Raw genomic sequence first — 72,089 nt, forward strand, 5'->3', positions numbered from 1 at the left:
CAATCTGGCGCTTTCTCAGACAACTAGGAATAGCGCTTCCTCAAGATCCAGCCATACCACTACTGGGCATATATCCAAAAGAGGCTCAAGTACACAAAAAGGACATTTGCTCAACCATGTTTGTAGCAGCTTTATTTGTAATAGCCAGAAGCTGGAAACAACCCAGATGCCCCTCAACTGAAGAATGGATGCAGAAATTGTGGTACATCTACACAATGGAATATTACTCAGCAATGAAAAATAAGGAAATCATGAAATTTGCAGGTAAATGGTGGGATCTGGAAAGGATCATCCTGAGTGAGTTGTCTCAGAAGCAAAAAGACACACATGGTATATACTCACTCATATAGACATACAACATAGGACAAACCCACTAAAACCTGTGCATCTAAAGAAACTAAGCAAGAGAGAGGACCCTAACTAAAACGTCCAAACCCCATCCAGAAAGGCAAAGAGGATGGACATCAGAAGAAGAAGAAAACAGGAAACAACCTAGGAACCTACCACAGAGGGCCTCTGAAAGCCTCTGCCCTTCAGACTATCAAAGCAGATGCTGAGCCTGATGGGCAACTGTTGGGCAGAGTGAACGGAATTTTAGGTAAGAACTGGGAAATAGTAAGAGCTGGAGAGGACAGGGTCTCCACAAGGAGAGCAAAAGAACAAGAAAATTTGAACATAGGGAACTTCCCAGAGACTCATACTGCAACCAAGGACTATTCATGGAGATAACCTAGAACCCCTGCACAGATGTAGCCCAGGGTAGTTCAGAGTCCAATTGGGTTACATAGTAATGTGAAGAGGGACTGACTCTGACATAATCTGATTGGCCTGCTCTTTGATCACCTCCCTCTGGGGGGGGGGGGGGGAGCAGCCTTACCAGGCCACAGTAGAGGACAATACAGCCACTTTTGATGTGAACTGACAGACTAAGATCAGAAAGGAGAGGAGAACCTCCCCTATTAGTGGACTTGGGGAGTGGCATGCAAGCAGAGGGAGGAGGGAGGGTGGGATTGGGATCGGAGGAGGGAGGGGCTTATGGGGGGATGCAGAATGAATAAAGTGTAATTGATGAAAAATTTAAGAAAAAAGGGAAAAAAGTAATTTAAGAACCTTAAATGACTTTCAAAATTGGAGGAAAACATGGAGTTAGTCAATTGGCATGGAGCACGTCTCGCCCCTGGGGGCAATGGTCTCCTGAACCTACTCAGACCTCGGACACCACCACTGCTAGTTCTAGAACTGACGCAGGATGTTCCAACGAGGGGTTAAGGCTTCTCATAATATTTCCTATAAGCCCACACCTGTTTGTCTATATCCCCCATTTTTATTCATTATTAGCCAGATAGAGCCAAGTAATTATGGTAATGATACTTGCTTTTTTGCCCAATGCTGGAATGCTAGTAAAGTTAGGTATGCCCTGGTTACTCGCATGCCTCACTGGATGCCTATGCCCATTGATGCCCCTCACGCTATGACTCTCTTCAGACAGAAAAGGGATCTTGGAACTACAGCCACCATTGTTACTACCATCTCATTGACGGCTGTTGGAGCTACCACCAGGGCATTAGCCATGAGTCATACTGGGCAGACTGCTCAGACCCTGAATAATCATTTAGCCAATGTAGCTCATGCCTTAGTTGTACATAAAGGAATTAATGCTCAACTAAAAGGAAGCTTGATGGTGTTCAATCAGAGGATTGACCTCTTGCAGGAGCAAATCGATACCCTATGGCAAATCGCTCAACCTGGCTGTCAATGAAAGTATGCTGGACTTTGTGTCACTAGCATACAACATGAGAATTTTTCCTGCGCTGCAAATCTGTCTAAACAATTGTCGAGCTATATTTTAGGTAATTGGACTGGAGAATTCGATACTACGATGGAGCAGCTGAGAGTGGCCATTGTCACAGTAAATTCTACCGGAGTGGACGCAGGACTAGCCACAGGATTATCAACATGGATTACTGCAGCCATGAATCATCTGAAGGAATGGGCGGGCATGGGAGTGTTAGCAGGCCTTCTGGTGTTGGTCTCCTTGGTTTGCCTGTGGCATATATGCAAGATTAGAGTCTCACAACAGTGTGATGCAGCCATGATCATTCAGGCCTTTACAGCCATTGAAGCAGGGCATTCTCCCCAAGCATGGTTGGATACCATAAAAAGCTAAAATGATATGCTCAGGATGCGAGGCTAAGCACTGCACTCAGGGTCAGCCGCTTTGGACCCAGAGAAGAGCATGTCTGATTGCATGCGGGTTGATGCCCCAGGTCCCGCCTCTGAGAAAAAGGTATCGGACGGTCTGACACCTAAATGAACATCTGTACAAAGTCCCAATTTATTTCTAATATCAGAGATCAGACCTCTACTCTTGCCTGATGCGTCTAAAACAAAAAGGGGGAACTGTAGAGAGCTGCGGAATGCTATGCCTTAAAGATGGAGCTGGTTTCCGCCTTCCACCTTCCCGATGGTGAGTGCTCTCTGTCACGAACAACTCCACATTTGGCTAAGGCTGAGGATCTGGCTTGCTTCCATGTATATGGACCTATCTGCATTGCCCCCGTGGCACGCCTGGGTTGGCTACCCAGAGGCTATTTAAGCTGTGGGCTGGCTTTCCCCGGGGTCCGAGGATTGTTCAATGTTCCTGAATAAACTGCATTGAAAAAAAAAAAAAAAAAGAAAAATAGCCATTGTGATTATATGCCTTAGCCAATGTGATTGTGTACCTCAGAAAAGGTCACCCTGCCCTGCTAAACTTCAACCAATTCTGTAATGCCATGGCTTGTACCCCCTTCTTGCTGCCATGGAAACCCCCTGCTCACATACTTTCCCTTTAAAAATCCTGTTCACTCAGAGCTCAAGGTCCAACTTCTCTACTGCTGCGTCAGTGAGACTTGGTTCCCAAGTTTGATCGCTCTCGTAATAAAGCTCTCTTGCAATTGCATCAAGTCATCTTCTTAAGATGACTTGGTGGTCTCTGAAGGTCCCGTGAACCTGGCATAACTGTCTCTTTGCCTTTTAGTTAGTTTGGCTAAGGGTTTGTCTATCTTGTTGATTTTCTCAAAGAACTAGCTCTTGGTTTCATTGATTCTTTGAATTATTTTATTTGTTTCTAATTGATTGATTTCAGCCCTGAGTTTGATTATTTCAAGCCCTCTACTCCTTTTTGGTGTGTCTGCTTCTTCTTTTTCTAGGGTTTTTAAGTGAGCCATTAAGTTGCTTGAATGAGCTCTCTCGAATTTCTTCTTGAAGGCACTTAGTGCTGTGAGCTTTCCTCTTAGCACTGCTTTCATTGTGTCCCACAAGTATGGGTATGTTGTGTCTTCATTTTCATTGAATTCTAGGAAGACTTTAATTTCTTTCTTTATTCCCTGACCCAGCTGTCATTTAGTTGCAAGTTGTTCAGTTTCCATGTGTGTGTAGGCTTTTTGCTATTTCTGTTATTGAGGTCCAGCTATATTCCATGGTGACCAGACAGGATACAAGGGATTATTTCAATCTTCTTGTATCTGTTGAGGCTCACTTTGTAACCAACTATATGGTCCATTTTGGAGAAGGTTCCATGAGGTGCTAAGAAGAAGTTAAATTCTTTTGTGTTTGGGTGTAAGGTTCTGTAAATGTCTGTTAGGTCAATTTGATTCATGACCTGTGTTCGAGACATTGTTTCTTTGTTTAATTTCTGTTTTGTTGAACTGTCCTTTGTTGAGAGTGGGGTGTTGAAGTCTCCCACTATTAGTGTGTGGGGATCTATGTGTGGTTTAAGTTTTATCAATGTTTCTTTTAGAAGTGTGGGTGCCCTTGTATTTGGGGCATAGATGTTCAGGATTGTGATGTCTTCCTGGTGGAATTTTCCCTTGATGAGTATGAAGTGTCCTTCCCCATCTCTTTTTATTAATTTTGGTTGAAAGCCTATTTATCAGATATTAGAATGGCTACTCCTGCTTGCTTCTTGGGTCCATTTGCTTGGAAATCTGTCTTCCAACCCTTTACCCACAGGTAATGTCTATCTTTGTGACTTAGGTGTGTTTCTTGTATGCAAAAGATTGCTGGGTTTTGTTTATGCATCCATTCTGTTAGTTTGTGTCTTTTTATTGGAGAATTGAGTCCATTGATGTTGAGAGAGATTAATGACCAGTGGCTGTTAGATCCTTTGATATTGATGTTGGCTGTGGTCATAAGGTTGTGTGCTTGGTTGCTTTTTGTTTTACTGTAGTGAGGTTAATTATTTCCTGTGTTTTCTTGAAAGTAGCTAGTTTTCTTAGGTTGTATTTTCCCTTCTAGTGTCTTCTGTATCACTGGATTTGTGTGTAGGTATTGCTGAAATTTGCTTTTGTCATTGAATATCTTGTTTTCTCCATCTATGAAGACTGAGAGTATTGCTGGGTATAGTAGCCTGGGCTGACATCTGTGTTCTCTTTGGGTCTGCATGATATCTGTCCAGGCCCTTCTGGTTTTCATAGTCTCTGTTGAAAAGTCAGGTGTGATTCTAATGGGTTTGCCATTATATATTACTTGGCCTTTTTTCCTTGCAGCTTTTAGTGTTTTTTCTTTGTTCTATATATTTACTGTTTTGATTGTTATGTGGCAGGAGGATTTTATTTTCTGGTCTAATTTATTGGGTATTCTGTAGGCCTCTCTGGTCTAATTTATTGGGTATTCTGTAGGCCTCTTGTATTCTTATTGGCCTCTCCTTTAAGTTGGGGAAATTCTCTTCAATGATTTTGTTGAAAATATTTTCTGGGCCTTGGAGCAGGGAATCTTCTTTTTCCTCTATTCCTATTATTCTTAGGTTTTGTCTTTTTATGTTGTCTTGAATTTCTTGGATGGTCTGTGTCAGGAATTTTTTAGATTTAAGATTTTCTTTGACAGATACATCTATTTCTTCCATTGTATCTTACACACCTGAGATTCTTTCTTCCATCTCTTGTAGTCTATTGGTTATGTTAACCTCTGTAGTTCCTGTATTCTTCCCAAGTTCTTTCTCTCCACAGTTTCCTCCATTGGTGTTTCTTTAATTTTTCCAATTCCATCTTCAGATCTTGAGCCGTTTTGATGATTTCCTTCATCCGTCTGACTGTATTTTCCTTCAATTCCTTCAGCTGTTTGTTTGAACACTCCTCTGTTTCTTTTATTTCTTTCAGTGATTTAAGCATTTCCTCTCTAAAGGCCACAAACTGTTTGGCTGCAACTTCCTGTATTTCTTTACAGATGGCCATAATCTGTTTGTTTTTATCTTCTTCTATTTCTTTATAGATGGCCATAATCTGTTTGAGTTTATCTTCCTCTATGTCTTTTTGCATTTTATTTGTTTCCTCTGTTATATTCTTCATGAGCATACATGTTAGGTCATCTTCTTGAATTTCAATTATGCTGGGGTGTCCAGAGCTACTTGCCCCTGGATAACTGGGTTGTGGAGATGCCATATAGCTCTGTCTTTTGTTGGTTGAGTTTTTATGCTGGCCTCTAGCCATTGGGCTGTCTTAGGTGTTTGGAGTTAGTTTCTGGTGGTTCCTTGGATCCTGTGGTAGAGAGAATCCCCTTGGCAGGAAGATGGTTTTTCCTGAAGGAAGCCTTCTCAGCTTTTTGGGTATAGTCACTGGATGGTCAGTGTTTTTCTGGAGTTGCCACTGCTCACCTCAGGCATAGAGACCTGAGTGGTAACTGTGGTCCTTCTTAGTCGAGAGGGCTCTTTTCTCACCCAGAGAAGTCCTGAAGACAGCTGCCCTGCTTCTGGGTTTCTTGCTGTAAATTTAGTGATCTGCTGTTGTAACCTGTGTGTCCCGTGGTTTGGTCAGTTTTGTTAGGGATAACTGGTTGCCCCTTGGAGCAGTATCTGGGGGTTGATCTCGGGGATTCCACACTTCTGTAGGTCTGAGGTTGGCACTCTGTGCCCCAATATCCAAGCTGTAATCTGTGGCAGGTGGGTACCACTCTCCTGATAACAGCAGACTATCTGGTGCACAGCAGGTCCCTAGGTTGGGCTGGTCGGCAGGACCTTTTTCAGGGATATACTGGGTGGCCTAAGTCCATCCCCTTTTCTTTGTTGCCTGTGAGGATTTCTCATGACAGTGACTCCCAGTCTCTGTTGCCTTGGGGCTCACAGCTCTGTCTGAGCTCACGGCTGGAGCCCAGTTCAGTGATGGCGGCTTGTACCCACCAGTCTGCAAGACTTTTTCCAGGAAAAGACTGGGTGACCCAAGTCAGTCCGGTTTTCTTCCTTCCCTGTGGGGTTTTCTTGTGACTGGGACTCCCAGTCTCTGATGTTTTTGTGCCCACCGATCAGCCTGGGAATGTGATCAGGACACGCAGGCCTGTGACTCTGTTCTGGCGACCTAGTGCCCGCCCAACCTGGGATCCCTTCCAAGTTCTGGCTGGGTGGCCTGAGCATGGACCCGACTGATTCCCACACTGTGGGAGTTTGCTCTCACCTGGGAAACACGATCACCGTTGTTTTAGGGCCCAGAGTTCAGTCTCTTGGTCGCTGTACAGAAAATGTTGTCCTGCTCCTCAGACAAGATGGTGACATCCATCTTGTCACCTAATTTTATTGTTTTTAATTAAAATTACACACGCACACCCTCTTCTCCTAACCATACACTTGCTTCTCTTGGCTCCCTCTTGAAACCATGGTCTCTTTATCTTAATGGTTATTGTCGCATTATTATATGTGTGTGTGCATGTACGTACCTAAACATAAAAATGCAACCGCTCTAGTCCATTTGGTGTTACTTGTTTGCACAGGATTTGAGGGCCTACTACTTGGTATTGGATAACCAACTGGGGGCTCATCTCAGGGAATACTATTTCTTGTGTTCTCAGTGTTTCTTAGTTATCCAAGGTTTTTTATCTGGGGTAAGACCCTGTGAGAGTCCTTCCTTTCAGGCCAGAATATATACTGGTGTTGTCATTGGCCGGGCCTTGTTTAGGCAGCCAGATTGTTGAGGTATCGTGAGTGAAGCTTCCCTGTCATTTTTAGGAGACACAGTCTCACAGCAGGCTTCCTGATTCTTTGTATCTTAAAAATCTCTTGACCTCCTCTTCCAAGATATTCCCTGAGCTTTAAGGGCATGAGTCATGTTGTAGATGTATCAGTTGTGCTTGTGCACCCGAGATCATGTGTTCTCTTGGTTCTCTATAATGGTCTCTGGTGAAGGCATTTTATTAATTGAGGCTCATTCTGCCCACATGACTCTAGCTTGTATTAAGTTAACAAAAATACTAACCAGTGAGTTAGGGCCATTAATATTAAAGTTGTTATTGAAAGTGTATGTTCATTGCTGTCATTTTGCTGTTTAAAGTGTTAATCCTATTTTTTTTATTTCAGTCATTATAAAAGTTTACTTTCTTCAGTTGCTTGGCTATGCTTATTTTCAGTCCAAAGAATTGCTCCTCTGTTCGTCTGGTTTACTGGAAAAGAATTCTTTTATCCTGTTTATACTTTGAAAAGTTTTTCTTTGTCCTTCAGCTATGAGAGATAGTTATGCTGCATACAGTAGTTTAAAATGGTGTCTTACTTAGGCTCTCTATTATTGCGATGAAGCATCATGACTAAAAAGCAAGTTGTGAAGAAAAGGGTTTATTTGGATTAAACTTTCCCATTTTATTCCACCATTGAAGGAAGTCAGGACAGGAACACAAACAAGACAGGAACCCGGAGGTAGAAGATGATACAAAAGCTGTGAATGGGTGCTACTTACAGGCTTGCTCCACACAGCTTGCTCAGCATGTTTTTTTTGCAGAACTACCATCCCAGGGATGGCACCACCCAAAATAGGCTGTTCCTGTCCATCAATAATTAAGAAAATGTCTTACAGCCTGATTTTATGCAGGCAATTTATCAGTTGAGGTTCTCTCTTCCCAGATGCCTATAGATTGTGTCAAGTTGTTGTAAAACTAGTTGGCACAGCCACTGGCCTTGGATTCTTCTCCTTCTTCTGTGCCTATAATTAGAAGATTTTGGTCTTTTCATGATGTTCCAAAGTTCCTGCATGTTCCTTTCATGTAGTTTTAGAGAGTTTACGCATTCTTTCCTTGAGTGGTCCAGTTCCTCTACTTTATCTAATATTCTAATATCCAATATAAGAATAGTCCTAATATTCTCTCTTCTCTTTGATACATTCTATTGGTAAGGCTCCAATTTAATTTAGCTGAGCAGCCATGTTTCATTGTACATATGATTCCAACAATCTGAAGTTGAACTGATAGCCTAGCTGGTTAAACTGAGAAAAACAAGATCTAACATAAATTCCTAGGATTTACTTGCATTTCTCTTAAAAAACCCAACCTACTAAGTTAATTTTCTAGATACAAGATAAAGAAAGGGGGGGCACAAATATTGGCTGAGCTCCTTGAGAAATCACATATGTTTGAGAATTTTGTAACTTCCTGCTTGAATGGAGTGGATGATGGGGAGGAGTTAGATGTGTGGTTTGAATGAAAACAGATTCTTTGGGAACTTCAAATAGTCATTGTCCAAAAGGTTGTGGTGGAGTCTCAGAACTCATGTTTAAAGAAGTGTCAGATACTTATTTGTGCCTAAGACAGCCTCTTGATGGTCACCCACATGGCCACTAGGATGCTGGGCTAGGAATCCATGAAGACTCCTGACCACTCTTTTCTCTTGGGAAATCAGTTCTCAGTTCATAAGCAGATTTTAATTCCTCTTACAGAGAGACATGGAATTCTGACATGTGAAATCCCATTGCAAGAAACCACCTGGGAAGAAGCAGGACCCTGACCATATTGAAGGTAAAAGGAACTCAGGAGACCATCAGCAAAACCAGTGCCTGACAGACACCAAAATCCTTAAGAGGATGCATGTGGTTGACCCAGCTATTCTTATTTCAGGAATTTACTCTGGGGAAATTTTTTAAATGTTGGAAATATTTATTAATATCATTACAAGAATATTGAATATTGAATTCATCTTTATGTATGAAGAAGGACAATGGCTTAAATGTTCCACATTTGGGGAGTAATTAAACAATTATATATGAACAGATTTTTAAAAATGGAAGAGTTGGGGAGCAAGATGGATGGCTCAGTGAGTAAAAGTACATATCTTACGAGCCTAATGGCTTGTGTTGATCCCTGCATTCCACTAGAGAGGGAAGATGAAAGGAATAGAAACAACCTTTAAAAGTCCTCTGACTTCCAAAGAGCTCTGAGGCATGTGTGCACTTACACCACATACACATATACACTCACACTTCTCATACACTCATACATATTCACATTCACACACACATACTCATACATGAAGTGTTGCCAAGGAAACAAAAATTTGTTTTAAGGATTCTGAGTCTTGTAACAACAAATTAAAAGGACTCAGAAGGAAACTTGAGGACCATTTTATTAGTGTCTGATCAAAAACAACAAGAAAGACAAGCTGTAAATCTTGGTAACTGCCAGGAGGAAAGAGATGGGTGGGAAAGGCCATACCTTTGGAGATGGATCCAAGAAAACAGGCAGGTTTGACAATCAAGGTCAGTAACCATCTGGACAGAGAGTGTGTAGGGAGTCTGCAGAGTAAGGGAGTCCAGAGTGTCAAGAAAAGCATGCATAGAGTTTGGACCAGTATGTGAAAAAGAGATAGAAAGCAGAGGAAAAGTTAATACTTTTAACTTAGAATTCAGAAAAGTGGAGAGGCTTAGCTGTGGAAGCCACTACATAGGGCTGAGGGCTTCTGAGAAGTGTATCTTCTTTCTGAGGGGATAAGTATTCCTCCCATTTCTTTGCCTTGTCTTCCAGTGACTCCGGTGTGGACTCCCAGCCAGGTGATTCATAGGCTTAGCTAGATTTACTCTTAAAGGAGAACACAGTAATAAGCGACATTGCAATCTTTGGAACAGTGGAGAATTTCGTGTCTCTAACTGGGGCCAGAAGTAGAACTCAGATTTCATTCCTTTATCCAAGAGGAAACAGCTTTGCAATGGGAAGTGGTGTCCAAATCCAGCCATAAGGGAGGGCTCCATCAGTTCCATCAAAGGCTGCTAGTCTCTATTTGGCTACCTAGCATTGGCATCTCAAGTGTTGAGACCCTGGAATCATTTCACATTTGGAGTCAAGTCAGTCTGGCTACTTCTGACTTCCAGTCAAGGAAACTTCTTGTTTTCCAGTTACTTGAGCTCAGACTGCCTGAATAGCTTGTATCCTCTAGTCTCACGAGAAGTATGGTGGAAGAACAGGTATGGTGATGCAGGCATGTTAGCTCAGCACTACAGATGGAGAAAAAGGAAGATAGCCACACATTTGATGCTAACCTGGTCTCTATATTGTGTTCCAGATTAGTTTTGGAAACACAGTGAGCCCCTGTCTCAAAAAATGTAAACAAAACCAGCAGGGTGGTGGTGGCACATGCCTATAATCCTAGCATTCAGGAAGCAGAGGTAGGCAGATCTCTGTAAGCTTGAGGCCAGCCTGGTCTATAGAGTGAGTTCCAGGATGGTGAAGACTATACTGTGAAACTCTGTCTCAAACAAAAACAAAACCAAAAACAGATCGACAGTGCTGGCTGGGCCTGCTGTTCAGTGGTGGATACTGATTAGCAGAGCCAAGGCCTTGGGCTCATTCCTACAAGCACACATAGCCAAAATTCAATACATTACAAATATTTGTCAATTTTACAGTGTAAAATAGTCCGTATATTCTATTGTAGGCATTTCAATAATTGTGAGTCAGAAGAATAGGGAACTGGGTGAAGAAAGAAATTCCAGAAATTAACAAGAAAGGTGTAAGGCTGGAAGCCCATCCCCACCTGGGCTTCATTAACAAAGGGAGCATGTTCATGAAGAGCTAGCTTTGTAAAATCATCAGGGCAGTAAGGTTCTATGCAAATTTCATATCAGATGTCATGCTGAGCCACTTCCATCCTCTCTTGGCGCCAGGTCATAGCCCAGGTCTGGTTTGATTCTGAGCTCATCAGTATCTCTCCTTTAATAAGGACTCTTCACCCTATCACTATCCACATGCTCTCTACAACCCATTGTAAAGAGTTCTAAGAACCTATGAACCCCAGCAGCTGCCTCCCAGACTCAAATCCATGCCTGAAACAGGGAGATTCTGGAGATCACATGAAGCACTAAGCCTGGAGAGCGAACATGACAAAAACAATGTGTTTGGAGGATGGAGAGATGGCCTTACAGTTGAATGGATTTACCCTTGCAATGGAGCCAATTTTGGCTCACGACCCTGAGGCCAAGCCACTCACAACTACCAGTAGCTGTTTATGGGGGCCCAACAACTTTTCTGAAATATATACACACATACTTAAAAATAAAATCTTCAAGAAAAATTTTAACTGAATGATATTATCAGATTGTCACTCGCTACATAATTGTGCATATTTTTTCTTTAACCCATACGTGGTAAACATATGTCATTGTCTTTATACTTCAGACTTGGAGCTGGGCATGGTGACACATATCTCAGCATCCAAGAAGCTGAGACACTGGGTTTACCATTCCAAGTTCTTGGCCTCCTATACAAGGATTCAGAGATAAAGGGTCCCATGGATTTGCACAAGAACAAAATAACCTTAGCTGGAAGGAAACAGTGGCACAGACTTTTACCTTCAAGACTGATAATTGACCACGTGAGTGAGAGTGTTTAGGGAGTCTCATCATTGTTTAGGGATTTCTTTTATGGGGCTCAGGAGATGGAAGGGCTGGTTGCTAAGTAAGGGCCCTCTGTTTTGACTGGCGTATTTGAATTATCCAAGTCCTTGGTCATTGCGCATGTCACATGTATGTCATACAATGTGTGTGATTTTAAGTATATATGTGCCTAAGATAGAAAATAGAAGATTATCCTTAAACATTAAAGACACAATTTTGCCTGCCTGCATCTGAACCCAAATCCAGGTCAGTTTGATCAGCCTTTCACATTCTGGACGTAATTTCTTGTGGATTTCTATGGGAAGGTTCTTGAGTCTGGGTGCAGTCCTCCTATCCCAATACATTGAGAATGTACTTGACTAGAGACTGACTAAAGTTTATTATTGCTAGGGACAGGGAAATCTATACTGTTGTCCAGAGATGAGGCTACAGGCTGTGTCCTGAAGGAGGGGTGTGCAAAGAGTGTGTACAGGTAAAGGACTTAGAACACCAAGCACATTATTATAAAACCAAATAGGGTCGCAGACCAAATGCTCTACTATGCTTGTTGGCTTCACCCTTAAGTGCAAGATTCTGTCTAAGAAAAACAAGCAAACAGTTAAGCTAAAGGACACTTGCAAGGCTCCATGAGTGGATCCGGCTGTCTGTGTCTAGTTCACTGCCAGTCCTCAAGGCCTAGCCCATTGCTTGACACACAGGTAGGTGCTTAGCAAATATTTGTTGATTGAGTGAGTGAATATTGATGTTTCATAGTTTCTCAAGCAACTTCTGTCTTTCACAAATGGAGGTCAGATGGCAACATACAAAATTTGCTGGTCTTCTACCTACCATGTGGGTCCTGGGGAACAAACTGAAATCATCGGGCTTGTGGCAAGCCTCTTTACCCACTGAGCCATCTTCCTGGCTCAGAGACACAACCCTTTATAATAAAGATATTGCAGACACCAAAATCATCCACATTCCTGTCTCATTTAGAAAATGGCATACCAGGAGTAGCCTGCGAGGAGAGAATTTATGAGTTTGATGATGATTTGGTGTCTGAGTTCTCTGCTCTTCTCGGTGTGGATGCACTTCCTATCTTAAAGAGACAGCATGAAGAAGATCACAAAGAATGAATGAAGATGAAGAAAGGTTTTAACTCACAGATGCACAGTGAAGCCAGAAGATTAAAGACTTTTGTGACCTATGAGTCATTCAAATCATGGACGTCTCAGGACATGGCAGCTGCTGGGTTTTACCATACTGGGGTGAAAGTTGGGGTGCAGTGCTTTTGCTGTAGCTTAATCCTCTTTAGCACCAGACTCAAGAACCTTCCCATAGAAATCCACAAGAAATTACGTCCAGAATGTGAGTTCCTGTTGGGCAAAGATGTTGGTAACATTGGCAAGTATGACATAAGGGTGAAGAGTCCAGAGAAGACACTGACAGGTGGAAAAGCACAGTACCAAGAAGAGGAGGCCAGGCTGGAGTCCTTTGAGAAGTGGCCTTTTTATGCCCATGGGACCTCGCGACGTGTACTCTCCTCAGCCAGCTTTGTCTTACAGGTAACTAACTGGGTCCCATTTTGTGAGGTGTTTCTATAAAAATTTAGTTTCCAAACTAATCAAGAGGGAGGACTCTGGCTAAAATGCTCAATCCCTCTCCCAAAAGGCAAAGAGGATGGACATCAGAAGAAGAAAAAAACAGGAAACAAGTTAGGAGTCTGCCTTGAGGGCCTCTGAAAGGCTCTGCCCTGCAGACTATCAAAGCAGATGCCGAGACTTAGGGCCAACTGTTAGGCAGAATGTGTGGAATCTTATGAAAGAAGTAGGAAATAGTAAGACCTGGAGAGGACAGGAACTTCAAAAGGAGAGCAACAGAACCAGAAAATTTGAGCACAGGGGTCTTTCCTGAGACTCATACTCCAACCAAGTTCATGCATGGAGATAACCTAGAACCCCTGCACAGATGTAGCCCAGGGCAGTTCAGAGTCCAATTGGGTTACATAGTAATGTGAAGAGGGCCTGCCTCTGACATAATCTGATTGGCCTGCTCTTTGATCACCTTCCCCTGAGGGGGGAGCAGCCTTACCAGGCCACAGAAGATGACAATGCAGCCACTCCTGATGAGATCTGATTGACTAGGATCAGAAGGAAGAAGAGGACTTCCCTTAACAGTGGACTTAGGGAGGGGAATGTGTAGAGAAGGGGGAGAGAAGGTGGGGTTGGGAGAGGAGGAAGTAAGGGTTTATGGGGAGATAAAAAAGTGAATAAAGTGTAATTAATAAAATTTAAAGAAATGATGTATTTGTGAGGGGTGGGTGGGATGTGAGTCCCCTGGCCCAGTGGTTACATGTGGTTGAGAAATGCCTGAGGTGGGTGCTGGGAACCAAACTCCAGTCTCCTGCGTGAACCTTCTTAACCACTGAACCATCTCTCCAACCTTTCTTTTCTTTTCCTCCTTCTCTTCCTCCTTTTTACTCGTTCTCTTCTGTTCTTGTTCTTGTTCTTCTTGGACTTAGTCTTCTTATTGTTCTCCTTTTTCTTCTTGTTCTTATCTCTGTTGTTCTTGGTCTTCATCTTCTTCATCTTCTTGTTCTTCTTGTTGTTTTGATATTTCTCTTCTTCCTCCTCCTTTTTTTCTCCTTGTTCTCCTCCTACTTCGTCTCCTCCTCCTTTTTCTCCTCCTTCTGTTTCCTTTTCTTCTCCTCATCTGCATTCTTCTTATTCGTGTTGTTCTTCTTCCTCTTCCTTTCTCCTCCTTCTCTCTTCCTCCTCCTTCTTTTACTACTTCTTGTTAATCATTCCTTATTTGATAATTGTTATATTAAAGATCTAGTTCATTAAACTTTAATAATTTTACTTCCGCTATAATTTACTTTACTGTAGCATTATTAACTTGCCAAATATGTATAAAATAAAAGGTTTTCTGTAAATATGGACAAATTTCTGTAAATGTGGGCCTAGAAATATATTAACTGAAGGTTGAGCTGTAGCTCATTACTTGAGGCCTATCTTAGGATGTGAAAGGCCATTGGTTTAGTCCCAGCACTGGAAAACAGAATAAGAAGACTCCAGAAAACACTAGCTCCATTCATAAGGACCTGAAAATGGATTATGAGATAGCTTAAATCCACTTTCTTCTCATTTCACAAATATTACTATTTATATGTTTCCTTGATTGATTTAATTTCTATAGTTTTGGAAGGGTTTGTTTTTACTTATTTAACTCCCATCCATGAGGCAAACTATCCTCAAGAAGACTACACTTTTGAAAGGCCCCGGCCACACACAGGTGTTAGGACAGATGTGGACGACAATTACAACAGGATCTGTGGGTGCTGAGTACCTGCTTATGCTATACATGGATTGAACACTAATTCTAATTCACTCAGTTTGCCCTTCCCCCGTGTTTGATAGTTGAGTTCACTGAGGCTCAGAGAATTAGAGAACTGTGCCTCTATTTCCATAGACGTGACATGGCAAAGCTAACTCTTAGACCTTCTGACAGCATTATTCCAGGTAGTTCTAGCTTTTTCCTACTTCTCCATCTCTTAGGTCCTGAAAGCCAAAGAGCAGCCTGTATATGTAAGAAACTAGCATGTTGAGGGTTAAGTCTATGGAAGATGGCCATGGCTGGGAAATGTAGGTCCAGAGCTCAGGAATGGGTCATTTAGGGCTGTGGGATGTGGCCAGGGATTCAGCCACAGGAGACATGGAAGAACAAGCATGCTGGGGTCTGTGTTGCTCTGGTTCAGTATGATCAGCTCCAAGACACACCTGGTGCCATCGTTTCCCTGCATCTGTAGGTGAAAGGGACACTGTGCAGTGCTTCTCCTGCAGTGGATGCCTGGGACACTGGGAAGAAGGAGAGGATCCCTGGAAGGAGCATGCCAAGTGGTTCCCCACGTAAGTTTCAAATGCTTCTCTCTTAAAGATTTCAGCTTTTATTTCTGTTTCTGTTGCTTGATATTTAGCAAAATAAAACTGGAGATAAAAGAGCAACCTTGTTGGAGTACCACATGAGTTTTGATCTTTCTCCTGTCCAATATGGGGTCACCCTAGAAATTTTCAAGCAAGGAAATCTGGTCACATAGTGAAAAGCTTGAATCACATCAACTTAAATGGCCCTTTTCTCTTTTGTGTTATTTTTTCTTTTTATCTTTTTGTTTTCATATTTCCTGTGTAGTATGTTGGTACATGTAGACCGTGTTAATATGTGTGGTGTGTTGGTGTGTAGTGTACATACGTGCCCTTGTGCATTCCTGTGGAGGACACATGCTAACCTAGCCCACCTTCTCATCATTCTTCACCTTATCTTTTGAGACAAGCCATATGGGATCCATCTGCCCCCATCCCTCTGGGGTTAGGATTAGTGACATGGTGGCCTGGTCCCTGCTTTTATATGGGCAACACAGATTCTAATTCAGGGCCTCATGCCTAAGCTAAGGTACTTTACCTGCTGAGACAAACCCCAGACCCAATTGTTTACTTCAGTTTTAATATTTGGGACATTGGGGATGTGCATTAGTGCAGGCACCCTCGAGGACAGATGTGTCAGACTTCCTTACCGCTGCAGTTACAGGTGGCTGCCCAAAGTGGGTGCCGGTGCTGAGCCCAGTTCTTCTGCAAGTACATTGAGCGCATGCTCTCCAGCCCTCTCAACAGTTACGACTGTTGTTTTATTGTCCCCAACACTACAATATGTCAGGTCAAGCAGTTTCATGATTTACCTTAACTACCAAATGAGTCAATCTGCACAGGAATGGAAATGATGTATTGATGGAAAAGACGAGAACAGTCTTTAAAATATTACAAGTGGTTTCCCATATTCAGAGAAATATGCACCAAATGAAAATTCTCGCTGGATATGGTGGCACACACCTGTAATCTCATAACTGTGGTTCTCCTCCTGCCTGGGGGGGCTGCCTCCCAGCAGCTGACGAAGTCAGGAGGAGCAGGAGACGAGAAGCCTGCCTGGAATGGCCAGGTAGAGCCATACAGGGATCACATACCCTGGGAACAGCTGATGGGTAGTTCAACTTCCAGAGAACAAAGAATATATGCTCCTGGGAAGTGGATGGGGCTTAGGAGAGATGTGTACTTCAATTATTTGTGATAATGTGTTTAGTGGTATGATTTTGGCATCTGACGTTTTGTTTCCGCTACATACAGATGTATTCTTCTAACTAGTTTTCAAATTTTCATTATGAAAGTCTCAAAGAAATCAGAGAAGTGTATAAAATGAGCACCTGTCAGCAGCTGACCTGATCCTATTTCATCTACCTCTTTCCTGCCATCCCCATGGAATGGTCATGATCGGGTTATCTCAAAGCAAAATCCAGCTAACACATGGTTTCATTTCTTATTCCTTTAGCATATAACTTTAAATAGTGATTTAAAAAAAGAGCCACAGAAGTGTTATGTCTCCTACAAAGATGAACAATAAAGTGGAATAACATTAAATATCTTAGCTAGTATTCAAACACCCTGCTCCCTCCATCGTTAGTGAGTTTTTACAATGATTTAGAGTATGAGTGTGTGTTCCACTCTCTGCTTGCTAGGAATCAACCTCTTTGATTTACCGCATATGTGTTTCAAGAAGAGAGCAGCGGGGTGTAGTAGTGCGTGCCTATAGCACAGGCTACTGTTGAGGCTGAGGTGGGAGCATGGCCTGAGGTCAGAGTTTGGCATCACCGTCACAACACAGGGAGACCCTGCCTTGAACTAAAAGTTAAAATAATACGAAGATTTTCCTGCTCTGCTTTCTGTTGCTTTGATAAACACCATGACCAAAAGCAGCCCTGGGAGGAAAGGGTTTACTTGGCTTACATGTCCAGATTACAACCCACACTGAGGGGTGTCAGAGCAGGAACATAAGCAGGAACAGACAGACACTATGAAGGGACACTGCTTGTCCCCTTGCTCCCAGGCTCATATCCAGCTTCCTTTCTTAGGCCTCCCAGGACCACTTGCCTGGGGTGGCTCTGCCCACAGCAGACTGGACCCTCCAACATCAATCATTAATCAAGAAAATGCCCCACAGACTTGTTGACGAGCCAGTGTGATGGAGGTGTTTTCTCAGTGGAGGGTCCCTCTTCCTGGATGACTCTAGCTTATATGTCAAGTTGATGAAAAACTAAAGCAGCACAAGGTTGGAATTTTAAATAATGGCATTTTGTCATTAATATGATTTACATGTTTCTAACACAATGTTAATTCTCATGAGTAAGACTTCAGGAAAAAATGGACAGTTTTATTGAAGCATCAAATTCAACAGTTTGATGGGTTTTTAGCAAATATTTCTTGTGATATAGACGGTCTTAGTCACAATACTGGGAGTGTTTTTAACCACATTTTTAATTGTAGATGTGAATTTCTTCAAAGCAAGAAATCGTCAGGAAATTGCCCAGTATATTCAGAGCTATGAGGGATTTGTTCATGTAATGGTAATTTACAATGTCAACTCTTTCTGAGATGTGATATGTCAGGGTGATGTTTTGTTGTTGTTGTTTGTTTGTTGTTTGTTTGTTTTCCCAAATATTCTTTGTTTTTCTTCCTTTCTCTTCTCATTGTCCTGCCTCTCTGTGCAGAGAGGAAACAAAACTCTTGTCTTGTGAAGCTGGAACCACTTAGACAGTTTCCACGCTGGCTTTGGGTTGCTTCCGCTGCCTCCTTCTTCTTCCCTCTGAGTGAGGCCACTCACTACTCTAGCTACCTCCTGCCGCTTCCATCTGGATGTCTGACCCAGTCTTCTGACCTAGTACTTGGCAGAGGCTGGGCACTCAAAGCTGGCTCCTGAACCTGGTTATTTACACCCTTAAACTAGTAAGGACTTCCTAGTGGCAAGCGGTGGGAACCCACCTCAAACTGAAGCCAAAGGAGACTGTATTGTCTGACTGACTGAGAGGCAGCATCTGCAGAGGGCATGGGCTGATAGTTGGGGTGCAGTTTTCTCAGAGGGAGAGCTGCCTGGTTGGAGAGCATGGCTCCCTTCCCTTGTCTCAGTTCCTCATGAGTCAAAATTCACCTGTTTGTAACTGCAGTTCTGTGGTTGCGCAGGGTGTGTGGTACGAGTGACCCTGAGAAAGCTTCCATTTCACTGATGTTTGGCACTGCATAAAAGTTTACAAGATCAATAGAAATCAAACCAAAATTAAAGGGCTGCTTTGCTCAAATTCTGCTGTTTGAATGAAAATTCACTTCAGTTTGGGAAGACCTTAAGTTTCAGGCCACAGATAGATGTATATCTTGTAAGTCAGCCAATCAGGCAGTAACCTGAATTTCTTTCCCCAGGGAGAACATTTTGTGAATTCCTGGGTCAGAAGAGAATTACCCATGGTATCAGGTAAAACCTCAGGCACATTCCAATGGCTTTGCTTGTTTCTTTTTTTATGTTCTCATTATCTCTCTCTCATGCTCACGCTTGAATGTATGTGTGTGTGTGTGTGTGTGTGTGTTGTGTGTGCCATGTGTATACAAGTGCTTTTGGAAGATAAACAAGGGCATCAGATCCCTTGGAGACAGAGTAACAGGCATATATGAACTTCCTGATTGTGGGTCTTAGGAGTTGAACTCAGAACTCTTGAAACAGCAGTAAGTGCTCTTAATCACTGAGCCATCTCTCCAGTCCTCATCAGCTTTCTTTAAAAATTATTTTCATAAGTGATTTCTGTAATAGAGAATGACTTTGGTTGTTTTGCTTTCTTAAATGGCTCTGTGTGCTGTTAAGAAGATAAGGAATATCCACATTAGAATGAGACAAGAGGCCTGAGTGTGTTGCTCCCTTGCCTAGCATGAGCAAGTCCTTAGGTTCCATCCCAACACCCACAGGAAAACAAAACCCGAGTATTAGGAATCTCGCTCAGTTGGGGAACATCTGTATAGCAAGTAGGATAGGCCCTGAGTTCAGCCCCAGCAGAGGTCAGGTACGTGAGGACAAGGGATACTGGACAGGACAAAAACAATCATAATACAGTAAGAATTCCATGGTCACCTGAGGCTGCTCATCCCTGGAATTCCTGCTCTTGGAAGGTGGAAGGAGACACTTCTGCCCAGGTAGGACTATGGTAACAGGTTAGAGGCCAGGATGGGCTGCATGAGGTTAGTGCCAAGTGTAGAACTCCATGCCTGTGATCCCAGCACTAAGAAAGCTGAGGCAGAAATAGGATGATTTTAAGGATAGCTTAGCTTAGCCTACATGGCAACGCATTGTGTCTCACCCCCCACATAAACAGAAGGTGAAGGGATGTCTCAGATGTTAAGGGTATTTGTTGTTCTTGCTGAGGACTCAGGTTCAGTTCAAAGTGGTAGCAGTTTACAACAATCTGCAACCCCCTCTCACAGGAATCTGACTTCCTCTCTGGCCACCAGAGAGGTCTCCAGGCACACATGTGGTAGACATACAAGCATGTAGGCAAAACGCTCACACATACATGTAGTGAGGATTTTGGTTTCTTTAAAAACACAGACAGTTATGGGAATATGTTTTCATTTTAATCGCAGATGTGAGATCTGGGGCTGCTTTAGATTGTCCCCAGAAGCTGACTCTGATTTGCCTCCTACTTTGGCTTGGGTGTGATTTGGCCAACTGCAGGTAGTTTCTGCAAGTGTAAGACTTTTGAAATTCTGGGGACTCTTGAGTGAGTATAGAAATGTTAGAGCTGCCAGTGTGGCTGTGGCTGCTGCTCCTCCTGCTCTGGTAGAGGTGCTGGCTGCTGCAGCTGCTGCTGGTAGTCGCTGGCTGGTGCTTTTGGGGTTGGTTGCTCTTTGTCACGCGGTTGTGTGCAGAGATGAGTGGAAGAAATTGAATATTGCTCCAAGGAAATCGACGCCCCTAACCATCAGGTAGTATTCTAACAGTATTGAAGCCCCTCTAAACTTCTTTCTCTTTTACCTAGTGTTGGGGGTTTGGAAGGGTGGAAGAAGGGGCAGAACGGTGGTAGATAAAAGAACCCAATAAAGTACTCAAATGTCTGGCTACACATACATACATACTTACAAGCACGCACATGGCATCCTTCTGACTGAAAACACCATTTTCTAATAAGTTGTTAAAATAGCAAACACTATGGGGAAAAGGAGAAGCAGTGTTCTCTAGGTCTTGGGAACGCAGAGCTGTGTCTTTGGCCACAAGATCAAGAGTCTACAAGAAGGGTGACATTGTGGACATAGGTAAATGGGTTTCTCAGAAGAAGGCTTGCTCATGAATGCTACCTTAGCAAAATGAAGAGTCTACAGTCCTGCCCAGCGCACTCTTATCATTGTTAAATGAGCAGGTTAAAAGAGAAACAGGGAAGGTTGTCCTCAGACTTCCATAGAGGTGACTCCGTATATGCAAACGGACTTGCACACACATGAAACACTCCGAATTGTAAGTCTTGAGACAGCTTCCTGATGTAGTGAAAGAAAATGATGAGATAAAGAAGGAAACTAAGGAAAGTCTGAAGTGCCAACCTGCTCTTCACAACCAGAAAGCACACTGGTGAGCACTGAGGAAAACATTATAACCTATTCCCTATGATCTCAGGGCTTAATGAAGTCAAAAGTAAAATACAAAATGTTTCTAGACTCTAAAATTTTTTCTTAATTAAATTAAAGTATAGTATTCTCTGTGCCAATGAAATACTTAAAGCAAAAGGAAAAAAATCCTAATCCTAGGATGAAATGTGAACACGGGCAGGCTTTCATCTTGAAAAACTTGTCAGACCAAGGTAATGGGAATTTAATTTTCACGTGCTCACAGCATGGAGAAGACATGTACCAGTGTCCAGAGACCAGGGTGAGGTAAAAAGTCTAATGGAGACCCCCACACACACACATGTGGTCATCTCAAAAAGCAAGCTGTCATAACAAATGTTTTTCAGGGAGCCACAGGGGAAATGACCTTCTCAAATCTTCACAATGATTCTGGAAATAGGAATCTCCTCTCAATATTGCTCTACCCCAATGCTAGATGACCAGGGGACAGTCTTAAGTTACATTTTAACACACTGACCATGCACAGAAATGAATAGAATGAATGGAATACCGCAGTCTTTGCCCAGCAGTTCTAACATGGTCTTTCTTGTATCTCTTATTTCTTCCTGCTCTTCTAACCACCCTCAATTATTCTGACACAAGCACAGATCATAAGATCATCCCACCTATAAACACAACTCACTTGAACTTTGTTATCAAAGCCTGCTCTTCTCACCCACATCTTTTCCCCAAGCTTACTGCAATGACAGCATCTTTGCTAATGAAGAAGTGAGGAAGGACACTTTTAAGGACTGGCCCCACGAGTCACCTGTGGCTGTTGATGCTCTCGTCAAAGCAGGACTTTTCTACACAGGTCAGTTGGGTTTTTCCCTTTTATTTTTACATTTCTGAGTGTGAGTGTTGCCTGAATGTAAGTATGGGTGCCACATGCCTGCCTGGTCCCCTCAGAGGCTAGCCAGGGTGTTGGATCCTGGAACTGGAGATATAGTTGCTGTGAGCCAGCATGTGGTGCTGGAAACAAACCTAACTCCTTTGCAAGAGCAGCCAGTGTTCTTCATGCTGAGCATCTCTTTAGCACCCAAGTCAGAATTTTGTGTCTGACAAGTAGTCTAATCCCAGACTTGCACTTTTCTTTATTTTCATTTGTCATGGATCTCTTTGGGGCCTCATACGACCTTCAGTTTTCCATAATTCCCTCGGTGCTCAGCCTCTGGGCTTGGGGATCCTGAGGTCACTTCATCTGACAGGCCTATTCCACTGGCACAAAACTCACCACCCGTGGCATTGTCTTCTCTTGCCAGCCTTGCCTGAGTGTCACAGATGAAGTACTCCTATTTCTGGGGGAGGAGAGCTGGCAAAAATGTGAGCAGAGACAGGGATTCTTCATAACCTGCCTTGCATACAAGCTCCTAAGTTTGCTCTTCCATCCTGCCCCAGCTACAAGTATATTCTTCCGATTTACTCAGTAAGCAATTGCTTATTGGTTGCCTATGTCTGTGAATGTCCCGTGTGTCATCATTGTCCAGAACAGACAGAAATCTCTGCTCTCACGGAGCTCCTACTCGAGTACCTGATGGCAAATCTTTCAGGATGATGGTTTGGGACAGGTTTCATCAACGCACACTGTGCACAGGAACCTTCAGCGACTGTTGCTGACCACCCCACGGAAGGACTAAAAGTCCTGTGTGAGCTCTTGCCTCCTGTGCATGGTATTGCCACATAATCCAACTGGAGGAGCAAGCAGGATTTCACTAGTGAAATCTGGAGTCAAATTCTTGCGAGTTAACAGGTGTACGTGCTGTTGAGCTGACCCCATCTCCTTTTCCTAGGCATAAAGGACCTTGTCTGGTGTTTTTCCTGTGGAGGATGTATGGAGAAGTGGGAGGAAGGTGACGACCCATTAGCAGACCACACCAAGTTTTTCCCAAAGTGAACAAAGTGAATTCTCTTGACTTTGAACTCACTTCATCTGTTATTCCCTCACTGTCCATGTTTGTTATCTGTGGGTAGTGTCTGCTCACTCTCTGGTTCCCACTGCAAAGAATACATCCATGTATCTTCATTTCTTTCCTCACATGAGAGTCTCTCTGTCTAGCTAGACATCATAGTTAAATCTTAATTTAGGTTGAGTCAATATGCACACAGATTTCTCTATGTAGCTCATGCTACCTTAGAAATGCTATGCAGACTGTGCTCAGCTCCTCAGGTGTGTTTGGTGTGCAGCCAATGCTGTGTTCTAGATTTATTTAAATCTAATTATTAAACTTTAAAATGTAAAGATTTAAATACTATCTGGTCTTGAGATAGAATGGAAATAACATCCCAAGTCCTTAAAATATTCTTTAAAAATGTTTTGTTAGTGTATATTAATTATATAAAATAATGACATTTTAATATATGTACATTTATGAACTTTACACACAAAAAATATATATATATTACAGTGTATGACAATCATGTCACCACCATCCTTCCATTTACCTTCTCTTATCTCCCTCTGTCTCCACTTAATCCTCTTCCTTCTAAAATCATATTTTAGAGCAGCCCAGGGCTACATAGCAAAACTTTTATTCAACTTAAATAAATAAATAAATACATAGAATATTTCCATTTAATTTTGAAGTTAGAAGACTAGTGACAGCAATGGTCACTTTTTTTCTTTTTCTCTTACATTTTAAAGTATTTGACTTTATTTTTATTTTATTTTATTTTATTTTAGTATTTGACTTTATGTGCATGGGTGTTTTGTCTGCATGTATATCTGTGTACTACTTGCATGCCTGATGCCCACAGAGGTCAGAAAGAGGGCATCAAATATCCTAGAACTGAGTTACAGGAGACTGTGAACTGCCTGATATGGGTGTTAGGAAGCAAACCTGAGTCCTCTGCAGGAGTAATGACTGTTCTCCCACTGAGACAGTTTTTCAGGTTCTACTTTTTCTTTTTCTAATTTGGAAATAGTATGCAGAAAATTGTGGAGACTGCAGGGGCTGTCTTCTCAGTCCCTGGGATGGTAAGTAGTGAGGCAATCTAGTTATATTTAAAAGTTGTTTTATAATGTGTCGATGAAGTTTTGTTTTGTTATAATTACAAACTAGCATATGTAACACGTATCTACTGTAATTACGTATCTGGTTGAAAGGACACTAACAATAAAGCCTGGGAGCTGAGTGCTAAAGTCAAGAAGTCAAGGTCTCTCAGTGCCTTAGAGGCCACCGTGCCACTCCCTTTTCCTGGTTGATGTTTGTCCTTCTCATCCAGGGGCAAACACAGTCTTGATTTTCAGTTCACTGTCCTTTTACCAAACACATGCACAATCACACACACACATCTACATAAACTTTCAGCTTTGCCTGCTCTTCTTTGGTGGTCTTTTGTTTGTTTTTTGTCTTAGCTCTATATTTGCTGTGTGTGTCTGTATGTCTGTTGGAGAGAGAGAGAGACAGACAGACAGACATAAAAGGAGAGGGAGAGAGAAAGATTGAATCCAGAGTATCATGATTGCTAACTACACACTAAACCAGTGACAACCTCCAGAAACTCTTGTTTTACCCATATTTCCCCCTAGGATGAACCAAAAAGCGAGAAGTACATTGCTACTGAGCTATAGCTCCAACCCTTATATTGTTTGACAAAATATTCTATTATGTCTACAGAGAGAGTCCTAGTACAGTCATAGCTACACAGAGAACCTCTGTTGTTTTTTTTTTTAAAAAGGCAATTTAAGAAAAGATTTCACTGTGTAGCGGATCTCAATTTTCAGTATAGCTCAGATTTCCCTTGAACTCCCATGTTCTTGCCTCCATCTCATGGATACCAGAAGAGCAGGCATGTGCTATCATAACCTGGCTTAGTGACTCTTTGTGTTGGGGAAGGGCAGCTGGAGAGAGGTCTTTGAGGCACAGTGTCAGATAACCCAGGATGGCCTCCAACTCAGTGTTTAGGGAGGATGGCCTTAAACTCATCCTACTGCCTCCACATCCGAAGTGCTGGATGACAGCCATGCTCCACCATCCCCAGATCTTGTTTAGATAGACAATGACAAGATATAAAATGATCACTGGCAATCACAACCATATCCTTTCATCCAAGTGTCTCTCTAGGACATCCCAGGGCTCTTAGTTGCTAATGGGAGTCTGGAATGAACATATATTCAGACCTTAACAGAACAGAATTCCAGAGACTTACAACAAGGTCAAAGTACAGACAGTAAGTGACAGGGTGTGCTCATTCCTGAGGGAACACTTCCTCCTCCCAAACTCAGGGGCCTTTGCAGAAGAGGGCCCAAGAGGTCAGAAGAGCCAGAGGACTTTGTCTTGGGTTTGTCTTGTTTTGTGCACAGCAGGATCCTTCTCTCAGGAACTCATAGTTGCTGTGCTTGCCTATCCATACAAGCCTGCCCCAAATCCAGCCAAGCCAAGCCCCACCTGTAGGAGGGGAGCTGTTGACACTTGTTCAGCCCTTGGGCCTTGAGGTTTCCCGACCTCTGCTGGATGGCCCTGTGTCCACTCACCCATGAGCAGCACTAATGGAATTCAGTTAAAAGAGGATACGAAGCTGGGAGGTGACCTGACTTTAGGAGGAGTCTGGGGAAACTGAAGAAAGGCAGTGGGGGTTGATATAATCCACATGCATTGTGCACATTTCTGTGATTTCCAAAGAATAACATACTTTTAAAAAAAGACAAGGCTTCCAAACCGTGGCTCAGAAAGCTCTGCACTTTGATCAGCACTTATGGACGAACAAGAGCAACACAGGGAGAACCTCAGCTGAGCAGACAAATGACCAAACTGAGTAAGAGGGAAAAAATGGCCCAGGTGCCAGACAGATTCCTGGTTCTGGGATGAAGTAGACTTGGTCTTGTGTGGTCTTACTCAGGTAACCACAGATGAGGGTTCATGAATGTGATGGTCAAAATGCTCAGCAGGCAGCATTTCACAGCAATTCAAACATTTTTTCCCAGATGTCCCCAGAGCCTCTGTGGGAGGTTTATATAGATGCCTCATTCAGAGCTGAGAACTCGATCATCAATTATTTTCTGCACTGCAGTGAGAAGCTTATCTAGCCAAGGTTCAAAGCAGCATCATTCTTTTTATAGGAACATAAATATTTAGAAGGCAATTTGACAGGATGTCTATTAAGCCATATAGCATTAGTAGACACTGCCCTGCTAAGACCTTTATAGACTTTCTGGGCCATGTGCTTTTGACCAGGTTTAGTTTAGGTTTTTGTTTTCTTTCTTTTTGCCTTTTTGAAATAGGGTCTCACTGTGTTGCCCTTTCTGTTCTGACCTTGCTATTGTAGATCAGTCTGGCCTTTGACCCAGAGATCCACCTGTCTTTCACACCCAAGTGCTGAGATTTACAGGCCTGCACCACCACACCCAGCTTGACCAGGTTCAGAGCATCTGTGAAACAGCCTCAAGTCCAATTCAAAAGCAGTCGGTTATCCCCAAAGATTCAGGCCACTCTTCACCGTTGGCCTCATCTTGTCTGGCATGATGGTGATGTTGTAGAATGCAGGTGGCCTTCCTCCCCCAGCAGACTGCAAACCCTCTTCCAGTACTGTGACAGGGAGACAGCAGGGAGGAAATTTTGAATCAGTTCCAACTTGATTCTTCTCTGTCCTGAAAGCAACGTGTTCTGTGTATTCAGAAATAGGTCTGTATTTCTGTCCAACTTATTTTGTAAGACAGGTCTCTCATTAAGCCTGGAGCTGGCCAATGAGACTTACTGGCTGGTTATTGAGCCCCGACAGTCTTCCTGTCTCTCCTTCTCCAGCACTAAGATTACACTGTCCCTATTGCCTCACTATTACACAGGTGCTGGAGCTCTGAGTCCAGTCTCCATGTTTGCCCAGCCAGCATTTGCCAACTGGGCCATCTCTAAGCTCTGGATATCTACCTTAAAATTTTATTTGTGTGATATCTATGTTTTGATACTTAATGTGAATTTCATGTAGTTGGCACACTTGGATCTTGTGGGTTTGTTTCTGACAGTTTGACAAGAGTTGATATGGTTAAAAATTACTGTTAACTAAATTTTTAATTGTACACTTTGTTTAGTAATTTTTAATGTCCTTTGTTGTTCCTTTTCCATGGCTCTAGAGTTTTCTCATTAGTTAGTCTTTAAACTTTTATTTATTTTTTACCTTGTTCACTTAGGTAATGTGTGTTTGTGTGTGCATTGTGTGTTCTACATAGGGCCAAATAGAGACAGGGAGTATCCTCTCCTTTATGTCACCCTCTTGTTCCCTTGAAGCAGGGTCTCTCTCTGAACCTGCTAGCATCCAGTGAGCCCTAGTTATCCTCTTGCCTCTGCACCCACAGTGCTGTGTCACTATTTTCTATTCTTTAAGATTATTTCAGCTGGTTTCATGGACAGGCACTAACTCTGTTCTCACCCCAACACACTCCCCCAATATCCTCACCATTACTTTACAAACCACATGCATTCTTATTGGAACCCAGAGACTTACACGATGCAAGACTAACAGAATCATTGAAAATGTTCGCTTTCTGCTTCATACTTAATGTTAGACTAGATTGCCTAGCAACCTCTGATGTCATCACCTGCCTCTACCAGGTGCAAGCCAGGCCTGCTCCAGATATAAAGGACCCGCCCATCACTGCTCTCTCTCTCTCTGACTTTCTTTTTTTATTTATATTTTTATAAATTACAGTTCATTCACTTTGAATCCCTGCTGTAGCCCCTTGACTCTTCCTCTCCCAATTCTTTCCTACCTCCCTCGTCTCCTCCCATGCCCCTTCCCAAGTCCACTGACTTTCTTGCGTTTTCTCCCTCCCTCTGTTTCTTTCTGGGGCACCCCTCATCCCTTCTTTCTTAACCCTCCCCCTTCCACGACCAACTTCCTTACTTATACCAAACATGCTGGGGAGGATGTGTTATTATAACATTGGTGCTGTGAAACTCGGTGGGCTCTTCGGGTAGTGTCTGGGCACACGGGAACGCCTCCCACCTGCTGCGCCACCCACAACAGATTTGTGCTCCAGATATAAAGGACTAGGAAGCGCCAGCGGGTCTTGAACTAGACACTCACTCGTTCCGTTTTAAGTGGCTGGTGTGGGTTGACACAACCGTCTCTTTGCCAAGGAAACCTCAGAGCTAAAGCCAGTCCTCACACCTGGTCCTGATCTTCATGTTTTTTTAAAAAGCAAATACAAATCCTTATCTCATGGAACTATTTTATGACTTTTACCTTCTCTGCATAGTTGCGTATTTCTTCAAAACCTGAAGTCCTCTGCAGAAGTGATTCCAGCCCCTGAGAGCCACCATGCACTTCTGGAATCCAGGGTAATGAGCCCCGCCCCTTCTCTGACTCAGCAACACATGATCTTGGGATTGAGCCGCAATTGTCAATTGTAAATGTATCATAATTAGATAGAGTCCACGAGAATATAAGAAGCACTATCAAGTGCCACGTTAGACAGGAACTTCACAGTGAACGAAGGAGACACAATATCAAGCTTCATGAAATGTACAGTCAGCCCTTCTCCTATAAGAAGTCTATTGATGAAATTTCAGACTTATTCCTGGTAAACATCCAGACTAAGCAGACCCGGTCTCCAGCCCACTGAAGATAGTAGGCTTGACTTGTTACTTCTGAGATGTGCAAGGCAAGTTACATTTCATTTCATTGGAGTTTTGTTTGGGACAGAGTCTCACTGTGTAGTTTAGGCTGACTTTGAACTTGCCGTGTTCAAATCCCAGACTGGCTGGGAATTTATGATCCTCCTGCTTCAGTTTTCCAAACGCAGAGATTACAAGTCTGTGTTTTGTGATTTGATGTGTGTTCTTTACTGCAGTTGAGCAGATAAAAACAAAGCTCCTCTGCATGCTAGCAAGGAATCTATGACCCGGGTACATCCCTGGCTAGAAGGCAAAAGGCCAGTAAAATCATGAAGTCAGATGACAGTCTGTTTCTCTGAGATACAATCTAACTATCAGTTCACTTGTGACACAAGCAACCTAGACTGTCATTTTGTTGCAATGGTAAGTATGCCGGTTCACACCCCACAGAAGAAAGAACAAAGCTGGGTGCGGTGGCTCACACCTGGAAAAGAGCACTCTGGAAGCTGAGGCAGGAGAATTGTCAGGAGTTCAACATTAGCCTGGACAATAGTATAAGACACCGCCTCAAAATCAAAAACAAGACCAAACAAAAAACACCAACAAAACAATGGAGAATGTTAGGGTTCAGGAGTAGCCCACACTGACCAGACTCAGATGAAAGAAGCATATTGAATGCCAAACAAAAACTGACCAGCCAGGGCCACCTCTGGTCTCAGGAGCCAGGCAGTGATGCTGAGCCATTTTCAAAGTGAGTGTTCAAAGGAAAAAACCACAACCAAGAAGGAAAAATCATTTTTTTCAGGTACAGTATGTTGATTCAACTGAGAAGAATTAATTTTTGTTTCATGTTCATTGTATCTAGGTAGTTAGAAAAAGTACTTTAAGCTGATTGTCTGGAATTTAGGGTAGGGGAGTTCTTGCGGGCTTTCCAGCTTTCTGGGAGTAAGGAACATAGGATGTTTCGATCTTACTTCTAACAGAACTTACATTTATCTTTAACTCAAGCAGAACATGCATTTATCATCTATTATTTTATTCTAAACACCAATTATTGAACTATTGGAGTGGACCCTGGTCTCAGGCACTTAGGCCTGAGAACTTGAACTCAATTTTACCTTATGATCAAAATGGATACTTGGAAGTAAAATGGCTTCTCATATGCTAAAGGAGACAGCAGTTGTTAACAGAAGAGCTAAAGTTATGCTAAGAACTACAGTAGGTCTCAACGGAGGAGCTATAGTTATGTAAAAAGTTTAAGCTGATTACAATAGAGAAAAATAAAGGAAAACAAAACAGCAGAGCAATTTTGGGTTCCCTTGATAAATCTCTTGTATTTGGAATTTTTATTTAAAATAATTAATTAGATCCTGACTGCAGTTTTTCATTCCTCTTCTTCTCCCAGCCCTTCCCCCACACCCCTATCCACTCCTCTTCTTTTCTTCTTCAGAAAATGGGAGGCTTCCTGTGGATATCAACCGCCTTGGCATATCAAGTTATAGTAGGCACATTTTTTTTCTGTTGAGGCTAGACAAGGCAGCCCAAATAGGGGAACGGAGTCCATTCCAAAGGCAGGCAACATAGTCAGAGACATCCCTTACTCCTGCTGTTAGGAATCCTACATGAAGACTAGCTACACAACTGTTACATACATGTAGTGGACCTAGATCAGTCCCATGCATGCTGCCTGGTTGGCGGTTCAGTCTCTGTGAGCCCCCATGGGACTAGTTTAGTTGATTCTATAGGTTTCCTTGTGGTGTCTTTGACCCCTCTGGTTCCTACAATCCTTCCTCCCCTTCTTCTGCTGTGTTCCCCAGGTTTCACCCAGTGTTTGACTGTGGGTCTTGCATCTGTTTCCATCAGTTGCTAGGTGAAGCCTCTTTGATGACAGTTATACTAGGCTCCTGTCCGCAAGTATAACAGAATATTATTAATCATGACAGTGGTAGGCTCCCTCTCATGGAATGGGTCTTAAGCTGGATCAGTCATTGTTGGGTACTCCCTCAATTTCTACTCCATCTTTACCCCTTGTAAGTCGGACAAATTGTAGGTCGAAGATTTTGTGGCTGGGTTGATGTCCCAATCTCTCCATTGGATGTCTTGCCTGGTTACAGGAGATGGCTGCTTCAGGATCCATGTTCCCCATTGCTAGGAGTCTTAGCTACGGTCACCCTCAGAGATTCTTGGGAGGTTCTATTGCCTTAGGTTTCTAGCTTGTCCCAGAGAGACCCCCTATTGCAGTTGACTCTCCCAGTACTCTCTCCATCCTCCCCACACCTGATCCCTCCTGTCCCCATCCCTACCTCTGCCCTGACCCAGTCTCCTCCTACCATCCACCCACAGTGCCTATTCTATTTCTCCTTCTCCATGAGAGTCACACAACCCCACTTGAGCCCTCCTTGTTAATTAGTTTCTTTGGGTCTGTGGATTGTATCATAGTTATCCTTTACATCACAGCTAATATCCATTTATAAGTGAGAACATACCATGTTTATCATTCTGAGTTATCTTACCAGGATGGTATTTTCTAGTTCCGTCCATTTGCCTGCAAATGTCATTCTGTCATTGTTTTTAATAATACTCCATCATGCAAATATCCCACATTTTCTTTAGCCATTCTTCCATTAAAGGGCGTCTAGGTTGTTTCCAGTTGGCAATTATGAATAAAGAAGCAATGAACATGCTTGAGAAATTGTCCTTGTGGTAGGATGAAGCATCCTTTAGGTATATGTCCAGGTGTGGTATAGCTGAGTCTTGAGGTAGATCTATTCCCAGTTTTCTGAGAAACTGCTAAATTGATTTTCAAAGTGACTGTATAAGTTTGCATTCCCACCAGCAGTGGAGAAATGTTTCCCTTGTTCCACATCCTCACCAGCATGAGCTGTGGCTTGAGTTTTTGATCTTAGACATTCTCAAGGGTGTAAGATGAAATCTCAGAGTTGTTCTCTTTTATATTTCCCTGATGGCTAAGGATGTTGAACTTTAAGTGCTTCCCAGACATTAGAGATTCCTCTGTCAAGATTTCTCCATTTAGATCCATACTCCAAATTTTAATTGTGTTATTTGGTTCGTTGATGTTTAGTTTCTTGACTTCTTTATAAATTTTGGATATCAGCCCTTTGTCAGATGTGGGGCTGGCATTGCAAGTGCAGAGGATGTAACTCAGATATCATATGGTTCCCTAATAGACACAAAAAGGTCTTTAGCTCTGAATAAAATGAGGTATAGTAAGATGTTTGGAGTTCAAGAAAAGGAAAAAAAAATGGTATCAAAGCCAAGGGTGTGTGTAGGCTCATGCCTATAATACCAGCAGTTGGGAAATGGAGAAAGGCAGACAAATACTTCAACATTACCCTTGGCTACATAGGGAATTCCAGACACTACCTGACACTGTCTCAAATAAAAAAAAAAAAGTGTGTGTTTAATAATCTGTCTGCATCCATCCCTGTGTATGGTATTAAACATGTAGTTAGTAATGACTAAGCAAGGAGGAATGCTGGATGAACTTTGCAGTACTCTTCTTGTCCTAGATATTACAGTTCTGATAACTCACAAAGTCCTCACCCATACAGAAGATGTGTGTAAAATGCATGTACCATCTAGGAACATGACTACTGCACACATGTGAAATTTATTCTTTCATACCTGGACTATGCCTTCCTTTTATCGGAATTGAGTAGGCTGGGTTTAGAAGATGTTTAGAAGATCCTCAGTAATAATACAATGCCCACTCTTAAATCAAGACCCAGTTATGATTTAATAAAAGGATTTCTGTTTCAAAGGAAATCACAAGTGAAAGCAATCACGAGGACCCAGTTCATCCCACCGAGGCCGGTAAGAGCTTGAAAGCACATGGGATTCTGTGTATTTGCACATTGGACAGGAAAGCATATTTCTAATTGTCTGAGGAGCTCCTAGAGGAGAGCACTCCCGTGGCATCTTGAGAGTAAATGCAGGACTACAGACAGCAGTCCTCATGCCAGATCCAAAGCAGCCAGTGTTAAGGCATCATGCAGCAGGCTGGTCTCCTGAGATCCTAAAGGGAAATTAGGGGGCCAGGATATCCAAGAACCTGTCAAATGAGAGGCCTTAGAAATAGTACCCAACATTCTGATGCTATGGAAAGATGAAAGAACCTTAGGGTATGGAGGGGGGTCATGGGAAGGAGAGGAGAGTCCTAATCCACTCTTAGCAGACAAACAAAGCAATCAAAGAGATGTGAAGATACAACTTCCTCTGCCTCTCTTCTCTCCACAGGCTTGGCTCTGAGGGAAGCCCAGTGGTTTCAAGAGGCAAAGAGTCTGAGTGAGCAGCTACGAGGCGCCTATACCAAAGCCACTTTCTGCCACATGAATTTGCCAGAGGTGTGCTCCAGCCAAAGCACTGACCACTTGCTTGGCTGTGATGTGTCCATCGTTTCAAAGCACATCAGCAGGCCAATGCAAGGGGCCCTGACGATCCCCGAGGTCTTCACCAATCACAGCTCCGTCATGTGTGTGGAGGGGGAAGCTGGCAGTGGGAAGACAACCTTCCTGAAGAAAATAGCTTTTCTCTGGGCATCAGGGTGCTGTCCCCTGTTGAACAGGTTCCAGCTGGTCTTCCATCTCTCTGTTAGTTCCACCAGACCAGATCAGGGTCTGGCCAGCATCATCTGTGCCCAACTCCTAGAGGCAGGAGGCTGTATTAGTGAAGCATGCCTGAGCATCATCATCCACCAGTTAAAACACCAGGTGCTGTTCCTGTTGGATGATGGGGTGGACTCGCTCCCCCAAGCCCTAGAGACACTGATTACAAAAAACTACTTGTCACGAACCTGCTTATTGATCGCTGTCCATACAAACAGGGCCAGGTCCATCCGTCCATATCTGGATACAATTCTAGAGATCAAAGAGTTTCCTTTCTATAATACTGTCTCTGTATTATGGAAGTTCTTTTCACATAATATAATCCGTGTACAAAGGTTTTTCAATTACTTTGGAAAGAATGAACATCTGAGAGGAATTCACAAAACTCCTCTCTTCATGGCAGCCGTCTGTACTGACTGGTTTCAAAATCCATCTGACCAGCCCTTTCATGATGTGGCCATTTTCAAGTCCTATATGAAGTACCTGTCCTTAAAGCTGCAGCTGAGGCCCTCAAGGCCACTGTGTCCTCATGTGGGCAGCTGGCCTTGAGAGAGTGTTTTTCTTCATGCTTTGAGTTCAACAATGATGACCTCACAGAGGCTGGAGTGGATGAAGATGAAGACCTGACCACCTGCTTGATGAGCAAATTCACCGCCCAGAGGCTGAGACCAGTCTACCGGTTTTTAAGTCCTCTCTTCCAAGAATTTCTTGGTGCCGTGAGGCTGACTGAACTCCTGGGTTCAGACAGGCAGGAAGACCAAGATCTGGGAATTCATTATTTGAGACAAATTAACTCGCCCTTGAAGGCTCTGACCACCTACAACAACTTTTTGAAGTATGTCTCCAGCCACCCTTCATCAAGGGCAGGGCCAGAGGTTGTGTCTCATTTGCTTCAGTTGGTGGATGAGAAAGAGTCGCTGGAGAACATTTCTGACGATGAGGACTACATGAAGCTCCACCCAGAAGCTTCACTGTGGATGGACTCCATTAGAGGATTGTGGCAGTTATCTCCTAAACTTTTCTCTTCATTAATTTCAGAGTATTTAGTGAGCATTGCTTTAAACTTTGCTTATGAAAGCAACACAGTTTCTGCATGTTCTCCATTGATTTTGCGATTTCTTCTGGGAAGAACACTGACTTTAAAAGTATTGAATTTACAGTACTTTTGGGAGCACCCAGAAAGCCTGTTATTATTGAAGAGTATTGAGGTCTCAATAAATGGAAATAAGCGGGTACAGCAAATATATTTGTCATTAATAGAAAAAAGTTTGGAAACATTACAGACACCAACTGTAGATCAGGACTATGCATCAGCCTTTCAACCCGTGAATGAATGCAAGAAAGATTTGGCTGAAAAAGAAGAGATCGTGAGGAACTATGAGGATATCCGACACCAGGCCCCACCGAATATCAGTACTGGCTATTGGACACTGTCACCCAAGCCACACAAGATCCCTAGGTTGGAAGTTGCAGTGACCGACATGGGCCCAGCAGACCAAGCACTGCTCCAGGTCCTAATGGAAGTCTTCTCAGCTTCACAGAATATTGAGCTCTGCTTGTCCAACAGCAGTAGCTTTCTTGAAAGCATCCACCCGGTTCTAGAGCTGAATAAGATCTCTGTCACCAAGTGCTCCGTGTGCAGGCTGAAGCTCAGCACAGCAGAACAGGAGCTGCTTCTCACCCTGCCTGCCCTGCAGTCTCTTGAGGTCTCAGGGATGAACCAGTTACCAGGTATCCCTGAGTCTGCTTTCACAAGCAGTCTGGCTGACTCTGTTTTCTTGTAGGCATAAGGTTATTGTGTAATTCAAATTCTGATTTCTGTACTCCCCACATCTGGTTGCAGTCTTTGTTCTGAGAATCTCCGGCCTCAGTATTGTGTAAACACTGCTCCCCAGTTGTTGCCTGATAGGCCAATAAAGCAGCTTACAGTACAGTACTGAGAAGTTACTCTACTGTTAATCCTCTAGGCTAATCTGGCTTCCTCCCCATGTAAATCCCCAAGATACTTGCACTTATGGCATTCTCTGCTCCAGCTGCTCTCTCCTCATGTCTCATGATGAAGAATTCAGATGGAAATCTATAAAGGCTCAAGATTTTAAAAGGCTTAAGGGGAAAAACAAGTTGTGGCTTACACTCACCATGCGTTGAACAAATACTTAATAACTGGGCCACATGGAATTACATAACTCCAAAAGACTGGAGAGATTTGATGACAGCCATTCTAGAGCCTAGCTCTTAATTGCAATGGCTGGCATGGTGGAAAGATGAGGCTTCACTTATGCATTAATGAAATAGGACTAGAGGAATTGATATTGTCAAAGATGGTAAGGAATGGTTATATGGCTCCTTAATGCAAGTTATCCAAGGCAATTCCTTAATTTCAGAAAACTGACTAAGGGACTTCACTCAAGGTCTGACAGAAAAAAAAACATGAACCATTAGTTTCCTGCCCACCAAAAGAGGATTATTCTAAAAAAAAAAAAAAATAGAAAATTCAAGGCCTGATAGGACAAACAGGGCTATTAAAAACTTAGATAAACCATTTAAAGGAGATAAAGATGCTCCTAGGGGATAAAACAAGAGGCACTAAAGATGGAAATACAGATATTTTGGCAAACGCTATAAATGATAAAAGGCCAAAATTAGAATTACAGTTAGATATCATTGAGGTGGAAGGATTAGTGTCTCCTGGAGCATATGTAACAATAATTTTCCAAGACTCCTGGTATCCAATTTGGTCACTTAAAAATGTATCTACACAGCTCCTGGGAATTGTGTCACTGTCGCAGGTAAAACAAAGCCTAAAATGTCTTAAATGTGTAGGGCCAGAAATCCCAACAGGAAAATTAAGGCCATATATGATAGATGCAGCCATGAATTTACAGGGGAGGGATCTGTTTCAACAGTAAGAAGCATGGATTGCCATTCCTCCAACTGCAGAGACAAGCCAAAAAATCAGGGATGTTCCTGACAAAGGTAGTAAAACTGTCCAAGTTGTCCATAAACAGAACACAGCACGAGCTGATTCTCCAAGGTCATAAGGAGGAGACCCTGCTGACACAACACCAATGGCCTTCCTGCTAAGGCTGACTAATCAACCTATTCGAATAGAACAATGGCCTATGAGAAAAGAGAAATTACAAGCAGCTTACAGCCAAGAGCTGAGTGGAGGAGAGAATAGGGCTGGACTTCTTGCTCTCCAGGAGGGGAAGAGTTAGAGGAGGAAGTAGGGAATTTCCAGCCATGGGCAGAGGTCCAAGAGACATGAAGAGAGAGCAGCTGGAGCAGAGAATACCATAAAGTGCAAGTATGTCAAGGATTTATGCGGGGAAGAAGCCAAACTAGCCTAGAGGGTTTAAGAATAGAGTAATGACTGCTCAGTATTGTGTAATTTGCGTTATTGACATACTAGGGGACAACTGGGGAGCAGTGTTTACACAACATGGAAACAGGAGATTCTCAGAACAAGGGTTGCAACCAGATATGGGGGGGGGGTGTACAGAAATCATCATTTAAATTACACAATAACTTTATGCCTCCATTTTCTCATCCTTAGTTTTAGATGAATGAAACTTCAGTTTCATCTCTTCATAAGTGTTCCTTTATAGGAGAAGTTTAAATGCTTTCACTGTTGGGGCAGTGAATAGATCATTGGAAGGTCCTGAATTATAGAATGGGTTTCACATAATTCAAGAATAGCTTTCGTGTTTCATTGCTTGAGAGGTTTTAAGGGTACTTGAACTGCTTGTTATTAGTCAATGTTGGACTGTGTGTGCAATGTTGCTGAAGAGATATCTGCATTCTGGGTTCGAGAAGGAGGAGGGGGTTAGCTTCTCCAGAAAAGGAATTAAAAAGTAGGAACAATACAGTATTACTTCTGTTTCTGTTGCTGTAACAAAAGATTCTGACCAGAAGCAACTTGGGGGAAGAAAGGGTTTATCACATCTTACACCTCCCGGCTAGCACAGTTCACCCCTGAAGGATGTCACAGAGGGAATGCAAGCAGGAACCTGGAGGCAGGAACAGGAGAGACCAGGGAGGACTCTGGCTTCCTTTCCATGGCTGCTTACATATCTGCCTTCTTCTTCAACTCCTGACCACCTGCCCAAAGCAGCACAACCATCCCCACTGAGTTGGCCCCTTGCTCATCAATCATTAATTTAGGGGATTTTTTCCAAATTTAGGATCCTCTTCCCTAATAACTCTAGCCTGTTTCAAGTTGACAGAAACCAACTAGGAAAAATATCTCCTATTAGTTGTGTTTAACATTAGGTAATATTTGGTTATTTTCAGTACAGGCTTCATCTGACTTTCATTAAATTTGTTTATCGTTACTTAGAAGTTTCGACAGTCCTGTAAATGTTCGGTTTTTTTAAAAATTTCATAATCATAACTAGTCTAGTTCTTGTCTTTAGCTGTGTGTTAAATGCTTAGGAATGCTTTTCTTGTCTATATCTGAATGTTTTTTTTTTGTTTTTTACTGTGTGTGTGTGTGTGTGTGTGTGTGTATTTGCAGATGTGTGCATGGGCACGGAACCATGTCAGAGCATGCGTATAGGGGGGCAGGGACAACCTCAGGAATGCCATTTTTCCCTTCCATCCACCGTGTGGCGCTTAGGGATCAAAATGAGGTTGGCAGGCTTGGTACAAGTCCTTTTTCTCACTGAGCCGTATCCCTGTGCCATACACCCCTCTTGTTTAGGAATTTCCTGCTCATATGGCATTTGAGACCGAGGCTCAGTGTTCTGAGACAGATCCCTTCTATAGGCTAAGCTTCCCTGGGACTTACCATACAACACAGGCTAGCCCTGAGCTATGGTAACCCCTTTTTTTTTCAGTCTCCCAGCCACTGAGGTCACATCTGTGAGCCACCACACCTTCTTCCTGTTTAACCTGCTGAGGAAATTCCCCGCTGTGTTTCATGGTAGCTTCTTCATTATACTTCCCCACCTACAAGGTGCAAATCTCATTTAGTCTTATTTTTCCCTTTCATCTGCTTCATCGTAAATATATTCTAGTAAGTCAGTAAGTCATATTTAAGGATTCATGGTGAAGCCCAAGGTTGTGAAAATTGCTTGTTTTCTTCTAAGAGTTCTAATGTTAGTTGTTATAGTTGTCATTAGTTCACTTTGAGTTAGCTTTCATGAATTGGAAGTGAGAGTCCAACTGCACCCTTTTCGCATGTTCAAAGTCAGACGTTCCCATGCTGTTAGTTGGAGAGAAGCTTTATTTATTTTGTAATTTTAGTGACCAGTACGGGGCTTTCCCTGTAGTTTATGATCAGCAGATACTGTAGCTGACAATATCTTCCTGGATGTGCTTCCTAGACTGGTGTTAGGAAGTCTGAGAAACTTCATCTTGAAAGCATGAAAATGGCTGAAGATCACAGCACACTTGAGAACTTCCACTGGGGACCTTGAGTGATGAGAACTATGTGCTGGTTTCCAGATCAACTCTTTGCTAACTTGAACAAGTTCCTGGGCCTGAAAGAACTGTCAGTGAGACTACATGGCAAAGCAGATGTGCTTTCAATCCTTCCTGGAGAGTTCCCAAACCTCCACCACATGAATAAGTTATCCATCCAAACTTCTACAGAGTCTGACCTCTCCAGACTAGGTAAGGATGGTGCTTGGATCTCCAGCTCATGTCTCAGCTGGAAAAGCTAGTTGGCTAGTAATTGTTAGAACTATTAACTAATCATTAGTTAAACCTTCTCTGGGCTTCACAGCGTGAACTGTGTCCATGGGAAGGTGTGGGAACATTGCTCTTCCTCCTTAAGAGGGCAGAGATTTATTTGTTACCCGACTCTTTAATGTGTGGGGAACTGTTCTCAGCCCTTCACAACCGCTGACTCAGTCTTCACAGCCCCTGTGTGAGAGAAGGTATGAAGATTATTGCTGATTGTCAGCTGGGGAAATGAGGTCAGGGATGACTCAGGGCTAAGGAAATGTGTCTCCAAACAGAAGGTTTGACTGCACAGCCTGAGCTTTACACTCCTAACACTTCCTCTCCTGTTGGTAGGACCCTGCTGTTTGAGGTTGCAGTCTTCCCAGTCCAGATAGCCATTCTGAGTTTGGCACTAGATGAAGGACTTCCTCTTCCCAGCAGGGCCTCCTACTCTCTGTCTGACCTCATCTGGAAAGTATCTTTAGGCATAGATTCCTCTAACCATATCTGATATATGGCTGTTGGCACAGTTGCCTGCTAGCTCTCCCTTTCCTATGCCCATATGATAATTAGGTACTGTGTTCCCATTCTTTTGGTAGGAGCATCCTGTTTAGTGTAAATCAAGAATCCTTGAAGTGCCAATTATGTACATGTATCCTGAGAGCCCTCACCCACTCCCCAATGAGTATAAAATTGTTCTCTTGAATTAAAATTGAACTGTCTCCCTGAAGTGGTTCCCAGAGGGCATTTTCCATCATGCTAGCAGCCTTCAAAGGCCTGCATCTCAACTTTTGCTCCTCCTGCTTTTATTGGCTTATGGCCAGCAGTTCCCCAGGGAGGAGAACCACTGCTGGCACCCAACATGGGGCATACCCCCAACAATAGAGTTCATAAATGTCACTGGTAAACTTTCATTCAGTTCCTTATAGAAAGCTATTCTTTCATATGACTGTGTCAATTAGACACAACATGAGCCCAACAAACGTAGTCTGAGCTCTAGATACTTGCCACTGAGTCACTATATTATGAATGTTGTGTCACTGCCTGTTTAATCACTGGGGCTAGAACTGATAGATTGAGGGTCCAATTCTGATAGAAACATTCAGCCTCTAATTTCTGAAAATCTTTCATCTTTTACAGTTAAATTGATTCAGAACTCTCTAAATCTTCATGTCTTCCATCTGAAATGTGATTTCCTTTTGAATTGTGAGTCTCTCATGGCTGCACTTGCTTCCTGCAATAAACTCAGAGAGATTGAGTTTTCTGGCCAATGCTTTGAAACCACACCATTTGGTAAGGACTGTACAACTTTGACTTCAGATGCTCCTGTGTACAGTTATTCAATACTCTAGAATTAAAATGCAAAGGTGTCGTGGGAACTGTAACCACGCCGGATCATCAGTGAGGCTTTCACAACAGTGAAGTGCATCTGTTTACAATTTAAACCTTTCATTTTCAGAGCAGAGTCTTCTACTTAGTCATAGTAATTCTGAATATTATATCACCTTTCATCACTTTTTAAATACTCCTTATCTCAACAGTACTGCTCTGAGTCATAGGTAACATGTTTGACCCAACTAAATTTTATTTTTCCTTTCACAGTCAACATATTGCCACATTTTGTTTCTCTGAAGACACGAGATCTTAATTGCCAAAAATTTCCAGATAAGAAAACATCAGAAAAGTTTGGTAAGTTTATAGAAGCATTTCTTAATTTATTATTTTCCTCCCCCTCTTCCTCCTCCTCCTCCTCCTCTTCCCCCTCCTGCAGTGAACTCACAACAAATCAAGGTGTGTACAGTTTTCCTTTACTTCCATGACAGTCCATTCCAGGAGCTGCTGCTGCTGTAAACACTAGAACATCCTCTACTCTATGATACAAAATGGTGCAGTGTTTTCCCGTGACCCCACACATGCTCATATATTTTAAATAACCTCTCCATTGCTTACAATGCCTAATGCCATGTAAAAAAAAATGTTACATTGTGTTGTTCTTTTTTTAATTTTTATTTTATTTTTAATTACACTTTATTTACTTTGTATCCCCCCTCTAGTTCCCTCCTTCCTCCCCTCCCAATTCCTCTCTTCCTCCCCCTTCTCCAAGCATGCCCCTCCCCAAGTTCACTGGTAGGGTAGGGTTTCTTTTTCGTCCTTCTGATCCTAGTCTGTTAGGTCTCATGAGGAGTGGCTGCATTGTCTTCTTCTGTGGCCTGGTAAGGCTGCTTCCCACTCAGGGGGAGGTGATCAAAGAGCAGGCCAATCAGTTCATGTCAGAAGCAGTCCCTGTTCCCATTACTATGGAACCCACTTGGACACTGAACTGCCATGGGCTACATCTCTGCAGGGGTTCTAGGTTATCTCCATGCATGGTACTTGAAAAATCTGTGTTCAAATTTTCTGGTTCTGTTGCTCTCCTTGTGGAGTTTCTGTCCTCTCCAGATTTTACTCTTTCCCACTTCTTTCATAAGATTCCATGCATTCTGCCCAAAGTTTGGCCATAAGTCTCAGCGTCTGCTTTGATAGTCTGCAGGGTAGAGCCTTTCAGAGTGTGTTGTTCTTAAAGTAAGGAAGAGGGGGAAAGGTCTGGATATGTTTAGCACAGAAACTTTAAAAATAAATTGAACCTATGGTTTGTGGAATGTGCTGATACAGAGGTCATGCACCAGCCATGCTTGTCCTTTGAAGGACACCATGGTGATACTCAGTCTCACCGCCAGATACTATTACTCTCATGCATCCTCATGCTTAAACTCATTAAATGCAATACTCTCAGACTCACTGATACCTTAGGATAGAAGTTGGTCATGGTGGCACTGTGTACCTCTATTGTTGGACACCCATTCTAGATGTGCTCTACCTGTTCTGTTTCAAAGGTTTCAGAATCTACACAAAAACTTCTATTTATGTTAAGAAAACTAATCTGTGATAAACCATATTGAACACAATGACAAGTATAGAGAGTTTATATACTTTTTTTTTTTTTTAGTTAAAAAAAAGTTAGAAGGCCAGGTGGTGGTGATACATCCCTTTAATTCCACCTCTTGGGAGGCAGAGGCACATGGATTTCTGAGTTAGAGGTCAACTATTCTACAGAGTGAGTTCCAGGACAGCCAGGGCTACATAGGGAAACCCTGTCTTGAAAAACAAACAAACAAAAGAAAGTTTAGAAAAATAATATGGTTTCATGGGAAACACTAATGGGGAAAATGGAGACAATGTCGATACGGGGTGCAGACCTCTGTCTTCACAGTGCTTCCCAGACTTTTGTAGGAGAGGTGACCCCCCCTTCCTCTTCCCTTCTGTGCAGGCAGCTGCTGCGTGTGTTTGCTTTGGCCTTGGAGGTGCTGTAAAGCGGCAGGGACAACATCAGGCACTCTGAAGTCTACTGTCTCAGGTTGACTGTGTAAAACTCACACTGCGAGCATCAAGTTTCCCCACTGCTGGAAAAGAAAATTACAAGTATTAAAGCAGAATGCCGGTCAGTCTAAGGAAGCAACACTTTGAATTCCTGTGCCCAGCTTATTAATGAAGCCTTAATGGAGTGGATTATATTTCCTTTTTTAAAGATGAGTGCACACACATACACACAAACAGTCACAAAGTGAATTCCAGGATTTCCCTCACAGAGGTCAGCCAAAATTATAGCTTTTTCAGGAAAAAGGCCGGAGATGGCTCAGCAAGTAAAAGGCCTGGCACCAAGGCTGATGACCTGAGTTGGATCTCTGGGGCCCAAATGATTGAAAGGAAAAGAGCCTACTTCCAAAAGCTGTCCTCTGATCTCTAAACCCCTAAACCCATACTATGCTACATGTATGCCAAAGTAAATGCACATATGCACTCTCAAGTATGTATACACACAAACACACACACACACACACACACACACACACACTAAATACACATAGGTATATGCTGGAGTGCAGTGCCAGCTGGTTCAGAACCTGAAGGAGGAAGTGTGCAGTCCGTGAATGAAGACTTGCATCAAGGGATGCAGTTCACACACTCTGACACTGAGACAGCTCAGGCCACCCTTACTTATACATCCATTTTTTAACAGCTGAAAAGGTTTTACATTCGTTTTCTTATGCACAGTCTGTTTTAAGACCTTCCTATGTGTAGCAATAACGTGCACACTGTACTTTTCCCTTCTTTCTCCTCCTCAATCTCCACAGTTTCCTGCCAACCCATGAACTGTGTCAAGAAAGAGGAAACAGCTTCAGCAAGCAGTTACTATCTAACCCAACACACTGGTACTTAACCAAGTGACCATGGTTGGCAGCAATTGTGGTTGCAGTATAAAGAGATGATAGATTACAACACAGGAAATTCTGATTTAATTGTTGGCAACTGGCATCTTCTCATACCCTAATCAGGATATTTAATTCCTTTAATGCCCAGGGCTCTCTGCAAATTAGCAATTTCAATTCCTTACCCTTGCTTGGTTTGCCTCTGAGTGTTTCTATTAAGTCTTGGAACTGGAGATCCATCAAGACCTTCCTAACTTTTTGATAATCACATAGCTATTGTTTGGAACAGGTCAGTGGGAAAATTGTTGTCAAAACCAAGTTTCTATGTAGAGAGAACATCCAGACAATAGCTGATGTACCTAGATCAGGCCCTCACATTGGCTCAACCACATCATCATTAACAAACTTCCACAATCCTCAGAGCCAAACCAGAATCAATCACAGCCTGATCTGAGCCTTGCAAATGCAAGGCAAAAGTGAACCAAGCATTCCCTTGGGAAATGCCAGGAGATTCTGCACTAATATCTCCACAGGTCCTTGTCATGTGGAGACCCAAGTCCTCAGGCCTTGTAATAAGGGGAGCCGCCAGCATCACACTCACGCACCATTCCCAGAAGAGGCTTGGCCGCTGCCAAATGTAATTTAAGTTGTTTTTCAAATGTCAAAAAGAAAGAACCACAAATTGGAAATATGTGTGCAAACTCATAGTTTGTTATTCCATAAACACACAAGGATCTATATACATATATAGACATCCAGGTTTCTACATACAGGTATCTCTTAGGACTGTCACAGCGACTGTCTTTTCCAGAAAGTACTTTTCCAGTGTTCAGCTGCTCATTTCTTTTCTTTTTCTTTTTTTAATTTCGTATTAGTTTATTTACTTTACATTCTGAGGGTCGCCCTCCCTCCCCACCTCCCAGTCCTCTCTTTCCCCTTCCCCTTTTCCTTCCCCCAAGAAAAGGGGAGCCCCCCTCCCTCCTGTATTAACCTTCCCAGCACATCAAGTCACATCAGGTCTGCTCTTATCTTCATCCCCGGAGGTGAGGCAAGGCAGCCCTCCCAGGGGGAAGTGATCCATAAGCAGGCAATAGAGTCCATATAAAAAGAGCACCCCCTCCATTCACCAGGTGACCCACGTGAAGACAAAGCCGCCCACTGGCTGCATGTGTGCAGGGCCCTAGGTCCACACCATGCATGCTCCTTAGTTGATATCTCAGTCTCTCAAAGCCCCCATGTGACTGGGTTAGTTGTCTCTGTTGGTCTTCCTATGAGGTTCCTGTTCCCTCCAGGTCCTTCCATCTTTCCCCCAATATTTCCTCAAGACCCCTAGAGTTCCGCCCATGCTTGGCTGCAAGTCCCAGCATCTGTCTTGATCTGATGTTGGCTGAATTCTTCCAGAGGATCATCAAGTTGGGCTCCTAACTGAAAGCACAGCATACTATCATTATTAGTGTCCAGGGCTAGCTTTCTACTGTGGGGTTTGCTCTTTTCTTTTCCAGTTTAAACAGTTTTGTTTTCTGGTCACATAGCTAGGATAGTTTCTTGGGTAGATCTTAAATAACCCCTTTGAGAAAGACCACTTAGAACGTGAGAGTGGTTCTGAAAAAATCAGACTAACTTTGTAACCTATGTTTCTTTTAATTGCCTTATAACTTATATTTGCAAGTTTTAGGCCCATGTTAATTAAAGCCTCTTAGTGCTTCTCCAGAGAACCGAGGAATGTAAAAGTTCCTGACATTAGCCATCCGTGAGGGCAGAGATAAGGAAGAGAACAAGCAGAGATCTCTACTAAATGGAGAAAAAAATCACCGGCTGGCGCCCGTGAGATGGGCTTTGTTTGGAAACTGGGCCAAATGGCCCCAATCCTTCTCCTGACCTTTGATCCAAAGCCTGTAACCCCCACTCCTCAGAACAGACATGGGATGAGTTAATCACCCCCCCACACACACACATTTAACTGTGGATGGCAGGAAATTCTAAACTGACTTGAAGATCAAATATTTACAACAGGGCTGACTAGACCTAAGGGTGACCAGAACTAACCAATTATTTTAAAAGTTAGACACTTCATCCAATCCTAACTTGCCAAAAAGTCAACCCCAGGAGATTCCCGCCTTGTGTCTTTTAAAAACCTAAGCTCTTTGTCTCCCGGTGCCACTCCTAGCTGACCAGCAGGGGTGAGCCCATTGTACAGTGGTTAAAAAGAGTCTCTTGCATTTTTGCATCGATGGATGATTAGTTTCCTGAGTTCTCTTCATACCTTCTTATATTTAGGCTCTTGCTGGGCCTAACATTATGGGGGCTCGTCCGGGATTTAGGGGTACTGAGGAGAACTCTGTACACTGGCTATCGGAGGACTCATCTGAGCTCAGAAGTAGGTACCGCGGTTGTCCTTGTCCTGTGTCTCTTGTCTGTTACATGTTTGTTCTGTTATACCAACAGTGGCAGTGTTGGGTTTATGGTCTGGCTTGCGAGCATCTGTAGAACTGGTTCGAGTCCCCTGAGTGGTTCGAGGCCACTCGCCTGGAATGGTCTCATTAAGGCAGACAGACGTGTCATTAATGCCGAGGCCGCGGGGCATCCTGTAGGACGCTAAACTTGCCCCTTTCTGTGAAAAGGGAGGAGATGTAGAGATTCCGCTCCTCCAAGCTGGATTAGGGGCGCTCCCCCAACAATCTGAGTCTTTGCGCCTTGGCCAAATAAGGCAAGGTGGCAGTTCCTGTGTCTCTCATGTATGTATGTGTTTTTCTGTGTTTGTTTCTTTGTAGACTTGGACTGACGAAAATTTGGACAGAGGACAGTTAAAATTAGGACTTGTTCTCGGCTAGGGAGGGCACACGGCTGCATGGCAGGTGACACCAAGCAGTGTGCTCTCCCTCCCGAGGGAGCCGAGGAGGGAGTGCTTTCAGGTGGCTGGGGAGACTTGGTGGAGCTGGCTGCCGGGGGGCTGAGCTTGGGCACTTGAGCCTCTGTGGAATAACAATGCACACCCAGCAGGGCACGGGTTTGATGTGGCCCCTTATGATGGGCAGCCAAAGAGGGAGAGGCCCGGCTGTGAAGCGGGTTCAGGACCTTTGTGGGAGGTAAGCTAAAGTGAAGCTCACAAGAGAGCCAAGGGAGCAGGCAAGGCTCGTGGGCTCCCTTGGTGGAAGTCCTTGTACGTGGCTAGGCAGGGAGCAGCACCCGACAGGAGCTGCTCAGGCCACTGAAAGTGAGGAAAAACTCCTCCCCCTTGCCTTCAAGTCAGCTCAGCAGGGAAGTGAGCAGCAGGAGCTCACCAAGGCCTCTTGCCTCTCTCTTCCCTCCTCCCACCTAGAGGGCGTGAGTCAATTGCAATTTACAGATCAAACAAAGATGTAGGAAGAAAACTGCAGTTGCTGTAATGTTTAGAGTTACAGCTGAGTCTAAATTTAAAAAAAAAAAAAAGTTTTGTCTGTCTATTTAAATATATGGCCATTTTATAATTATTTTCAACTGGTTTTAAATGGTTGGTATAATCAAAAATAATTGGGTATGTTTTAAGGTTAAAATTCAAATTCTTGTTTAAAACATGTATATGTGCCTATGTGTTTATAAGGTCTATAAATGCATATGTTTAAATAACAACAATGTAAATTGCCACATGGTGTGGCTCAGAAAAAGAACAAAGTTTGCAAAATCTCTGAGTCAAAATGATTTTATTTCCTTTTAGGATAAGAAGGAAGTCTTGTTCTGAGTTGGTATTGGTTCCAAAGATTGGGTTGTTTACACTGATAAATTTTGGTCTTAAAAATCTTGTTTTGACTTTTAAAATTATGGTTATGCTTTATAAATTTACTCCAGAAAAAGATACTTTTCTGATATTGCAAAGATGAGTTTTAAAAATGTTTAAGATGTTAAAACGTTTACAGTTTATCAGATTTTTTTTAAGCAATAACTCTTGGGCAGTCTAACAATGAACTTGGAACAGTTTCCCAACCCTTTAAAAAATTAGAAAAAAATTTTTGATGGGAGTTTTTCTGTTGTCTAAAAGAAAGAGAGAGTGAGCAAGAGACATTAAAGCAAAAAATAGCTTGTCTAAAGCAAGAGTGTCTGGTTAAGCCAGAAGAACAAAGTTATGAACCTAAAGGTATATACAATGTTATAAAAGGTCTGTGTATGTATATAAAAGCCAGGGGGCATATGAGTGATGTTTGCTTTGGTTCTTTATACCTGCCAATATTATTTGGGAAAGAAAAACTGTAAAATATCTTGTACTTCATTTAAAAGGCTGGTGATTCTTCATTGCAAAATGTTTTATTATGTTCTCTTAAAAAAAAATCTGGCTGACAGGTTTGATGTGGACAAAATAATTCATACAGTTTAAAATTGTTCTATGCTATTGTTTGTTCTGAACTGTTCTCTTAGGCAATTGGTTCTCAAACTTATTTGATCCCAGTATGTAAAGCTTTTTGCTCTTAAGTTTTAAAAAGATGGGGAGATTCATAAGATTTGCTAGCCCCTTTATAAATTGTGCCTGATTAAAGGTCTTATTTTGATTTTAGTCAGAAAGAGCAGATTTAAAGTTACACTATAGACTAAGCTTTACCCAGTCCTTTTGTTTAGGTTGTTTTTCTAAGGTTAAATTTAGGATGGGTACCTATAAAGTTTGCCTATATGAATCTACTTGAAATTTGATTCTAAAACATGCATCTAAGGAATATGCCAAATTAGAGATTATAGCATTCTGTTTTATAGGACACAATTTAGAGCAGAGGATAAAAATAGACAAAGAGTAACTTAGATATGCTGGCCCTCAAGCTTGTCAGAGATCTGATGAATATGGCATTTTAACATGTGTAAGTTCATTGTGACAGAAAGTCCCAAAATCCTGGCAGTAGCTCCCCAAGGTCTCCGAGAAGATTTGGACAACGACAGATGACCGTGACTCTGGATTGTGGTATGCTAACCACTGGGCAATACTGCCCCAACTGGCCCACTACTAGAGCCCAGCCTAACTGTGGATGCAGCTGTGGACACCTGCAGAGTCATTGTTTCACATTGTCTGAGGTGAGGTGAGGTCAATCTCTCCTGTTCCACTTCCCACAGCAGCAGTTTCTCATCCTCTATGCCTGATGACTGGATTGCCTCTGCTCAGAAAGCCAGGAGACCACAGGAGCCAGGGACACTGCCTAGGTAATGGACTAACTAGTCATCTCTGTCATTTTGATTGGTACATGGATTGGTACATTTACTTAGCTCATAATTTATCCTTCTCAGGTCTCTGATCACATTGATGGCTAGGCTGGAAGGCTAGGCTAAGTTAACTGTAGCTTGGCAGCTAAAGAGCAGACAAATAGGTCCACTATCAGCTCATTGGACAGTTCATTAGTTAGTTAGAACTACTAGGTACTATATCTTTTGTGTAAAAAGAAAAACAGGTTTGCCCTGCTCACAGGCTTTATATCAGTTGCCTGTGTCTTATGATAAGTAGTTGGATAAAAAGATATAGAGCTTATGTAGGGTCTGAGGATATAGGAGTTTAGGTTATGATGATTTAATTATTTATTGCAGAGCTGGGAATTGAACCTAGCACCTCAGACTTACTAGGCAAGTGTTCTACCACTGAGCTACATTCTCAGTGCTCAGAAGTTTAGGTTATAAAAATAAAAAATGTTGTTTGGTCTAAAAAAATGTTTCAGGGTTAATAAATGCAAAAAATTTAGAGTCTAAGTGTTTTAAAATATATAAAAATGAGTTATAATGATAAAAAATGATTTAAGACATATTAAAAAGGGGAGATATTTTAGATTTCTTCTCTTTGCTACCCTTGTGCTTATACTGGTATAAGATTTAAGAAGTTCAGAATTTTGGCATCGATCAATAGACTTCTGATAAGTTGATGGGGCACTGACTGCTTACTATTCAGTCACAAGCTTGAAATTTTAATTTTCTTTGGTTGTTTTCTGGAAATAGATTTAAAGGTACTTATCATCATGCTAGAAACATCTGTTAAATGTATATATCTGACCCAAAAGTCATAGCTTTTATTATGTTATTCTTAATGTCTGCCGTTTCTGGGGTAGACTTTGACACAGAAATATCTTAAACCTACTCCTTCTAGTTGCTTTGTTAAGAAAAATCCGAGCATCCAGGGTTTAGCAGTAAATCCATTAATGTATTCCTGTCTAAATATACAAAATGTAGCTGAGCTCCTTTGATGGCTGATTACCAACAGGGCTCACAGTTAAAATATTAGAGTTTCAGACTGTGGATAAACTTAAGTTGTTTATAAAAGGTACAAAACAAACACATGACTGGTGCCCATTCCGTTGGATATAGTTTTACCTGTTACTCTCAGAATGTTGTTGTATTAGATTTGCTGATATGTTACTTTTCTGAGTCTTTTAACATATATTTTCTTTTGTGTACCAAAGATTCATATGAGTTTATAAAAATCAAAAGGTCATGAGACCTAGATCTGGCATAGCTCAAACGGATCCCAGATGAGTTTTTCCCTGGTCTTAGGTTTCCTCATTTTTTCCATGTAATAGACAAATCTTAACTTCTGTCTCTAGTCTGAATTTGTCTCAGTAGATTTTCACCTGGTTGACTCTATTTCTGGGACCAGCTATGGACTACAAGCTGAAATCTGGACTTTTTGGAAGCTGACATGACTGCTCCCAGTCTCTTCAATTGAATCAACTAACCAGAGACTGTTAAGGACTGCCTTGCCTCATTGACCAGCCTTTGACTGCCTCCTAGTAATCTTTACTAAATTAGAAAAAACTTATAATTGGACAAAAGGCCATGATTTTGACATCAAAATAAGAGATTCTAGTATCTTGGGTGAGAGCTCTAAAGATCCAGGAGAAATTCAGTTAAAAGCAACTCCCTTGGGCACTCAAGAAATAGGACCCTTAGCTACTCTGCTTGTTTTTTTCAATGTTTGAACCCTGCATTGTAAATAATCTGGTATGTTTATTAGGAAAAAGATTAGTGCAGTGCAAGTGCTTACACTAAGATAATATTACCAAAGAGTAAATATGACTGAACATAGAATGAAAACTAAAACCCAGATAATTACAGACTAAGGTAACTACCCACGTACTCGCCCCAACTTTTGACCAGCATTTCAGCCTCTTTCAAACTGAGATATCAACGGCCCAGTCATCAGCATGAAGAAATTCCAGAAGATGGATCTTCGACCCACTGTCCCATTCTACAGGATGAAATGTGAGTCAAAGGGCAAAATTTTCTTAAAATAGAATCCTCACTCTACAGATGCTTCATGATTGAAGCAGTTACAAGAAGAAGGGGGAAATGAAAGAATCAGACTAACTTTGTAACCTATGTTTCTTTTAATTGCCTTATAACTTATATTTGCAAGTTTTAGGCCCCTGTTAATTAAAGCCTCTTAGTGCTTCTCCAGAGAACCGAGGAATGTAAAAGTTCCTGACATTAGCCATCCGTGAGGGCAGAGATAAGGAAGAGAACAAGCAGAGATCTCTACTAAATGGAGAAAAAAATCACCGGCTGGCGCCCGTGAGATGGGCTTTGTTTGGAAACTGGGCCAAATGGCCCCAATCCTTCTCCTGACCTTTGATCCAAAGCCTATAACCCCCACTCCTCAGAACAGACATGGGATGAGTTAATCACCCCCACACACACATTTAACTGTGGATGGCAGGAAATTCCAAACTGACTTGAAGATCAGATATTTACGACAGGGCTGACTAGACCTAAGGGTGACCAGAACTAACCAATTATTTTAAAAGTTAGACACTTCATCCAATCCTAACTTGCCAAAAAGTCAACCCCAGGAGATTCCCGCCTTGTGTCTTTTAAAAACCTAAGCTCTTTGTCTCCCGGTGCCACTCCTAGCTGACCAGCAGGGGTGAGCCCATTGTACAGTGGTTAAAAAGAGTCTCTTGCATTTTTGCATCGATGGATGATTAGTTTCCTGAGTTCTCTTCATACCTTCTTATATTTAGGCTCTTGCTGGGCCTAACAGTTCTAAGTGCCCCTGATCACAGCTCCTGGGAGGGTGAGACAGGAGATGATGAGTTCCAGGCCAGCCTGAGCTATAGGGTGAGACTTTGTCTTTTAAAAGCCAAAATAAATCATTTAACCCAACTAAACGAAGCTCAGACCCTGTGCATACTAATGAAACTACCATCAGGGCATATTTTTTACACCCAGCTTTGCTGATTTAAGCAGATATGACAAGAAACTTCCTGAGGTTTCATAGGTGGCCCAGCAGAGCTGCTGGCTACCCATCTTGCTGTGATTTTACAAAAACAATGGAGTGAAAAGAAGGCTCAGTTATTTGGCATGTTTGTGCCTGTGGACGTGTGTGCATGTTGGTGGCACAGGTATGGAACCCAGGGTCTCAAGCATGCTAAGCAAGCACTGTGTCATTGTGTAGATTGCCCAAATCTCTGGAGTTGCTTTCTAAGTACTCTTTCCTGAAAGAATCAGAGTCTGTGGATACATCATTCATTCAAGAACTAGAACAGGAAAAGGCAAAGATGAATCTGGAACATTGGTCCATGCCAGAAAGTTTTCAAAATATTTTCTGTGGGTCCTCAGGAGTAGACTTAGTGATCATGTGATCTACAGAATATCCTGCTAAGTAAGAGTGAACTGGGGAAGGAAGGCTTTCACAGTAGTTTACCATGCTTTTAGTGTCTAGTGTGGGTCTCCTCGGTGTGAAATCACTGGGGTGATGGCAGGAGGAAGGATGACAAAAAGGGGGTCGAATCAGAAGAGTGAGTGACCTGACGCCAGAGGAAGCTTGGCTGTGGGAGAGAAAGTGGAAATGAGGAGACAGCCTGGACTTGGGTGAAGAGACAGGTTGGGGAAGATGCAGAGAGCAGCAGGGAACAGCTGTGTGCTGACCCCTTCTCTTGCTCTTGGAGAGGACCATCATGCATAGGATCTGTTAGCAGTGGGGTCTCCTAGAGTTCGGAATGCCTGGGTCACAGCTGCTCATGGTGGACCAGTGACAAAGGATGGCTTGCTGTGTCTCCCACAGCACCGGCTCTGGGTTCTCTCAGGAACCTGGAGGAACTGCTTCTTCCCACTGGGGACGGGATTAACCAAGTGGCCAGACTGATTGTCCAGCAGTGTCTACAGCTTCAGCGTCTCCGAGTTCTTGCCTTTCACGACACCTTGGATGACGACAGTGTGCTGGAAATTGGTGAGTGTAAAAGCCACTAACATCACTGGAGCTGCCTGCTGCAAGTGTATACAAAAAGTGTGTGTAAACTGTCCAACATACTTCCTCATTTCGTCTGTCATGCTGCTGCTTCTCATGCCCTTTTGCAGATTTAGGTTCATCCTGGTCAGACTGGGAAGTTCATCAGTGTCCTTTGGGAGCTATAGAAGCTATTCAGTGTGTGTTGGGGAATGAACCCAGTGCGTTACTCATGTGTGTTGGGCCAGTGCTCTGCCACTGCACCACAGCCTAGTCGAGTCTTCTTTATGACACTTGGTGCTTCACAAACCTGACAGTATACTCTATTTATTGCTTGAGAGATTACAATATGTATAGGAAGTCTTCACCATAGGGCCGGACAAGCTTCTCCAGTTTACGGTCTTGGGGATTTTGTTTTCTAAGTTCAGTTAAACCAGAATTAGAACACAGACCAATGCCAGAAGCCCAGGCTCAATCCCCAAATAAAAAAATCGATTAATTGATCTCTGGCACCTGTCTAACTTCTTTATAGCTCCAGTTTGTTTTTATATCTTCAAGCTAGGTGCACAGCACATATCAAGTTGTAAGATCTTTCTGGTAGACCAATGCTCTTTACCTGTGGTGGCACTTCATGTCTCCTGCTCACTTCTTGTGTACTAAACACAGGCATCCAGAATAATTTTTATGTCTTTTTCCTGCCCTTTAATCTATGTAACAAAATTTAAGGTGAGTCTCTTCCACAGTTAATTAATAGATGAACCTTTTAATCTATAGTTATAGATTAATAGACTTGAAACTTAACCCCAGGAAGGAGATAACTTGGTAAAATTGCTTGTGTGACATATATGAAGCCCTAGGCTTGGCCCCTAGCACAACATACAAACAGGCATAGTGGTTATAAGGGCACACATCTATGATTCCAGAACTCAAAGGGTGGAGGCAAAAGGATCAAGGATAATCGTCATCCAGGTCATCATCCTTGGCCACATAGCAAACTAGGGGTCAGTATATGCTACAGAAAACCCTGTCTAAGACAAACAAAAAAACTCACAATCACCAGAATAATACCTGATACAGGCCTGAGTTTGCAGAGATGGCTCAGTCTGTAAAATGCATTCAGTTGATGCAGGAAGCTCTTTTAGTGTGATACGCAGCAAGCAACCCAAAGAGGGGGTGTGATGGAACTGAGGACAGAAGAATCAATGACACTTACTAGCCACACAATCCAGTGGAGTCTTCAGTCTCTGGGTTCAGTGAAAACTGGTCTCAGAAAGTAAGGTGTAGGGCAACTGAAAAGACATCCACCTAATCCATCAATTAACCTCTGGTCTCCACACACACCCCATATGTGCATAATACAACCCCCCCCCACACAGAGAAACAGAAAATTCTAAAACCTAATCCATTAATCTTTTTATTTCCATTTAATATACTATGTTATATTATGTTACTATAGTTGAATTGTCATCTTTTTTTTTTTGAGACAGTGTCTGCTGATTAATATTTCAATCTGGACTTTAATTCTCTTTTTAGTCCTCAATGGACCTGAACTTGTGATCCTCCTGTCTTCACCTCCTCAGAACTAAAATGACAGAGATGGTGTGTCAACCCTCTGTGTATTTTTATTTGATATTGGTTTCTTTATTTCTTTTATAGGATATGGGTGTTTTTTTTTCTCTGCTTTTTTGTTTCCTACATTTATTAGCTTATTAATTGCACATATTTTCTTCAGGGTGGTTTGATAATGTAAATGTAATTTGTATTTGCCTGATGTTATCATCTTGGAGGCTTACTGATGAATAATCTTACCCTTTCTTGCTTTTTCTGAACTCTGGCTGTCTGGTTCAACTCAGCTTTTCTGGCTTAAAACTCCTCTCTTAGCTGACTGCTTTAGTCTGTCTTCTCTCAGCTTCTCACTGAATTGCTGTACTTGGCTTCAAACTAACTCTGGCAATCTGTTCTAATCTTCTGGCTCCTTCTCATTCTCTGGCTTCAACTGCCTCTGTTGACCTGCACTGAACTGCATGAACTCAGGAACAAACTCAACTATACTACACTGCTTCCCTTCACCAGGGCCCTTTTCCTTCTGCCGGAAGGACTCTACGTGTTTCTTCTACTCTGGGTTACCTAGTCATGACATTTCTCCCATTTTAATGATGAGGAAATGGCTTTTGCCTTCATATTTGAAAAACTTTTCTAGTGCATTCTATTTTGGAATTACTTTCACTCAGGTTTCTGGCCTATGTACCATTTCTTTTGTTTAGTGTCAGTTCTCATGTTATGATGTCCTTTAGGGTGAGGTGTCTTTTCCCCTACTCAGAAGCTTTTAAGATCTTTATTTTTCAGACAGAGTCTCACTATGTAGCCCAGGCTGGCCTGATCCTGCTTTGGCATCCAGTGCACCAGGAATTAGAGGTGTTGCTTAGTCGAAGTCAACATAAACTCCATTTTGTCTTCCCATCTGTTGAAGCTCTAACCCCAAAGTGTCTGGATTTGGAAACAGGGGATTTGTCATGGCCACCACACCAACTAACACAGCAGCTGTGGACCACATGACTAGAAGTGATTACTCTACTTGGGGTTTGTAGAACTGATGGAGAATGTAGCTTGGTAGCTTTTTGTCAGTTTTAGGGCATTCTTGGTCAATACACTCTGCCCAGTTCTCCTTCACCAGTTGCTTCTGCATATGGCTGAAGAACTCGGCCTGATTTGGGGGTCAGAAAAGGTTTCTGGAAGTGAGATTACTGATAAGACTTTATAAAGATGGTGGACACACAGCTGGAAAATGAGACATTAGGGCATTTTGAATAATAAAATTACTTGTGTCCTAGAGCCTGGTCCATTTGAACAACTTTTAACAATAAGCACAAAAGTGTTTGGAGCAAGAGGCAGGAGTTAGCTCCTGAAAAAGAGAGCAGACAGGACAGGAAAGGTACTCCTGGAGTGGGCATCATGGATGCGTTGCAAACACTGGGTTTCATCTTGTCACTGCTCAGTACTGTTACTTTACAAACGATATTTAAAGTGGTGATTAAACCAGGTGTGTTGTCATGTGCCTGAAATCCCAGCTCTCCGAAGGCATAAGGAAGGCAGATCACTCTCTGTAAATTGAAGACCAGCCTCGTCTGTTCTGTGAGTTCCAGGCTGGCCAGAGCCACATAGTAAGAGCCTGTCTAAAAAAATTAATAAATAGAATAGAATAAAATAAAGGTAATTTAGCCAGGCATAGTGGTAGTACAGCCTTAGAATTGCAGCACTCACAGGCTGAGGAGGAGAATTAAGACATCAAGTTGGGGCTGGAGAGATAACTCCGAGATTAAGAGTGATTGCTCTATAACCATGAGAACCAGATTTAGGACTCTGGAGACTGCTGGTTTCTAGCCTAGTTGAGTAATTCTGATGTAAAGTTAACTTGTCTGCTGCGTACAAGCATAACATTGGGGGAAAGTTATAATCTCCTCCCCCTCACTCACTGCATCTGCTTTCCTTCATACCCAAGGAGTCTAATAAACAAGCAAACCAAAATTGTAAAATGAGGGGGCATTGAGTCTGTCTGACTTTGAAATAGTTTAAGCCAGTTCCATTAGTAGTAAGTAAAAAGCTACAATCTTTAGTTCCCTCCCCAAATGGACAAAGTTTTTGAATTTTATCTCTTACTTCTACCCCCTTGTCCCCGGTAGGGAATGATATAGCCTTGGACATCCTGGGTAAGGAAATGCTAGAGAATTCTCAGCCCTGTAAGCATGGCCTCAAAATAAACAGAACATTATAGTGACAGCTAGATCTTGGAAGGCTACGGCAGGGAAGCTGAAAACAATCCCAGCAGGAGAGGCAGAAGGTCGCTGGGCCTCAGCAGGGACTGCATCATCACCCACTGCAGCCTCCCATAAGTGTACGATCCTGGGAGGCACTAGAAGAAGGAAGGTTAACTGAAGACCAGGCTCTGGGATTCAACCTTTACCCACAATGGAGTGAATTTCTCCAGCAGTGCAACTGTTCTGGAGTCACCTACACTCCTGAAAGCAAACTCAATAAACCCACTGGTTCACCAACTTAGACATTGATCGAACATTTTCTTTGCTCTGTCATCCATGTCAGTTGAGTAAATGCAAGGCTCAGGTATAGGGACAGACCTCTGCCTCAAGGGAAATGATGTCATATGATAAAGACAACCGATGCCTTCTTCTGGCTTTCGCAGGCATCATGCCTACCTATACAGTGTTTATATTACATGTACACATAAGACTTTGTCTCAAAAACAAAGAGGGAGGGTAGTAATTTATGATTTTCTTAAGAGTTTCATTTCTCTCCCCTTCAGAGGAAATCTGGGCAGCATTAGCTTGGATGGCTTTTTTCTTTCTCTGTTTTTTTTTTTTTTGTTGTTGTTGTTGTTTTGTTTTGTTTTTTGTGTTTTCCAAGACAGGGTTTCTCTGTGTAGCCTTGGCTCTCCTGGACTCACTTTGTAGACCAGGTTGGTCTCGAACTCACAGTGATCTGCCTGCCCCTGCCTTCCAGAGCATGGGGAATACATGCATGTGCTGCTGGGCCCAGCTTTGTATAGCCTTGCTCATCTCTGTTTATTATAAATCAATATTTTGCCTCACTCCTTTCTCTTACATTAGGTCTCAGACCCAGAATCTTACATTTTGAAGCAATAACCTCTGACCTTCTCCCTCTTGAGAAAAGTCCATCATTCAAAGCAATGAGAAATATCCCAACTATCACTGAACAGCCCAACTTAGGGCACAGATGACACATGAGGGCTTCTGTCTTTAAAGTCAAGCTATAGCATGATTCTTGGTGAAATCAAACCTAACACTTGCCCAAATTATGGGACACGGTTGTGACAATTAAAACTGAAGCAAAATACACTGCTAGCAAAAACCCCACTTCCAGTCATAGACTTGGGTTGAGAACTTACTCTGGCCCGCCCCAATTTCCTCCAGAGCTCAAAGGAACCAGGAACTCATTTGGGCACACTAGAGCACAGACACAGGGAAAAGACAAGCTTTTTGGAATAGCACCTACCCTTCTCTGCAAAAGGGGAGACACAATTTCTCAGCCCCTTGTACTATAACCTCTTCCTATGTGCCCCGCCTTGGTGTATGTTCTCCTTTGAGACCAGAATAGAAATCCTCATTGCCCAGACAGCTAAAATGTTCTGTTCTCAACTTCTGGTTTCTTCTTCTTCCTTGCAGTTTGGCCAGGTGGTTCCCTATCAACTAGGCAGCTGTTCAGGGCTTTCAAAGAAATATCTTTAAAACACATTTAAAGCCAAGCATTGTGGTATTTCCTTTAATCCCAGCTGTCAAAATGCAGAAGAAGGCAGATGTGAGTTCTAGACTGGTCTCAGCTAAATAAGTGAGTTCTAGGACACCCAGGGCTGTGTAGTGGGACCTAGTCTTGGAAAAAAATATGATTAGCAATTTTCATTGGTGGTAGGTGTGAGATTAGTTACAAATAACTTTGTAAGCTTTACTCAAGTCTTCATAACATTGTGTCTTCATGAATATTTTTGTCTGCTTTCTTTCCAGCCAAGGGAGCAACCAGCAGAGGCTTCCAAAACCTTGAGAACTTAGACCTTTCAATGAATCACAAAATTACAGAGGAAGGATATAGACACTTCTTTCAAGCCCTCAACAACCTGCCAAACTTGCAAGAGCTGAACATTTCCAGGCATATCCCAGAACGAATCCAAGTGCAGGCCACCACTATCAAGGCGCTGTGTCAGTGTGTGATGAGACTGCCCAGACTCACCAGGCTCAGGATGCTCAGCTGGCTCCTGGATGAAGAGGACATGAAAGTGATGAATGCTATGAAAGAAAGACACCCTCAGTGCAAATGCTTGATTATTCACTGGAAATGGATAGTACCATTCTGTCCTGTCATTCAGAAGTGAAGGATGCAGCTGAAGGCTACCGACAGTTCTACAAACCCAGTATTCGAATACATTTTACTTTAACTGACTATGGGGTAATCCCAGCATTTAGGAGACTGAGGCAGGGAGATCAAGAGGTTGAGTTCACCCTGGGTTACATAACTAGTCCTTACTTTAGACCTAAATCAAAATCAAACTGTTTAATAACTATTGCATATACAAGAATGGCCAGGCTGATAACTGTTTGAACGCCTGCATGCCTACATTGAGCTATGATGAACAGTGCCTTGGCAGTCCTTACATAATCATGTTTAAAGATTAGAGCTTCAGTTACGTTCATACAGAAAACCCTCTATTTCCAAGGTCAACTGGAAGGGAGGGGCTGGGGAAAGAACACTGATCTGTGTAAAAAGCACAGCATGGGAGGAGTATTTGATGGAGGTTAGAAACAGTTTTAGTATTGAATTAGTCCCACACATGATGAAGCATGAGTCAACTTCATACCGGAGCCAGCCTGGCAGAGTCGAACGGTTCTTGAGTTGGGTGTGAGGATTAAAATTAATAAAATAAACACACAGCACACAGGAAACTTTTTAAAGGTCCAGACTCGACAGCTTTTGCAATAGGCAGACTGCTGCAGCAAGCAGTGCCAGCAGCCAGTCTCAAGTCTCTGCCTGCCTTCTGACCACTTTATTTTTTGAGTACTTTTAGCCAGTAAAACATCTCAGAACAATAGGTTAATTTGCACAAGGAGCCTGAGGAAGAGGTGTCCCTTACAAGCTATCCCACCTGTTGTCACAAAATAAAGGAGATGGACTTGCAAGTTCTCCTCTGCCATTAGTAAAGGCCTCCAAAAAGCCATCTCTCCGCTGAGATTAAAATATCAAAGCAGGCCACTGAGAAACTGCTCCCTACAACTTCACCACAGGATGCAGCTGCCTCTTTCCAGGAGATGCTCTAGTCTTTGCAGGGCTTTTGTGTGTTCACCAGCCTTGGTGTGGCCATGCTAGCTTATGCCATCTCTCATTTGACAACACGAGGGAAAATACGGGCTTAGAGATGCTTTTGTTCTAGAGGCTCTGGGGAGTTACATATGTTATGATAGCTTTATAACTTTTCTGGAAATCTACTCTGTTCAGGGTATAATCTCTTCAGGTTTTAATTTTATACCCTGAATTTCTGGGTATTTTAAACTTGATTGTGATAATTATTTGTCATTTCATAACTTTTGCCTCTCTAGAGGCAGTGGACCTGGAAGAATAGAACCAATAAATAAGGTAGATTAAAGTCTCATGCACTGGCCAATTTTACTCAGAGCATCAGACAATTTATACTCTGATAGACAAGAAAAAAAATACTGAGTAAAGTTCTCATGAGTGTAAGCTGTATATAATCATAAGGACAAGCTGTATTGTAGTAAGAACATATTTCTGTGAACAGCAGTTCTCAGCCTGTGGGTACTGACCCCTTGGAGGTCAAACAACCTCTTCACAGAAGTTACTCAAGACCATCAGAAAACATAAATATTTATGATTCATAACAGTAACAAAATTATAGTTATGAAGTAGCAATAAAAATGATTTTATTGTTGGGGTCACCACAACATGAGGAACTGTACTGAAGGGTCACAGCACTGGGAAGGTTGAGAACTGCTGGTAGAGAGGCATACAAAGGATACTTAAAACATGTAATAGAATAGCAGCAAACAATGCGTAATCTGATGGAAACCCACTCCTATTCACTACATCTGGGAGAGGCACAAAAACACATTCCAAGAACAATTCCATCTTTTGAAGACACTGACGTCACAAGACACTTGTTTTTTTGGAGTGTTCTCATAAGCACTCAAGAATTCTCACACGACTCCCGTCCTTAGACCATATTCCAACACATAATGTATATAAAAACACCTATACACCTTAAATATATATGCTTTTTTACTTTTGCGTTATGAAATAAAGCTTTGGAAGGTTGAACATAAAAAGTAATTAGCATTGGTTATCTCTGAGGACTGAGGAAGGTGGCATTCTTGATTATTATTTTTCTCCTTTTTGTATTTTTTTGTTTGTTTTATAATTGCTTGTTACTTTAATACTTAAAGTAAAACTTTAGGGTTGGAGTGTAGTGCCTACAGAGTATTCTTGAGACCCTAAGCACAATCTCCAGAACTGCCAAAGAGAACATAAGAAAATAACTATAAAACTTAAGTTAGGGCTGGAGGCTCAGCAGTTAGGAGCATTGGCTGATCTTCCAGAAAACTCAGGTTCAATTCTCAGCAGTCTCATGGAGGCTCCACATTGATGTACATACATAATTTTTATAATTAAATAAAGTATCTTGTCATCAAATCAATAGCATACCCTCCCTCTGGGGGAATCTGATCTCTCTGCTTATCTGATATGTCAAGACTTTTGTAATCAGAAAGGTTTTACATGTTATATCAGAGTCACTGAAGACCGAAATTACCACAGGGAAGTCTGAGGAAAGTGCGATGCAGTCGTGAGCTCTGAGGACTGGGATGAACAGAAACTGGCTTGAAAGGAGTAACTCTGACCACACTCAAGGTCTTCACCCTCGGCTGAGAAACCCTGGTGTTTAGAGCAATGCCTTGCAGGACAAAGCCATGACACCAGAGCTTGCTGGGACCCCGGAGCTGCAGCCTGGGATCTGCTGGGCTGTATTTGGTGCAAGAGGCCTCAGAATGCGCAGCCAGCACTTGTGCTGCCCCGGATGTCTGCGGATGGAGCCGGCACAGGGAAGACGGAGCAGGTGTTTTCTGAGGCCAGTGAGGAACCCCGTCAGTAGCTCAGCTGCTGGTAACAGGGCGCTTAAGATGCGGACTGCAACGCAGTCCCTGAAGGTACTACTCTAAGAAAGTCCTCCCTACCTCTCCAGAACCAGCAGAAGCCCTGGCTCCCTCGGTGTCTCAGCAGCGCCCTCTGCTGACAACACTGCATGCAGCTTTGACGGGACCAGTGTCCAGATCAGGAAGCCTGTAATGCCTGAATGCTGAATTGGGAAATAGGCAATGACGTGGTAACTGCTTGAACTCATTATATGTAGTAGCACAGATGGGGAAAACCTGGGTAAGCTGTGTGTACAGTAGCACACGAGTGTAACGCAGCTACTCTGTAGGCTAAGGCAGAAGTTTCAGGCCAGCCTGGGCGATCTAGAGAGACACTGTCTCAAAACAAAATTGAGGAAGTGCTAGGGATGCTGCTCTGTGGTCTGGCGTTCCTAAGGCCCATAGTACTGCAAAGTCAAAAGAAACAGGGGCTAGGAAGATGGTTCTTGCAGAGGACCCAGGCTCAATTTCCAGGACCCGCATGACAGCTCACAATCATCTGTAACTCCAGTTCCAGGGCATCCAATGTTCTTTCCTGGCCTCTCTGAATACCAAGCAAACACATGCACATGGTACACACACACACACACACACACACACACACAGAAAAAACACCCATAGCCATAAAACAAAAACAAAAGTCTTTAAAGAAAGAGTTCTAATAAGAATTCAGTGGTTCTGGTTTATTCCTCAGCACTTACAAGGAAAGAAAAAAGCTACTGAAATGTGTGTTTCTGATCACATAATCCATATACTAGCTCCCTGAACACATCCAATGGGCTGCCTTTCTGAACACTGTATCTTCTTAGAACATCTGCTTTATTTTTAAGTTAATAAAAAAAAAAACAGGAAATCAATTTTACATCAAAGCATAGTATACATCAAGCACAAGTGAAACAAGTAACAAGAAATAACTGTGAAGTCATGAAAATAGATATTAAATATTTTATTAAGCACCAAAGAAAACAAGTCTAGAAAACAGCTTTCTCTGGAAGGGTACTTCACAAGCAGTGGTGGGTTTTTGTTTTTGTTTGTTTGTTTGTGTTTTTCATGCTATCTACTTTATTTGGGTTCTTATACCTCTATCTTCCTTCAAACTCCCCAGCACTAGGTAAGAGAGAAATATTAGGGGGGAAAGAGGAGGCAGATCTCTTTAGACTTAGCTTGTTGGGGCAAGTCCAATCTCCGTAGTCAGAATATCCAGGAGTCCAGCAAATGCATCAGCAGGACAAACCAGGAGCAGCAGTGGGCAGCAGCTGCCCACTTCTTTCTCAAAGCCCCATCCTTCTCTGGGCTCTGATATTAATACCCTCTCAGAGTCCTCAGAATTAAACTATCTGCAGCTGGCAAAGATGACACCCTTCTTAGAGCATGAGACAATCATAGTTAACAGCTATGGACAAACTAAAGCAGCCTGGTATCCCACACCTGGGGTAAAACAAAATCATGTTTATATAACTGAGTTTTGAAAGAAACCAAAACTTCCACTACAATTATGTCCTCTCCCCCAAGATTTTACCTCCCAGTCCACCACAACAGCTGTTTTAGCATCACAGAGACCTCCACACTGATACATTCAGTGAGTGCATTGCAGTCCGCATCTTACTTGTCCTGTTACTAGCAGCTGAGCTACTATTGGGGTTCCTCACTGACCTCAGGAAGCACCTGCTCCACCTTCCCTGAGGCATCACTCCTGCTTTCCTCCTCAGAGAGCTGCAGCTGAGCCCTCTGCTGTTTCCCCTCTCTGACCACAGGGGACGTGGGGGTCTGAGTTCTTCTGACTTTGTCTCTGTTAAGTGCACTTCCTGGACTACCTCATCCAGCTGAATGGCTTTGAGTTCCAGGTCTACACTGTCTCCTCCATCTCCAGCTCTAGCCCGAGACTCTATTGATATAACTCCAAAACGCACTGAAATATCATATCTCCAAAGCTAACTCCCCTTCACCAAAGTACTCTTATTGCACATTTTCATCTCTTAAAACTCCCGCTTTATTTCTCCACTTGCTTTGTGAAACCCACGAAGTTATCCTTAGCTCTTCTCTTACACCACATATAATCTGACAAATCCTGACAATTCACTTACAAAATACTGTGGGTTCCACATGAGTAGCCCACTTCCGTGAAGTCTGTGGTGCATCATCATGCAGCCAGAGGTTCCTCGTGGAGGTCAGATCATGCACTGCCTCTGACTCACTCTTCTCCACGGGGCTCACAGTTCAAGGAAAATGCTGTGGAACTGTCTACACAATAGCCTGACCCTTGTGCCCTGCTTATTCCCATCTCCTTAATCTCGCCTTCCTTCCACTCCTTACTGGTCCTTGAATATTCCACACACATTCTTATTTTTTTGAGACAGGGTTTTTCTGTGTAGCCCTGGCTGGCCTGGAACCTGATCCATAGACCAGGCTGGCCTCGAACTCACAGAGATCTGCCTGCCTCTGCCTCCCCAGTGCTGGGACTCAAGGTATGTGCATTTTTTATACAAGGGCCTTTGCCGTTTGTTGTCTTTTTCTTTTCCTGGGATGTTCTCTCATGCCATGGGTTAGAAACGTTTTGAGTATTCCTCAAATGTTCATGTGTTAAAATGCAACCCCCCACTGTGAACTACTCGGAGTGGGAACTTAACCTACTGTGTTTGCAGCTGGAGGTATTTAGGTATTGAAGTTATTTAGGATAAAGTCATAAAGATGACACTCCAGCGGTTGGGAGCACTAGCTGCTCCTTCGGAGGACTGCGGTTCATTCCCAGTTGGTGGCTCGCAACTATCTGTAACTCCTGTTCCAGGGAATCTGACACCCTCACACAGGCAGACATGCAGGTAAAACACTGATGCACATGAAATATAAACAAATGAAAACATATGAAGCTCCCGCTGAATCCTGGTGGTTTTCTGAGAATCCAAATATGAACACATACACACAATATATGCACTAGTCATGCTCGTTGCTTATTGCAATATTATGCCTGACTCAAGCTCAGCACACTAAACAAAATCATCACCCCTGAAGCTCCAGAATTGTGAGCCAAAACAAATCTTTCTAACTACTCCTCAATAGGCTTCTTTCCACTTTGTGAGAGGCAAGACCGCACATGTACATATGGGCACACATATGGCCATTTCCATGTGCCCTTTGTCTTTGTCCTGTATTACTCGCTCGAGACCCTGGGTGTGGAGTTAGGCTGATGGCCAGTACACTGGTGATCCTCCTGCCGTTACCTAACCATTATCCATGCTTTTACTCACCCGAGCATCTCCACTGCCTTGCTCTCTCTGCTTTACTGTATGAGATGTGATCTCACTATGTTGGCCAGGCTGGTCCCAAACGATAAATTCTACCTCAGCTTTCCAAGTAGCTGGAACTACATTACACCAACATTCAATGCATCCTTCACCAAGAGCAACTCCCAGCATTTAAACAATGTTGAGTATTTGCTTGAATAAATGACCTCAGTTCAAATAAATGTATTAGGTGCTAAAGGGAGTTAAAATTAGTGTTAATATCCAATGTCTGGTTAGGTTTAATGGAAATGTTAATAATTAAATTTAAACTCCCAATTAACTAATTTATGCTGAATCTATAATAGATAGTAGTTAAGAAAGGTAATGTTCTCTTCTACAACCTCAAGTCACAGAACATATTTTGCAAAGCTACTTACTAGGTATTGACAATTCATTAATTTAATCATGCTGACTTGACAGCTAACATGCTAGGCACAGAAGGAGCTTAGTTAATTTAGTGTACCTAGCCAAGACTTAGCAAAGGATAGCATTTGCCATATTCTGTTTTTAAAGTAGTGGAGATCACATGCAGTACCTTGCATGTGTGCTCTACCAATGGCCTCTATCTTCAGCATACAATGCTGATCATATTTAACCTCCAAAAGTGAGTAAACCAGGGAGAAGCCTGAGTGCTTAAACATTAATCCTTACCATAAGAATATAATGGAGGTGGTACCTGGAACAGCAAGGCCATGATGGGAAGAGAATGGCATGAGCAACTGGGTCAGGAAGTAGACATGATTAAGGAACATCATGGAGAGAGAGGGACACTAGAAGGACAGACAGAGAAAGGGAGGTGCAGAGAGAACAGCATGGCTTCTACAAGACAGAACTCAGTTAGGGTGTGGTAACACCTGCCTGGGAAGCCAGCGTTTGGGAGGCTTGTGAATCACAAGCAAGCCAGGCTGAAAACAAGACTGTTTCAATGAAGAACAGAGCTGGCAAGGTGGCTCAGCAGGTAAGGGTGCCTGTGTTGTAGTAACTAAAATGGGGTTTGGGCCACATGATGTTTATTATTAGCCCTATAATTATTGAGGCAGTATTATTTAACCCACTACCACAATTAATAAGACACAGGCACCTGTCAGATTTTATAATTTCCTCACATTGGGCCAGGCAGATATTTCACCTACGCTGTCTCAATATCCTCACCATCCACTTCCCAGCCCCCATCAAATGCCATCTGCCTTAACCATTCCTATCTGAGCTACCTTTCACCCATAATCTTATAAATACTTGGCTTATATTTTTGATCTTGGTGTTTTCTCCATCTGACCATCCTTGGAGTTCTTCCTACTGGCCGACATGGTTCCTTCTCCACCCCAGCCCATACTGGTATGCTCCTTCCTCCTCTATTCCTGTCTTTCTGTGTTCTTCCCATGATTTTCCTCTTCCCAAAGCCTGGGAACCTTAGCTACACCTACCCCATTCTGCCCTGTCCAGGTTTTAGGCCTTTAATCAACCAATCAGGTATAATGTCTTAGGCAGCTTTACACAACAAGGATACGTTTATCCAGATCTTGAGGGCCAGTAATTAGCATCAAAACACAAGCATCAGACCAACCTCCAACACACCAGGCACCAGATGACCTCAGTTTAATCCCTAGCACCTACATAGAAAAAGAAAAGACTTCACAAGTAGTTAGTACTCTGACCTTATATTTGGGCCACAGAAAACACACACACACACACACACACACACACACACACACACAACCAGAACACACCATGGTTCCTGCCTGTTCAGGATAGCCCCTGCAACTTGAGTTAGCTTTTGTCCCCCTATCTTGGATTGCCAATTTGTTTTACTTTCTGCAATTACCTTTTACCCAAGTAATAAGTCTGGATAGTTTTCTTTCTGTATCTTTAAATAAAATCAATTTCACTGTATATATCCTAAAGGAAAATAGTTATAAGGTCAAGACTTTTTAAAAAAGGACTTTTATTTGTTTTTAAAGGCATTAATAAAAATCTTGACACACTAGGAAAGTTACAGTCTACAGCTGTGCTCAGACAGTTTTGGCAGACTGGCTTCCATGCATTACATCTCCCTGTTCAATCCTCAATCCATTTATGCTCTAAACACGCTCCACTGGTGATTCAGGCCTGGACCCCAGGATGGAAAAATGCTGATGACATCACTCAAACAAGAGTCCACAAAGATGATGGTGACACTTCTGTTCTTATGGACCAGGGACACCAATGTACCATCTCCTAGGGAGAGAGCTGAACCTGAATTTCAAAGAAAAGTCTAATCAGTTATAAAATACAGAAAAAGAAACTGTATGGGCACTTATGTATACAAGTGGGGAAGTCAGAGACAACTAGTAAGAGCTCATTCTTTTCTTCCACCCTGGGGACTGAATTCAGACCATCAGGCCTTTGGCCTCCAAAACAATCTTGTCAGTCCCAGATCATATTTTTAAAAAGAAGGCAAAGAATAAAATATGCTAATGTAAACATAATATTGGTTTAAAAATTAAGAAGTACTATATTTGATCTTTCCTACTAGAATTTAAACATACTACAAATTATCAAATCTTTTTTATTTTTCCTCATTAAAAAGTAGTGACTGAGCCAGGCATGATGGCACAGGCCTTTAATCCCAGCACTTGGGAGACAGAGGCAGGCAGATCTCTGTGAGTTTGAGGCTAGCCTGGCCAACAAAGTGAGTTCCAGGACAGCCAAGGCTACACAGAGAAACCCTGTGTCATAAAACCAGAAAAAAAATGAAAACAAAAAAACAAGCAAACAAACTAAAAACTGCAACAGCATAATGAGTATTTTTTCTTCTTTTAATATCAGCTTCAACTGACACATTTTGTGGTTAATCTTGGCAGTTTTCTTGAAGTGTGAGATCAATGAATAACAATTCTCAGTGATGTTAAAAATAGCATAAAAGCTTTAGGTAATACTTGTAGAACTGTCTTTTTTTTTTTTCCAAACCATGTTTTTGTCAGAGTAAATGAAAGTGCATGAAAATGATGAATTTTGTAATTTAAGTTACTTCTGATTTAATATATATGTATTTTTTTAACTCTTCATTAATTATACTTTATTTAGTTTGTATCCCCCCTGTGGTTCCCTCCCTCCTCCCATCGCAATCCCTCCTTTCTTCCCCTTCTGCACGCATGCCCTTTCCCAAGTCCACTGATAGGGGAGGTCTTCCTCTCCTTCCTTCTGATCCTAGTCAATTAGGTCTCATGAGGAGTGGCTGCATTGTCTTCTTCTGTGGCCTGGTAAGGCTGCTCCCCACTCAGGGAGAGGTAATTAAAGAGCAGGCCAACCATTTCATGTCAGAGACAGTCCCTGTTCCTATTACTATGGAACCCACTTGGATACTGAACTGCCATGGGCTACATCTGTGCAGGGGTTCTAGGTTATCTCCATGCATGGTCCTTGATAGGAGTATCAGTCTCAGGAAAGACTCCTGTGCTCAGATTTTCTGGTGAATATTATTTTATGAATATTTATTTCCATGTAGTAAAGCTAGAAATAAGTTACTTGGATTATAATGTTAAGTGTCTCTAAAGTTAAAAATGAATTAAAATGTTTAGGGCCTCCAGAAAGTTACAAGAATTATATATATATAAACAGCTACCATTTCCAGGGTCATGCCTTTTTCTTGCAGGATAATTGATTACACTGTGAACCCCGAAATTCTGTTATTTACAAAAAAACCTGTTTTTAGTGGTGTGGTGTGGCTTAGCCTTGCCACATACCTTTAATCCAAGAGCTTTCTGCTTGAACACTGTGAACAGAATTAAATAAGGTCAACCACAGTAAAGAGGCAGAGCAAGCAACCAGTTGATAGGAAGTGATTATAGGATTATTAAGAAAAAAACCCTGAGAGTAAGAGGTAGTCAGGTGGATGGATAGAGACGCACAGGAAGTAGAAGGGAAGGACATTTAGTTTAAAGAAGGTTGTTTGAGACCCTTGAGAGATGTCTGCTTAGAAGGAAAATCAGCTGGGTGTTTTCTCTTTCTGATCTAGCAGACTTTCACCACAACATCTAGCTCCCAAGCTTTCATTGGTAAGACCAAACGATGGAGATTTTGTTAAAAACACCTGTTGGGAGGTTGAGGCAGGCGAATCTCTGGGAGTTCAAGGTGTACAAATCCAGTTCCAGGACAACCACAGCTACACACAGAGAAACACTGTCTCAAAGAACAAAAAACAAAAACAAAGAAGGACAAACAAACTGAAACAAAAAACAAAAATAAAACAAAACCTACCTGTCTTCTTTCTGCCATGATGATCATGGACTAATCCTCTAAAATGGTAAGCAAGCCCCCAATTTAATGGTTTCTTTTATGAATTGCCTTGGTCATGGTGTGTCTTCCCAGCAATAGAACAGTAACTAAGACAGCAGATAATACAGTCTACTGCACACTGCATTACTTATCAAAAGAGCAGGTGGGTCTGGAGAGATGGCTCAGTGGTTAACAGCGTTTACTCTTATTCTTGGAAGACCCAGGCAAGTTATAACCACCCATTTAGAACAAGTTTCATGGGATCCAACGCCCTCTTCTAGCCTCAAGGGCACCAGCCATGCACATGGAACATAAACATACATGTACACAAAACCTCCACACACACAAAAAGTTTAACCTAAAAAGTACATGTGGATCTGGTGGCAGAATATTTGCTTACTACTTTTGTGTGAGGACCTCACTTTAATCCCTATCACACCCCTCACCCAACACGCACACACAAGCACCCAAGCCTGACTGGGCAATGATACTGCAATTATCTTCACACTCTACATCAGATGGTAAGCCAAGTACAGTGGTGCAAAGTATAATCCTTGCACTATGGATACTGAGGCAGGCAGCTTGGAGTTCAAGGCCAGCCTAAGGGTCTTTGTTTTGCCAACATAACCAAATCATTCAGCAAGTATTTGGAAGATGTCACTTTGACCCAATGAGAATTTGATCATGTGGGGATAATTCAATATTTAATCTAATTTTTGGCAGACTTTAGTGGGGCTGGAGAGGACACAGCAGTTAAGAGCACTCGCTGTTCCTCTAGACTATGAGTTCCATTCCAGCACTATGACAAGCAGCTGACAACCACATGTAACTCAAGTTCCAGGGGATTCAACACCCACTTCTGTCGGCATGAACCAACCTCGCCCCCAACACACAGGGACACACGCACATGCGCAAATCCAAAAAAACCCAAGAAAACAAAAAACAAAAACTTTTCCTATAGTTTACATAAACATTAATTTGTAAATGTTCAAAACTCATTTCCCACAAACTTTAAGAGTTATACAAGAAAATAACAGACTTACTGCTTAATTTGTGGGTGAGCTCTTTCCTTCCTTTTTATTTTGTCTAAAACCCTGTAAAGAATGCAAATAAAAAGTTAAAAGAACAGGGAACACACTAGATAAATGTGTGCATAAACATTTCAGGCCAAGTTTGATGCCCAGCCTGGTGATGCAGCTTTTCGAGCCAGCATCAGGAGGCTGAGGAAGTAGGACTGGGAGTTCAAAGTCATCTTCAGCTACACAGTGAGTCCAAAGCCAGCCTGTGCTACAGTAAACCCTGCCTCATGTAGGGAGTGGTAGCCCATGCCTTTAATTCCAGCACCAGGAGATAGAAGCAGGCAGATCTCTGTGAGTCCAAGGCTAGCCTGGTCTCTCTTTAAAAAAAAAAAAAAAAAAAAAAAAAAAACAGAACAGAATGAAGCAAAAAAATAACCCTTAAGCTCAACTTACTGATGTATGCCTAATGAGCCAGTGCTTAGTAGACAAACCAAGGGGACTTTGATTTGAAAGCCAGTCTGGTCTAGTACAAAGCTGTGCTATACAGAAAGACACTATGCAAAAACAAACAAACAACAACAAAAACCCAGGAGACTGGGAACAGTTTGGTGCTAGAAATATAGCATATTCATAGCAACATATTTTTTAAATTTAAAAAAATTTTATTTTATATGAATGGGTATTTTGCTTGCATACACAGAGTACCTGTACAGGCTAGAAGAGGACATGAGATCTAGCAAAACTTGATTTATACACATTAGGAGCAGCCATGTGGGTACCAGGAATCAAATTGGGTCTTCTAGAAAAGCAGCCAATGCTCTTGATTGCAATGACATCTCTCTATCCCAGAAACATTTTTACAGCCCCAATTGACAAGATAAATAGTCATTAATAGTAGACTGGAGTAGCCAGGTGTGGTGGCACATGCCTTTACTCAGGGAGGCAGAGGCTGGTGGATCACTGTGAGTTTGAGGTCTTCAAAGACCAGGACAGCCAAGGCTAGAAAGAGAAACTGTCTCAAAAACAAAACAAAAACCAAGACAAAACAACAACAACAAATGTTGTTGTTGTAGAATGGATAACAGATCACTTATGTATTTATATACAATGGAAGGCAAGAGCTACACCTACACACAAGATTTAAACACTGAACTGCAAAAAATGGCCAGGCTGGGGTACAGCTCAGTGGTAGAGCTTGGGAAGCATGCGCAAGGCCAAGGATGAGATACCAATACCCACAGATAAACCACGTCTTGAAAAAACACAAACAAACAAACAACAAAACCAGACCTTTGAAATTAACTACAATCATATTCAGGAGGGCTGATGAAACATGTCAATTTTTAAACTTTAAGGTAGTCTTAAAAACTGCCTTAAATTTTTAGGCTCCATAGAACAAGCCAAATTTGTAGTCATGCAAGAGCTGGCTTTAGGTGCAAAGCTCAGCAGTGTACACCTTCACAGAACATGTCAGGACATTCCCAGGGAATCCTTACCATATAGTAGCCAGTATGATAGCCACTCATGTACCAAGAGATTAGCATACTGCCCAGAGCATCAGTGTCATCCAGACAATCTGGAGATATGGGAGGGGGTGGAGGAATTATCTGGAAATGGAAAAATCCAGTTAGAAAACAATGAAATCCAGGGATTCACTCTACACAGAAAATAGTGGATATTAATTGAATCTTTCCCACACCCCAGGGGATGCCTTGTACTTAATTTTTTGAAAATCTAGCACTGGAAGAAAGCAAACCATAATAAAAGACCAACAAATTTAACAAAGATCAAAAAAAGTTACTAAGAGTGTCTTTGTTCCATTATGAAGCTATGCATGAGACAAAACAGAGATTCAGTTTTCCCACAACACACACACACACACACACACACACACACACACACACACACACACACACAAACACATACACACACCATTTTCAAGGCCAATGAAAGGAAAAATTTGAGGCAGGACATCTGCCTGGCTTCCACCCAAATACAGTCTGCCCAAAAAAATATTCTTTTAACTACTGTTAATATCTTAAAAACAACAACAACCAAAAAAACTACTGTTAAAATCCCATTAGCACCAGGTGGTGGTGGCACAGGCCTTTAATCCCAGCACTAGGGAGGTAGAGGCAGGTGGATCTCTGAATTCACAGCTAGTTCCAGGACAGCCAGAGCTTTTACACAAAGAAAGCCCATCTCAAAACCAAATCAAACAAAGCAAACAAACAAAAAAACCTCCATTAGGACAAAAAATAAAAACCCAAGAGTAAAGCAATGACAAAGAGATGTCCATGAGAAATGACATGCCAAGAAGCTTGCACCCATGCTGCAGGAGACACAGCACCCATCTCCTCCATGTGCTGAGGACAGTCCTTTCTAACAGAAAGCAGCACCAGTAAACTGGATCCCAACTACTGAGTGAGGAAATATGCAAACCAGAGCTTGGAG

General features: G+C 42.4%; 1 pseudogene; it reads left to right on the plus strand.

Annotated features, from left to right (window-relative positions):
• Window positions 1-12,712: 12,712 nt before the first annotated feature.
• Window positions 12,713-58,257, plus strand: LOC132654905 (baculoviral IAP repeat-containing protein 1b-like; annotated as a pseudogene).
• Window positions 58,258-72,089: the final 13,832 nt, after the last annotated feature.

Source organism: Meriones unguiculatus, chromosome 6, assembly GCF_030254825.1.
Source record: "Meriones unguiculatus strain TT.TT164.6M chromosome 6, Bangor_MerUng_6.1, whole genome shotgun sequence".
NCBI classification, from domain to species: domain Eukaryota; kingdom Metazoa; phylum Chordata; class Mammalia; order Rodentia; family Muridae; genus Meriones; species Meriones unguiculatus.